At 36.2% G+C, this 72,089-nt stretch overlaps 1 long non-coding RNA gene across 1 annotated transcript; it reads left to right on the forward strand.

Moving 5' to 3' along the window:
• The first annotated feature begins 3,099 nt into the window (after nucleotides 1–3,099).
• On the forward strand, nucleotides 3,100–32,389 carry LOC145688862 (uncharacterized). Its single transcript, XR_014132005.1, has 2 exons — nucleotides 3,100–3,329; nucleotides 32,337–32,389. It is a non-coding gene; the product is annotated as an uncharacterized LOC145688862 (long non-coding RNA).
• Nucleotides 32,390–72,089: the final 39,700 nt, after the last annotated feature.

The raw sequence follows: 72,089 nt of genomic DNA on the forward strand, positions 1-72,089 counted from the left end.
ATAGTACTTGACCAACTTCTTCTTAAGTCCAATATTGAGCCTGCTAGTTAAGAGTGATCTTTTCTTGTTGAATGCTTCTTTCACTATGGCAATTTCTTGACCTGATCTCTTTGGTGCACTAAGCGCCTCTCGTCAAAATACTTCTCAGATACTTGAAATTATCGACCTCTTCAAGTTCTTTTTGTTCTACACGTACTCTGATCCGTAAGGGCGTATTCCCACGGGATATTCTCACGACTTTCGACTTTTCGATGTTAATTTCCATTCTATACAGTTTCCTAGTGTCAACTATTTTGTCAATCATCTCCTGTAGTCTTCCTTCGGTTTTAGCTATTATAACCGAATCATCTGCATACCTGATCTTGTTAAAGATCTGCCTTCCAATCTTGAAATCTCCAAATCCCATTAATGCTTCCTTCATTAAACATTCACTGTAAATGTTGAATAATTGGGGCGACAAACTACATCCTTGTGTGACTCCTCTTCCAATCTCCATCCACACTATTGGTTTCTCCTTCATTCGAGCGTGGGAGTTCAAAGAGGACGCTGAAAATCGAAAAACGTAGAAGAAACATTTCCAGGTAGATGAAAAGTACAGCTCACAGATGACGAGAAAAACCCTAGTAGAAGTAGTGTGACGTAGGTATGGGCTCGTCAACTTTTCGCACGGGGGTTTCAAATGACACCACGGAATAACACACATATAGCTTCACCCGGAGTAGCAGACGACATCTAAGTATAGACCATACCTCAAAAACCGAAAATGGACTTGACCGTGTCGTTGACCTTTCCCCGCTACCCCTATTTTAGGGTTCTTCTCGTCATCTGTGAGCTGTACCTTTCTAAATTTGAGACTAGACTAGAAATTTCACGAGAGTCTCGTGAGGAACACTAGTTCACCCACGCCTTAGATCTCAAAACACTGTTTTGAACCTCCTCGTGGCTACATGGGTAGTGTAACGTGGGTTCGATTTTCTGTGGTAACTCATGAGGTTCGGATTACCCATATTATCTGTAAGTCCACGTTTCATATAGCCTCAGTCAAGGGCGCCCATTTCTCTGTAAATTTGGGGGTGCCCATTCCGATGCAGAAAGCATATATATGAAGATTTTAAGACAAATTGCACTCAAATTATGCCAAATATTGCATATTCATAAATACAATAGGGGGGCCCACATGAGATTTGCGGGGGGAGGGGGCGCCCAGGATCGGCGCTCTTGGCCTCAGTGCTGAACGGGACCTTAAAACTATAAATCAATTATATATCAATCAAACAAACAAACACGGTTTCGGTGTTACATGATTCATAGTAGAGAAACTATAGACTACATTCTTGAAAATGGTTGTTCGAACACAATGGATAGCATAGCAACACATGCACGTCGTTGCACAATATATTCCAATAGACTAACAAATACAGGGGGCCCAGTGCTTCCGTGGTAGAGCGCTTAGCTATGGTGTATGGGGTCCGTGGTTCGATCGCCATTCACGTAAATTTGCAGTGGATAACATCGTGTCAGTTTTTACGAGGTTCTCCCCTTTTCATCCACATTCTCATTCCACCCAATATATTCCATCATTTCTTCCATCATCATTCACTTGCCATAATCATCCATCTCCTTAGCCTAACAGGCATAATCGTAGGACGTTAAGCTAATTTTTTTTCAATAATAAAAAACGGTTTAAATGTTTTTATGTCACACCCTTCGTGAATCTCTCGTGAGAGATTCTAATAACTTCAATGTGAAATCAAAGCCCCCCAAAAATATATATAAAATTTGTATAGGCCTATAGAGTATACAAAAAAAAAGGCGAAGAAATAATTGAGACAAGACGAGACATAATTCTTCGTGAATCAAGACGAAATTACGAAGTCTACGACCAGGGATGCACGCAGGGGGTGGGTCCTGGGGGTCCGGACCCCGCCCCCGAAATTTCGACTTTTGTGTACATTTAGCCTAATTTTAGGGGCAATTTTAGGAATTTTAATATAAAATACCCTCATATTTAGTTTGAACCCCCCCATAATAAATTCCTGCGTACGCTATTGTCTACGACCTTATTTTTCGTTTCATCGCGATATATAACAGCAACAAACTCTAATAGATACACCAGAAACAATTCTTCTGTCTAAACTTTTATCATTTTAATGTTAACTATTGGTAATTTACGGATTCCTTTTTACTGCTGCAGCAATATTAAAAATTCCTCGAGTAAGGAATGAGAAAATGGATAAACAGTAGTAGGTTAGTTATTTTAAAAAGTATTACAATGATTTAAATCTCGCTGCAATACTGCATGTACTATTACGAGTTAACGCTGGTAATATTATATGTGTATTGCCCTGTTAACAGGGAGAAACTTGAAACCATGTGTGTGTGTATGTGTGTGTATAAAAGCATTTCTAAAAGAAGAAGTCAATTGATGTGCTAATACCATCGCAATTACTACTACAAAATACTGCTAAAGACTCCGTATATGTTAGAACATTTTCAAACACACTTTTTCTCTTTTTCTCTTCTTCGATTATTATGTTCGGCAAATTCCGTCTTTATTCGTTTCTTACCGTGCCGTCCCGGTGCTTCCTCAATTCCTCCCGTTCGGCGAACAATCGATGGGCGCTGGGCGTGGAGTAGAAACCTGCCAATCACGTTAAAGGCGGAACTCTCTTCTCCTTATGGCCGAGTGGTGGCTCCACCTCTCAATCGCTACGATACTAGCGCCTTCTGGCCGGTCGACTGTGAATTAACGCTCTTGCTGAATCTCGAAACCAAAAGACTACGGTAGCGAATTCTCGACGGCAGGCTAATTTTAGAGGTTTCCTTCCTCTGGTGTGAACGTGAAGGCAAGGCGAAATAAAATCAAGCCTCTGTTTTTACTAAAACAAAAAGAAAAATTTACGTTTATTTCTCTTAACTATAAATGTCTGTACAAAATGTACTTGTTGTAATTATATGTAATATTTATATGTGGTATTCTTTTTATATATCTAAGGAAAAAAGTAGCTCTTTTTAACGTGGAAAATCCAGTTTTCAAGCCTCGGGATATGATTCACCGTTTTTTCGTTTTATTTTCCCCCCTTACTGATTCCTGTTTTACCGAGATCAGAGTTAGGCTTACGCAAAGCGATCGGGCAGTAAAGCGAGTATCGAAGGCCAGTTAGTGTAAAGCCCGCTAACCGTTTGGCAAGAGTTCCCGCAATCGTTGTGAGTTATCTAAAGCAAATTCTGGCTTATTTTTAGTTAGTTACTTTAGTTCTCTTTGTTGAGAAAGCTTTATAAAACAAAGAAAAAAAAAAGCTCACCATTTGTTCGCCATTAAACATCAGGTTAGTAACTCCATAGTATATTTCTTCTTTTACCTTTCGAAATTTTGTGACAATCTTCAATATTTAGCAAGACAAGTATGTTTTACTGTTAATGTTGATACGTTCAAACATAGGCATACAGAATCTATTTTATTTTGTTTATGGTATTGTTAGTTTTTTAAGTCCAATTCTAGCGCTGAAGTTACAGCACAGGTAATATAACTTCTGGAACCCGAGCCATGTATAAATCAGTAGCATCGAACCCGAAACGATGTAAACTGAACTTGGACCAAATTCTTTTGTTGTAAGCCGTAGCGGCTGATGAGGGAAGTCGTAGCCGCTACGAGCTAATAAGGAAGCTTACTTACCGTGCTAATTCTTATACAGCATTCTGAAGCCGTATAAAGCATTATTCGTCTATCTTGTAGCAATAGAATTTTTTTTTTTACTGTCTGTGACCTCCCTGAAGAGCCGCCATTATTTGTAAGTAGTAATAATCAGGGTCGTCATTTTGGGATCAGGGAACAATCACTCCACTGACTTTGAGAGAGGTTCTTATATATAAGATTCTTATATAAGAGAGACGTTCTTAAGATTTTTGGATTGGATTTTGAGTTTAGCGTCCCTTGCAGCAGCGTGGCTATTATGAGACGTGGACCTACAGCCTAAAGTGAAGTAGGAACCACATAAGCTGACGCCGGAAATCGAACCTGGGCCTCCCACGCCAAAAGCGTATGCGCTAATCGCTTAGCCACGAAGACTTTTTTTTTTAATTCAACAGTATAGCAATATAAGCTTACTAATGAAGAAAGTGAAATTACATCTGCTCATATTGGTGGGTGGTGGAGTATCTTGCCTACCTCCCCCCTTCAAGCAAAACCTGGAATGCTTCTCTTGGCTATTATTTTTAAGGAGTTGTCTTCAATCTCCAATAGGAATGTGTTGGGATTCGGATTAATGTTGGATAATGTCAAGCTAAAGTTAAATTGTTAATATATACATACCACATAATAAACTACATATAGGCCTAAGTACTTTTCCTTTAGATTTTTATAGAATACGCCGTCCATTCGGCGATGAAATACAAGTAATATGGATTTTATCATATCTTAGCAAGTCTAAGGGATATTTTGTGGAACAATACTGTAAAAAATATGACATTATTCCAATTTCTTACTTATATTTTTAGAAGTATTAGATCCAATCATAGATTTAGATTATTCAAAACTAATTATACTATATCATAGATTTAGATTATTCAAAACTAATTATACTATATACAGCGAAAATTTGTTCTTTTATTAAGATAAGTGTACAATTATGTAAAGAATAAGATACATTCGTATATGGTTCATTTCGCAAATTAAACAATAATTTATGATAATTAAATAGCAAAAGAAATTAACATGTACTTGGATCTACTTCTGCAGAAAGGCATGTAACAAATCTGTGTGTCGTCTTTTAAGTAAATTTTCAATTAAAGCTTTGTTGGGAATTTTATGAAATTAATCTACAACTACATCCATAAAAATATTGATATTATCCATAGCTATTAATTAATTTCCAATGATTTTTAAATAATAGTTATATATATATATATATATATATATATATATATATATATATATATATATATATATATATATATATAATAAACGCTTAAGTTATTCATAGCCTACTTTATAATGTATATAGACTATTTCAAGAATTCATCATTGTTTCTTGGTAAACGGTTTTTACTATTGTATATTGACTTTATTTTTAGTTTAAAGTTTTCATCAATAATAATAATAATAATAATAATAGTAATTACTTATGGTTGTATCTAATTGCTTTCAAATCTCGATTATTGGATTAACTTATTTACATGAATGTAAACAGATGTTTTTAATAATTAAAAATAATAATAATAATAATAATAATAATAATAATAATAATAATAATAATAATAATAATAATAATAATAATAATGTTTTAATACTGCTGTTATTAATATTGTAGCATTCCAATTTATTATGATGGAATTTTGCTTTTCCTATATCATTGTGAAATAGTAATAATAATGCTCTCCAATAGGCTAGAAGTGTGTACATTTTAAAAGGAATAAAATAGCAAAATATAAACTATTAATTTAACTTAAAAATTAAACACAGGGATTTTGACCAAAAAAGAAGAAGAAGAAGAAGAAGAAGAAGAGAGAGAGTTTATTTCACTTTTTAATATTTAGAAAAAAGTTGTTTAGCAATAGCTTAGTTATTATGTTCTATATTCTGTTGATCACTATGCAATAATAATAATAATAATAATAATGTAACTGATAGTAGTAAATAAAATCTACAGTTTTACGTCCCAATGCATATGGCGTGTAGGCTACAGAAGACGAATGATTAGTGAGAGTAACTATGAGAGTTGGTGAGATGAAAATGTGGGAGAAAACGGACAGAACCCCGAGAATACCAACGTAAACCTACACGATGTTGTCCACATCAAAACGTACTAGGCCTGTGATCGATCCAAAGATCCCTCGCTCCAGTAATGAACTCTGTACCATTGACCCACCTTGAACATTATTATTATTATTATTATTATTATTATTATTATTATTATTATTATTTTCATACAAATCTGTTGTTAAAATTGTACTTTTTCATTTCTCTTTTTATTTCGCCTACATTTTAGATATTAAGATTAGAGATTTTAGATATTAAGAAAATTAGACGAGAAGTACCTTTTAAATTTACATGACAAAATTTCTCGTCTTCTTTTTCGAGTCGAGACAAAAAAAAATTTCGCTCGCCTTGTGGCCAACATTAGTTCACCCAAGTCCGTATCTTACACACTGTTTTAATGTTACATTATTTTATAGTACAAAATTGATAAAGTGATTGTGCGAACACAATGAAGAGCAATTATCAACGTTTTAAAAGGTATACAAGTCGTTACACAATACTGTACAGTGTGTTTGATAAAGAACTCCCTAGTTTTAATGTGTCCTAGAATCTGTACAAAGTGACATACTTAGCCTACATTATTCTAGTTTGTGGTGTTTGATTCATCAACTCTCCAAGTTTGACTCCTCTGCAGTTGGCAGGTCTGCTTGACCTTGAGACGGCACCAATGCTGTTTTTTTCCTCTGTTTCCTCAGTTCAGTCCAGGCAGGCGCGCAGTGCAGAGCAGAGATGGCCGCCCTCACTCATTTTTCTCCTCAAGAGGGACGCCCTCAACTTCACTCACCCTCATTTTGGTAGATGAGGGTGGCTGAGAACGAGTGTTAGGGAGTCGATTGCTGGTGAGGGTGGCTGAGGGTGAGTATAAGGGAGTCATCTGAGGGGGAGTGTAAGGGAGTCAACTGAGTGAGAGTGTCTGAGGATGAGTGTGAAGGAGGGAACTGAGGGTGGATTAGGGGAGTGTGAGGGAGTTGATTGAGAGTGGCTTAAGGTGAGTGTAAGGGAGTCGATTGAGGGTAAGGATGGCTGAGGGTGACTGTGAGGAAATTGATTCAGGGTGAGGGGAGTGAGGGTTAGTAAAAATGCCCATCTCTGGTGCAGAGCAATTCAGCAACAATGTGTACTCCGCAACAGAAAGCGCAGTGTGTTATTTGGCTTGTGAAAACTGAGTTAGTTATAACAGTGCAACATAATTTTAGACGTCAGTATGATGGTGAACTACCTACAGCAAAAACTATCCGTCATTGGCTAAAGTCTTTCAAGGAAATCGGTAGTGTACAAATGGATCCCACGTTAAAGTCTACCAACATTAAACAAAACTTGAAGGAAATCTCTTTCATGATATGTACTCATCGATGTAAGTTTTCATTCATTTCCCAATTAAATTTATACTTAAAACTAGGGAGTTCTTTTTCAAACACCCTGTATAATCCATTAATAAATATGGTTTAATAAATATGTTGTTATATCACACTCTTCGTATATGTCTACCTCTCTTGATGGGGGAGAATTTTTGTAACTTTTAGATGAAATTAAAAAAAAAAGCATAAATTTACGAAATGCGGTGAGGAGAGTCGAGAGGAAAAAAAAATTATGAATCGAGAAGAGACGATTATTATTATTATTATTGTTATTATTATTATTATTATTATTATTATTTAGAAAATCCAGTAGGAGCAACCGCGTTAACAGGACCAAAATTGATTTTGCAAATATCGTCCTATGAAGCGAAATATATGTAATTGTATTGGGCTGGCGAGGTATACATCATTTCTGTACTACTGTAAAAACATCATTTCTTGAAAATTTTCTTCGTCGTATGTCAATGGGGGGGGGGGGAATGATGTCTTTCTTTCTCTTCTGTTCTACTACTATCTGTAGCGTAGTTAATCCTGGTTCCCACTCCCTATGAACATAATTATACCAAAGTTTAAGAAAAAAATAATACTTAACAAATGAACTTTATAAGCCAACTTGAAAAAAATGTAATTCAGAATTTGTTGGTTTATAAACAGGTATGAGCTATATATATATTTTGGATAATAAACGTTAATATAAGAGTCATGGATAAAACAAAATTGTAAATGTATTTCAATAACACAGTGTAAGGATATGCCTACAAATGGGTTGATTTATTAGTTGATTTGAAAGTTAACGTCGCAATTCAAAAGCTTGTAGCCTACACATTAATACAATACCGTACATGGATTTTATGAGGAGACTAAATGTTATTAGATATGAAATACATTTATCAAATACCTCTCTTAATGAGCTCCATACAAACAAAAGTATTTGAAATGCATTAAACAATTAGTTCAGTTTAGTGTGATTTTTAACAGTTCGTGAAATTGAAAGTCGATTACAAAATGAATACGTAATTCTATATTCAGATGCATATAAAGTATGCCCGGCCTACAGAAAAAAGAAAACAACTGGAACTTTCATGAAAAAGGTAAAAAAAAAAAAAAAAAAAAAAAGGAAATTACGGGGTAGCCAGACTACCACAATAAAAATAAAATGCTACTTCAGGCAAAATATTTGAAACTGAAAATCAAGAAATGGCTAAATCCATTCTTCAGTGATGCAAGGAATTATTCGTTCGTTGTTAAGTTTGGGCAGATATCTTGATAATAAAAGAACGGTCAAGTTAAAAAAAAATGTATGTTGTCTGGGGGAAACAATGACCCGGAAATAAAATACTAAAATTTTAAATTGAGGTCTCTGTTCCGCCGTACAACCAAATCGGATTTTTTTTTTTTTTTTTTGCAACGAAATAATCTGTAATAATTTATTTATTTACGTTTTGAACATTTCTAGGTATATACAGATGGAGAACTGAAGCATCTATAGCTACAGGCTTGCCCGTTCAACACCGACGTTGTGATATAAAAGCACCTGAACCTACAGCTTAAAATAGAAATCTGAACCAGAGGAAATTAGAATCTTGATCTTTCGCCCCGTGAAGTCCTTAACTCTATGAGTACCATTTTTTTAAAATGTGAATATTCTTTTATATGTACACTCATGTCCAAAATTATTGTCGCATGTCTATAAATATGTTGTTGTAGGAATATAATTTGATAACAAATTCGCCCAGTATTTCGTACAATGTTAGTATGTATACAATCGGCAAAGATGTGTATGTGGCAAATTTCATGTCAAAAGAGCAGTAAATACGAACAATAAAACGAAAATAAAACTTTCTTGTCCACTTAGCAACATTTTGTTTTACCCATTCTAATTTTCGTATTTACAATTCATTTCCTATGAAATTTACCACAAGTATACATTTCCCGATTATACACAAAGTATCAGTATTAATAGTACTCTGCAAAATCATTATCAAATTATATTCTTACAAGAAGACAGTTATAGATATGCGACATTTATTTTGGAGATGAGTGTACATGTACGACTCCTTTAATGTTAGATATTCCTGACATCTATACACAACTTTGGAAACTAAACACAATCTCCTGGTCACATCTGAACCGATGGGGGGACAACATGTATTTTTTTTTTAGAATTTTCTAAAAAAAAAATCCCAACGATGTTTGAAATATTCGCATGGGACACATGTATCCCGTTGGAAGTCAAAGGGTTAAAACAGCTATATAGTCACAAAAGGGGGCTTCTGCAAGGACGGTCAGGGAAGGGTTGAACTTTCAGTACGGTGAAATAATTATCTGGAAAAGAATTAATATATAAAAAAATGTATAAGTTTGACAAATAATCACTATAATCAATACCATACACAGACCGGGGTGGTGGGGGTGAAGGGGGAGATAATTGAAAGTCAGAATCATTGACGCGCAAATCAGTAGGAAAATTCAAGATGATGTTTCATGGACTTTGGACAGGCTTGTGAACAGTGTATGCAATGAAATATTTCTTTTACTGCAGACTATGACAGTAACATTTTAAGAGAGCATACCCACCAAAAAATAAATAAATAAATAAATAAAAAATTAGGGGCTCTCAGTACACCCTTTTTCCTTTTTTTCACGTTGATGAATGACTTTAAACAATGAGGAGTTTCAACATTTTATAAAACGAACAACCTAGTATCTGCAAAATATTATTAGATGAATTTCTAATCAATTTCAGACTTATGTTTATAGGCGAGAAATCTTATTCACCATTTAATGGCGTCGTAATTGCCGGACACTCAGAATTTCTGTACTATACAAAAGATATGGAACAGCAACTATCTTTTTGTTTAATAGCATAATGTATTGTATTGCTTACTGTATTGTTATATACAGAGTGGACCAATTACCTTGAAACGCCTTTTGTAACTTATAAGCTAATTAGTAACAATTGTTGAAATTTTGTTTTTAACATGCAAATATCGGCAGGGGATACATTGTTTTTGACTTACTCCGCAATACCGCCTGCTTAACAGTGTTGCCAACCCAATATAAAATTTTATTTGTAAAAAAAAAAAAAAAACATTACCACTACGTGAGATTATAACTTATTTCAAATTTACATGTTAAACGAAAACTTGTTTGCTATCACATTTACGCTTGTGTGTTTACTATCACATTTAATATTCTCAGTGTTACAAACTGAGAATGTACAGTATCACAAACATCCGTAAACATCTCAATTTCGGAGGAGGAAATGCGGTCGAGCACTTACCTCTGGTACGTGGGGTCCCTGGTTCGAGTCCTGGCCAAGTAAGTTTGTGGTGGACAACATCGTGTCCGTGGGTTTTCTCGTGGTAGTTCCGTTTCCTTTCACATTCTCATTCCACCAATTCTTCAATTATTATTCACTTACCTTAATTATCGTCTTCCTTAGTCTCAAGCGCATAATCATGGGATGTTAAACTGAAAGAATTCATTTCAATTTTGGAGGAGACTGCAACAGCAATAGCGCAATTAACACGAACATGTCAACACACATTGAAAGCACTTTACTGTCGAATACCATCATCATGATGTGACATATTTCTAACAAGTAGGAACCAAGGACGCCCATGTTGTGGTTTCCAAGGGGGGACAAGTATAAGCAACGTTTCAAATATACTTTCAAATTTTGCTGTAACTAATGTAAAACTTCTATTGGGATTTCAATATTCCCAAGTACAATTTCCTCTTAGGGGGGGGGGCAATCACCCCACCTTGTCCCCTTGATGGGGCGCCCTTAGTAGGAACACAGTTACAAGTGAAGTCTAGAAAATAGATTCACAGAAAGTATTAGAAGGGTATATACGAACCCCTTCCCGCTTCTTAGGGTGCGTATTTCAATCCAAGCGAAAACCCAGATCAACCCAAGTACTCAAAAACTCATTTCAAAGGAGTACTCTTTCTATAAATTTAAATCCCCTTCTCACCTTGTACGGTACGCATTTGAATCAAGCTGTTACCTAACTCTGTAACGGCATTAGTTCTCTGTCATTGCGTCGAGCTGCTTCAGTCTGTTTCTCTTTGCATGTTCAATTTTGAAGTATGCTACTCTGAAGTTTCTTCTCCCCAGATTGCTGTCACTGTTTCTCTCGATATCTAATTCCATCCGCCTGATTTCCTCTTCATGTGCTGTCCTAAGTCTGTTGTTGTAGCATACCTGGTTCACTTCCTCGCTGGCACTGAAGTTTATAACAAAATCCTATAACAATAATAGCAAATATTTTATGATCAGTTATAGCGAGAACTGGATAATATTTAGATGTAATAATTATTGAATTCATTATTATGTGAAATATGTTTTGGCATAAATTTTAAGCCCCTGCTGCCTTCTTACTATACGCATTTTAATCAAAATGGCATGTTAAAATCCCAGTTCTACAAGGGCATATCGGAAAGTAAGTTTCGCCCGATGGCAGTGGAGAGATGTTCCTGCAAGACAAACAATATATTGCGAAAATAATTTTTAAAAGGCTTATCAAATTTTTCTATGCAAGAACCAAGGACATTAATGCATATGTCATGCTACTTTGAAACCCTCTTGGAAAAAGTGCTTGTCTGCAAACGAAAAAAATTCCTTCACGACAATCTTCACTTTGTCATTGGTTCCAAAGTGCCTTCCGCGAGAGACTTCTTCAATGCTGTAAAAAGATGGAAGATCCTGGGTGCAAGGTCGGAACTGGACGGTGGATGGGCAAGGCGATACCCGTAATTTTGGAGTGTAGAGGATGTCCCATATAAGTAACATTGGGAAGATTTTTCAATTGCCCATAAAGCCACGCTAAAGTTGGAAATTTTTAATATTGGTGATTTACTTAGGTAATGATAACGAAAACATACAAGCATACATAATTTCAAGTTGTTCTAATTCCAAGTACCTATAATACGAGGACGCCCATTTAAATAATATGGGGAATTTCTTCATTCCCCCTTTATACTCTCTAAAAATTAAAAATATTCACTTTTGATAATTTTTCTGTTGGGTAGTCCCAATCGTGCCAAAATTTCAACTTTCCACGTCAACCAGAAGTACCCCTTTATTTTAGGTCAATCAGTTCATGTAGTTTTATATATAGTTAGAATTAGGAGAGGATTAGACACGGAAAAAACAAGGGTTGAGCGTGCTTCCAGCAGTCTGATCCAATCCCAGTTTCCACCAAGTGAGGTTTGACATGAACAATATGGGCATGAATTTTCTCGCTGTTCTGTTGTTTCCTCCCACTTTCATTATTCCATCATTATCCATTTCATTATCACTGATTCCATTAGCCTTGGTGGATGAATGTGGGATTTCACGCTTAAGAAAACTATTTACCTGTTCTTTTTTCTTTCATAAGCTTTCCATAGTCTACACTTCCCTTAGTTCCAATAACCATTCCGTCTTTCCTTTTAACTACATCTCATCCGCGGTGGCTCAGTGGCAGAGCGTTCACCTCTGGTGCATGGGGTCTTGGTTCGATCCCAGCTCGTGCCAAGTGAAATTTGTGGTGGACAAACACCGTGTGCATGGGTTTCCACAGGGTTCTCCCGTTTCCTCCCACTCTCATCTTTCCATCATTTCATTCGTTTCTCATCATCACCGTCTCCTTTAGCCTAAGAGGCATAATTGTGGGACGTAAAACTTAAAGGTTTCATTTCATTTCTCATCTTAAGTTATTCCCAGCTTCACCTCAAAATTTCAAACATACCTGATTTTTTTTTCTTTTTCGTCAGATTCAACAAGAGGAACGACTTCCCGTCAGAGAAATTTAATAGTTAGGTCAATCGAGAAGTAAGTTGAGACCTGACAGTTACTGAATCTGAAGAGTGACAAGAGGAAGTCGAAGTTTTGGCTTCATAGTAAACAAAATAGCCACTTCGATGTCATACTAAAAATAAGATTCATCAAACTTTTGTGTTCTCTCTTTACAAAATTTAATAATAATAAAAATTAAATCGTTCATTCAAGTCTTAAGAGGCCCTATCGCAGCGAAATTAAAATAGGGGCTACCGCTAATTTTACGGTGATTATGTGATATCTTCAAATAGATAAAAGATAATTGAAAAGTGGAACAAGAGCTCTCTATACAATATTATTGCACATGAGGTACCGTGATCACGACTCACTTATCTGCTTTCGATTTCCAGTCATTCAGAAAATCGGCATTTATTTTCGCGTTTCTACGTAAAGGGCTGCAAACGGAAAGCTACTAGGTGACTCGTGATAACGGTACCTCATGCCAAATAATATTGTCTAGGGCGATCTTGTTTCACATTTCGATTATCTTTTATCTATTTGAAGATATCACATAATTACTGTAAAATTAGCGGTATTTTAATTTCGCAGTAATAAGGCCTCTTGACGCAGTGCGACGCTTGTGGTTTAGCTTATACCTATACCATAGGAAAGAACAACGAGTTGTTAATATCTGAAAATGTGTGTATTTCTAATTGTTTGGTAAACGAAAGTAGGCGGTAAGAAATACATTACTTATGCACTGTTTCTTATAATTTTTAAGGCTGACGATTATACAATCTTTGATTTTTTGCCTAAAGTATAACAGAGTTTCATTTAAGAGAAGAAAAATACGATTTTTAAAACTGAAAAGGGAAAACAAAAAAAAAAAGAAAAAAAAGGAAACAAACAAACAAAAGAGGGGGAAACCCTGTATTGTGCAAATGAGATGCATGGAGTAAGTCGTGAGTGGGAACCCTTCACCCCTGGTGGGGGAATATTCATGAAGCTATCAGCTTATATCTAATTTAATAGGAATATATTAAATATAATCCATGTCTTACTTTTGAGCATACAAGGTTCAATCACAATGAGAAAACTTTTATATCGGACTTCCGAAGAAAAATAAAATAAAATAAAATAAATACATGACCATGTTTATTATATATAGAATTCCCAGTCACGACCCCCTTTTCAGTTTTAGTAAAATTAGAAGAAGTAAAGAAGAGAAGAGAAAGATGGGATAGGAAGAAGAAAAGAAAGAAAAAAAGAAAGTAAGGAGATGAGGAAATAGGGAAACTGTTACTGGATATTTTTGAGAAATGTGGTAATGGAAAGTGAATAATTATCGAATTGGGATTATTTCCAATAGCTATTGGGTGACTATTTGGTATTAAGGTGATCAAAGGTAGACACATGTTAACCCATACCCCCCAGACCTAGATCCATGTAACCCCAACTACCGAATTATCCCAAACTAGCTCTGAGATAGATGAGAAAGTTTAATTTAACAGTTTATTCAATATTTCCGAAAGTTCTTGACTAGTATCCAGTACTTGAAGCATAAACGATGAAGTTGATGGCATGTTATAATTGACCACAGAGAAGAACAAAAAAAAAAAAAATCAAAGCAACACACATATTTGTCGATGATTTTGACTGTCAAAGCTCTCCCATGATGATCATTTGTTCGGTCTATTTCCGTCCTTTTTGCTTCCTTTATAGAACCAACTTAAGTTGAGTTAGTATTAACTTTTCAACGACTTTAATTATCAACTACCATTAATTACAGTAAGTCACACATATATGTCAAAAGAATTGGTGCACTTAATACTAAACCTACATTTCACTCACACTCACATTCGTACAGGACAATGTATACTTCAGGTTGCATTTAGTTGATTTAAACTAACCTAACTACATTTCTATAGACATTTATTACATTCCAAGAAAACTTAGTTTGACAGAACAGGGAAAAATTTCCATTCTACTATACGATATCTCAATGGAGCTAGTCTCTGGACCTATTCTAGGTCCTGTATTCACATTAATAAATTATTAACCACATTTCAGTTCAAATTAAGATCACTGAATTTTATTTCTGGTTTATATCGTGAAGTCAAGAGATTCGAGTTACTGAACTAACGAATGACAAATAGTTATGTTTCCCGTCGTAGGGGAAGAATTTGGGGCACACTGTTTCATAATTCACTGATTTCGTTATGGTTTCACAAAAATAACTTTGGATACGGATTAGGGTTATTTTTAGACCTGTTACTTGTTCTATTTACATGCAACATTTAGCATAGTATTAAAAAATTTAATAGTTACGAACATTAATAACAAATCCGTAAGATGTTATTTATTACAAGTTGTCATTGGTTAGTAAGATGTTATTGGTCAGTATCGGGTGTCAAAAATCTATGGCAACGTAAAAAACCAGGGTAAATACCGAGCCCTATACATACATATGTGTTCATATATATATATCCATATTACTCAATATAATAAATTTTATTCTAATATCAATCTTAGTATTTCGTCGACACTTAATTTTCTACATAACCTTTTCATATTTAATAAGTATTCACATTTTCTTGGCTCAGAACAAAACAAAAACCCTGACTAACAAAATTCTTTTCTTTTAATAAGGTTGCAACATTGAAATGTATATATAAACCCGATAATCAATAATAATTCCATTTACTAAGATCCGCGTATAGAGAAATGGTTGATATTATTTAATAAGTCGACACAAGAAGTGGAAATAGAATACAGTAAGTAGAACAGGCACGTAATTTTTCAAACTATGTAAGCATACATATATAAATGTATATACAGAGAAAGAAAATAAATCAAGATTATTTGAAATTAGTGGGCCCAAACTACTAATAAATACATACCATATAACCAATCAATAGAAAGAAAACCAGAAGTCAGTATACCTCCACGAACTGTATCCCTCGATGTCTCAGTTAGTACATACGATCGAAATAAGTGATATGAACATTGTATACTTTCATGAGTTTCAGAACCGGAGGGGGAAGGTTAAAAAAATCTTGAAGTAAGAAGGAAGAAAGAGACAAGATAGAGACATCTTTTCTTGTCAACGATGATTTTATTTCTAATTTGCTGATAGAACTAAAGCAACAATGGAATATCTGTACAGCAACGGGAAAAGAGAATTTAATATTGCATTTTGAAACAAACAGTAACATCATGTAGGCTTACTTCTATTAAGAAAATAGGCATTCTTGATTTCAGTGGATATTTCGGTTTCTAATTGACATAGCAAGGTGCCAACGAAAGAAGGAAGATTGAGGTACTACTCACTACACAGACGAGTGATCGAATTTAAATATATAACAACTCAGCCAAAAATATTCACATTTGCCGAAAGAGGACGGTTTACTTAAATACGTAAACTCGGGGGCGTCCTGCTGCCAAGGATGCAAGTCTGTGTCCATCGGATCCGAATCCCACAAGAGTTTGATTGTAAGATTGAAATCTGAGCCCCGTATCCGGCCCAGACCAGCAGGATAAAAGGAGAGGGGAAAGGGACCAGGTAACTGCGTTCCCAATTTTGAAATCTCTAAGTAAAAAAATATTCGACCCCTCAGAAGAACTGAGGTTCAAGGACAGTAAAGAAACTAGAGTAAAAGTAATAGCTAAGACATCCCTAACTAGTAATTTGCCAAAATAAAAAAAAAAATAAATAAACTGAATTTTGGATCGGTGATTTCAGTGACCAAACATCACCGATGGCTACCCTGCGCAGACATGCCAAAGTCTGGGACGTCGTTAATTTCCATCATCTAATTAAACTAAGAAAAGAAACGAAAATACTTAAGAGGATTAGGGGTCGACGTCCGGGTACGCAAAGGACACTAGATATTAATTTAGTTGCGGTTGATTTAATTGGATAGCCCTATCCGATCCATCAGCCATATGAACACTGCACAGTAAATAAGGTAAGCAACGAAGAAAAAAATCTCGGAGAGTCAATGAATGTTACAGGTACAACTGACCAAACCTGTACTTTCCGATGATCACAGGATATAACAGTTATTTATATTAATTTTCATTTCCGTAAACCTTCAAAGGTAATTCCTACATGATGCTACCCTATCTGATGAAATTCTTAAGAACCGGAGCTGTTAATATGAGGTATTTAAATGTGAAGTAACATATAATTCCCAACTACACATTAGTATCCAATAGCAAACTCGGTTGGATGAATATATCGGTGTAGAAGTCCAAACGCGAGAGATTTTCAATAAACATATTCAGATTCTCAATATAAAATATACACTGGGCCTATTCACTTAAGTACAGGTGTCCTATCATCTCATTCATATTTTATATCATAATCGTATTATTACTATATCATTACATTTATTCATTATTTACTCATTTCCACGCTAAGTAATATTTTACAGACACCCTATTACATACATTTACACGCAGGCCATACACATATTACATTATGCACTAATAAATCTATAATTATCACAATTATCACAACATTCATCGAACCACGGACTCTTTGTTCCGAAGCACCAGAATTATATTTACTTCGCAGTTTTGAAAAAAAAATCATACGTGCATTCACTGAAAGTTAAATTGTCAACGATGATTTTATTTCTAATTTGCTGATAGAACTAAAGCAACAATGGAATATCTGTACAGCAACGGGTAAAGAGAATTTAATATTGCATTTTGAAACAAACAGTAACATCATGTAGGCTTACTTCTACTAAGAAAATAGGCATTCTTGATTTCAATGGATATTTCGGTTTCTAATTGTGTAATGGAAATGGAAAAGGCTGAAAGTGCCACAAAGTAAAATTTCCAGTATTCAATAAAAACTTCCTAAAACTGTACTTTATCCTTTAAGGTGCTGCTCCTTGCGAGTGCTCTAGAAACTAGTAGGAATTTTTCTGGCACTTTGGACCTTCTCTAGGTTATTGGCGATGTCGTTTACAACACATTCCATGCAAAAAATCGATTTTTTTATTTTTTGGCACTTTCAGCCTTTTCCATTTCCACTACACAATTGACATAGCAAGCTGTAATTTTCAGAACAGTAAGATTTCATGCTATTTCATATGAATGTATGCTCATATGAACCGAAAACCATTTCTACTGGATGTAATTTAGAAATAAGGGGCCGAAATCAAACAACCTAAATCGCTAACTCATGCAATTACGTGATGTCAACAAATAATTGATTACCGAAAACGAACACGATGGCGCTGTAGTAACGAATAATTTACTGTGTAATAAAATATACCCTTACACTTATTAATCAGAACTATAATATTTACTCTTGTTTAGTTTACTTCGAGTTAGACAAATGGTACTAAATTAACGCATGTTTAATACACTGTCCTTGCAGTAAAAATCACGCATTCACACAGAACTACTAACTACATACACCACTATAAATACTACACATAAATACTAACTAACTAAACAAGCACCATTTATTATAGGCATGTTAAAGACAAGTACCTTCAAACACATTACTCCTTGTCGGTATATAAAGTTGGCTCTATTGAACTTTAGGGGGACAAAATGAGAAGAGTAAACCCTAGGTCCAATTGACCTGGCCAATTATTTAAAACATGTTTACTAGAGTTTAAAGCCCTGGGGGCACCTTAACAAAGTTTATTGAGGGACCTTTCCCCTGAGAGATGAAAAGGCCCTAAAACAAGCAATAACTAACCCATTCCCCCGCTAGAAATGTTTCAATTTGGAGAGAGAATAGGGGCCCTTTTAGTTAACTTAAGCTGTCATTTTGATGGTTTGATCACACTACAAAACCTATTATGTACAGGCACTTACTAAATAATAAAACAAATCACATTTACTATATACACAAATAGAATGTACGAAACCAGGTCGTATTTCACCTAATCCCTAACTGATTTTATTGTTTGAAAGAAGAGGAGGGTAAAATCAAACTTCCATTATGTTTGTTCTAAAATGACAGCATCATGACGTCCTGTAAACAGAAATCCGGAATTTGATATTTCTCCTTGGTTTTACAGTTCTTTCAACAAAAGTATAGGTTTGCTGGCTCCTAAATAATCACACGGCGTTTACGATGACATTTAATCTAATTTTTACCTGATTTTCACTCGAAAATTTAAGTCCTTACCAGCAAATATGGAGCAGTTGATGTCCCCGGCTGTGCTTGTAGAATCGTCTGTGATGAGAATGATAACATTGCGCCGAAAACGACAGGGATAGGAGGATTCCTCCAATCAGGGAGAAATCTTTCAGCCGCGGAAATTACAAAGCAAATAGAAATTGATGAAATACAGATATAACCGGATCTGAAAGTGACTATGGACTAGTGAGAGGGTGTGAGGGAAAGTTTAGTTACCTGGCCAAATTCTACATTGGTCTGAAATCAAGAAAATTTATATCCAATGGCGGAACTATATTTCGGTATGACGTCAGAATGGTAAACCTTGTAACTATTCAATTTGTATATGCGAAAATGGAATTTACAATTAATCAAAATATAAATAAATATTTTATTCCGTGAAAATATGATTGCTAATGATACCTTTCGATTCATTACATTAATTTGAAGTAAAGAGGATACATATATCGTATAATCAAACTGAAATAGAATTTTTAAAAAAAATTCACTAGGTACAGGGTGAGAAAAAAATTGTCATTGCTCTCAACTGTAATGGTACATTACATTTTAAAATACTGTATCACAAGATGATTGTTTCCAACAGGCAATTTTCTTTAAATCAATGAAAGATATAATTGGAGTTCGTTCAATATGGCATGTGAGGGGACGACTCTAATAAAACGAGATCGATATTTGGGCCCAAACCCAAATCTTTGATTCCAAAGCTGTTGAAATTTCCCATAATTTTAATTTGTTGGTTGGACTGCCAAAATAATGACGCCTCCATTGGGTTTAAATCTCTACTATTCCAAATGATAAACTTTGTCAAGGTAGTGGGTATGGCAGTATCACGAAGAGCAGACAAGAAGTTTTCATTAACAGGTATGTCAAAAATAACTTCTTCTAATAAAGATGCACTTTCAAGAAATAATTGAGCTACTTTTGTAGTAATCTCACATAAGAATACAGCCTTTCGTAAGTTCGGATGTGGCACCAATTCATTCATGTTACTCCAAATTAATGTATCTGATGCATCGCCGCCCCAAATCCTTCCAATTATTATTACCAATTCTTCCAAAGTAGGAAAATGTTTTAAGTAAAACCATAAATCATACCACAATAATCCGCTACCAACGACCAATTTTCTTAAATTAATACCAACATTAGTTATATACTGCTCATTCCAATTTATGCCATTACTTAGCTTAAAAAACCTCTTGATTCTCATTTCTTGAACATTGGGACAAATAGATTTCAACGGTGTTAGATATTCTGGTGCTAAATCGCTCATTTCAAGACACTTCAGACTAAAGTTTGGAAATTTAAAATTTTCGCCACTTTCGTTGAAACATTTGTACATATAGTTCACTACACTGTCAATGGGAAATGCCAGCTTTTCCAAATTCCTCAGAGCAACCAGCATCATAAATAAACATTTTGGCGATACATCAGTGTGACGCAAATTGAGAGATTTTAACGTTAAACAAAGACCTGATTGACGGTTTGGAATTTTAAACGTCAAATCATCATGCGCATATTCCTTCCGTCCATATTCTGATACATTTATAACATGTGATATGTAATCTTTCATCGTAAATTCATCTTCTGTGTCTTCAATTTCTTTAAAAGTATACTTATTGTAGTCCCATACCCGAGTTAGGTAACAAATGCCAATATCGTTTATAAAGGATTTTGAGACATTTAAATATCGAAGGCAGGGGCATGCTCTTCCAATTGTCCACAAAATATCATTTGTAGCAATCTTTCTTAGGTTGAGGTGTGTTAGAGAGTTGTTTCTCTGAATTAACTCCTGTAACAATAGAATATTTTCCTCCAGTTTTCTCTCCCCTACTTTTGCAAAGTACACGCAATCAGAATCTTCTGATACCTTTTCGATCATATTCCTTTCAGGAAGAACCAACATGTGCATATTATTTAATTGTAAGTCGAGCAATAACTGTAGAAGTTCTAAGAAGTGTTCTCGTGGAACGTAATCACTGCAAAATTTGTAGGCAGCTAATTGTATTTCTTCCATGTTTGATGACAATAGCAAAAATGCAACATAAAATAAGCCATGGTTTGAAGGCCATATTTTCGCAAGATTACCTGGTCGTACAATATGAGAAAGATCATGAATCAACACATTGGCGTTTTGTAGAAGGTCTTGACGAATACATATTGGTAACTGCTGAAGGTAGTTTTTTAGCTGCAGCACTTCAGGTTTAACTTTCCCAGTTTTCACCTCATCTTCAAAATGTTCAACTATATTTGTCAACTTTTCAGCGAGTTGGTTAACTAAAGATTTTTGTAAAGCCAGGGGCTTTCTGTATCTAATGTTACCCAAATGCATAACTACAAATGTTGTCTTCTGTGATCACATATCTAAAAATTTTGTTTTAGTTGTGCAGGAAATGTTAATGTTGCTAATGATATAATACAATTTACAAAGAATGAATTATTTGTAAGGTAAATCTTAATTGTTGTCCAATTCTCTGTGTTGAATTCAAATGCCTGAATGCTCCATACACACAGAACCACAGACGCGTTAGTTGACACAAAAAAATGCATAACTTTTGTGACTCCAGCAAAACGTTTAGATGCATAATTTTTAAGGATGCAACTAAATGCATAATGAAAATTGTGTTAATTGATGCACTTGTGTGCATAAAATTCATTACGCAGATAAACGTTTTGCTGAAATCACAAAATGTTATGCATTTTTTGTCTCCTACTGAAGCATTTACATGCATTAATGGAAACAGTGGTTTGTATCGCTGGTTGCATATTCCCTAAATATACAGGATTTCCAAGGGTGTGGAAACGATTAAATAAATTTAGAACACTACTAAAAATATGTAATCGAGGCTTTTTGGGTGATGCAGGACAGAGTGCAAATATTCCATATTACATGAGAGCCTCTACGGCCAATTTGGAAGTAGTCATACTGGATTTGAGTTAATTAAGTGAAATATAGACTTTACGATACACTACCTAATACAATAATATCGTATTTTAATATACACTTACCTCCGTTTTTCGTAGCAGTTCTCTCCAGCACTAGACAAACGAACACACACAATAACAAGTCAGAATTCGCTCCATAACAACACGAAAACCAGTCGAGCATGCGCAGTAAGTGCTGGAGACTAGCTTCAAACAAAACACGACAGGTGACGCTCACATTAAGAAATGCATCAGTACCGATGCAAATATCTGCATCAATCGAGTAATCTTAAACTACAATGCATTTATATGTCTCAAATGACCCACTTTTTATTTTCGATCGTTCTCTCAGGTTGAAAATGCTGCGCATCAGTGACAAAAACGAAATTTATACATATTAACGCGCCATTTGATGCACGTAAATGTTTCAAATTTCCTATGATGCACTTGTAGTTCTGTGTGTACATATGATCTCTTAGTGTTACGTACATAATTTGACTAGCCTTCGGCTAGCTGGGGACTCCGCCCCTAGACCCTCGCATTTGCTCGGCCTAGGCCCCGTACCTCTTAAACCCACAATTCTACGGAATTTCAAGTTACTTTTTTCTATTTCAGCTATCTAAACGATAAGATTTTATATTCCAAGAAGACGCCCATTTAAATAACATGGTAATTTCTTCATCCCCCTTTAGACCCCTTACAAAACTAAAAATATTCAGTTTTGGCAACTTTCCTGTGGGTTAGTACTCAAAAGCTACAATCATGCCAAATTTCATTGTTCTGATCCTGTCGGAAGTATCTAAACATTTTGGGATGTAGAACATGTCCCATATACCTATAAATAACATTGGAAAGATTTTTCAGTTTCCTATAAAACCACTCTAAATTTTGGTAATTATTTTTGGTGATTTACTTGGGTAATGCTAACGAAAACGTACAAGCATACTGAATTTCAAGATTTTATTCCAAGTACCTAAAATATGAGATTATAGGTAGATATAAATACAGTGTGTTTGAAAAAAAGAACTCCCTAGTTTTAATGTGTCCTAGAGTCTGTACAAAGTGACATACACTATTCTAGTCTGTGGTGTTTGATTCATCAACTCCCCAAGTTTGGCTTCCCTGCAGTTGGCAGGTCTACTTGATCAGTGCTGTTTTTTTCTTCTGTTTTCTCAGTTCAGTCCAGGCAGGCGTGCAGTGCAGAGCAACTCAACAACAATGTGTACTCCGCAACAGAAAGCGCAGTGTGTTATTTGGCTTGTGAAAACTGAGTCAGTTATAACAGTGCAACGTAATTTTAGACGTCAGTATGGTGGTGAACCACCTACAGCAAAAACAATCCGTCATTGGCTAAAGTCTTTAAAGGAAACCGGTAGTGTTTTAAAAGCAAAATCACCATGTAGACCGAGAACTTCTGAAGATGCTGTTGAATAGATCCGTGTTTCTTGTGTTCGGAGCCCGAAGAAGTCATTGGCCAGACGTAGTCTACTAGGAGTGCTTAAAAGTACTGTGTATGATGTTGTGCGTAAAAGACTTTAGTTGCGCGCCTACAAATTGCAACTGTTAAATGAAATTAAACCTACTGATAAAATCGAAAGGTATGAGTTTGCTTCTGACTTTCTACATAGAATTGAGATGTCATTTATTATTTTAAAAAAATCTGTTTTCTGATTAGGTTACATTTCATGTCAGTAGAACAGTTAATCGTCGTAACTGCAGAATTTGGGGATCAGAGCATCCACATGAAGTTATTCAGCATCAACGTGACTCTCCCAAACTTAATGTCTGGTGCGGTTTGATGGAAGATCGTGTGATTGGTCCTTTCATTTTTGTAGGAAAAAAAAGGGGACGTTTACTATGACATGCTGACAAAGTACGTCTTTCCCCAAATGGACGATATTGAGGCGGAAAAGGGGCTTGTATTTTTCCAACAAGATGGCGCCCCACCTCATTACAGTAACCATGTGTGTGCGGCTCTTGACACTCCCTTTCCAGGAAGGTGGATAAGCAGGGCTCGCCCAATACCTTGGTCACCACGAAGCCCAGACTTAACTCCACTGGACTTTTACTTTTGGGGCCACATAAAAAACGTTGTGTACAGTGAAAAGATCAGAGACATCAATCATTTACGGGAAAGAATCGTCGTGGCGGTTGGGACAGTTACACCTGAAATGTTGGTGAATACGTGGCGAGAAGTGGAATATATCCACAGACTTTATCCCATTTCGAGTGGTTGTCAAAGATTCCCATAATATGGGATTTTCCCCACGGGTTGGCACCACTGCCTAATACACTGGTAGGAACAGGTCAAATGCACAGCTTCCTCTGATTCGCCACTGTGTTCGTCTCTGCTCGGCTTTATTCGGAAGCAAACATTCCTTTCACCACCGACACCAACAGAGTAACGATATATCACAAAACAATCTTACCACCTTCAAAGTAGATTCTCCATTACACTTAAGAGGCCCCATCGCTCCGAACCTAAAATACCGCCAATTTTACAGTAATTATGTGATATCTTCAAATTGATAAAAGATAACCGAAAAATGGAACAAGAGCTCCCTAGGCAATATTATTTTACATGAGATACCGTTATCGTGACTCACTTATCTGCTTTTAATTTCCAGCCATTGGGAAAATCGGCATTTATTTTCGCGTTTCTAAATGGCTACAAACAGAAAGCTACTAGGAGACTCATGATAACGGTTCCTCATGCAAAATAATATTGTCTAGGGTACTTTTGTTCCACATTTTGATTATCTTTTATCCATCTGAAGATATTATATAATTACTGTAAAATTAGCGGTATTTTAATTTTCAGTGATTAAGCCTCTTAATACTTTTTTTCCAATCTGTAATTCCATTCTTGGAAATATTTTTCAAATTCATCTATTTTAATGGCTGACATCTCCTTCCTCGTTTTTTAAATTCACTTCTTCTACGTCATCAAATTGCTGTCCTTTCATGTCGCTCTCCACTGGCGGATACAGAAAGATATCTCGTCAGAAGTAATGACTGAAAAAAAAAAAAAAGGGTAAGCCGTTTCAGAGCTGTTCTGTCAAAGTACGGCATGTTTCCATTCGACGCACTTTTTACTGGTCAGGCAGAACATGGGGTACAAATTCGGCAGCGGCTCTTCTCATTCTCAAAAATCTATTATAATTCACTGAACGAATTCCAAGATATAGTCTAGATAACTTTTCCATCTCTTCAAAGGTTTATCCCCGTCGGTCTTTGAGCACAAGTTTACGAATTTTGTCGACATTTTCGTTCGTTCGTGAAGTTGACAGACGTCCAGTACAAGGTTTGTCATCAATCGATTTTTTTTTTTTTTTTTTTTTTTTTAACGAGAAAACCACTCGTACACTTAAATTTTACTCGTAGTGCTGTCCTTGTAAGCTGTGTTCAACATCAGAACAGGTTCTGTTGCATTTTTCTCGAGCTAGAAATGAAATTTCACAGCTCCACACTATTCTCTCAATTCGGCCAGCACAAGAAACGAGGTGCGAGCGAAACTGCTTACAGGTTGACTGCCACGGGGGTAAAGTGGTTTCCTTAGCTTGGGGCCACGCCGCGAAATTTTAAAATTACCATTATTTCTGTGATTTTTGTTTACTTCCATATTGTAAACACATACTATAAAAAAATCCACAGGTTACGATCGCTTTGCAACTTTCTGAGGCCAAACGAATATTTCAATCCATATTATCAAGTACGAGGTGAGGTATTGATAAAGACCTCAAGGAATGAAGTAGTTGTTGTAGTGAAACCTGAGGACAGGTCTCGTGGCGTACACAAGATATGTATGTGAGACCAGATTTCGTGTCTCATGGCAGTCAACCTGTTAAAAAAAAAAGGAAAAAAAATCACTGTGAGAAACTTTCCAGGAGATGCCAATGGATGTTTGACGCTCACCTAGCGGAGAAATTGCGTACTACGGAAACTCCGCCCAGCACAGCTATTCCAGTTTTATATGGGTATTTCCTCGTATATTCAAGTGGTCTTCAGACAAGCTTGGGTATTCATCCTTTGAATTTAGTTAAATAATGTTGAATATTGTCGCTCCTTGCTAAATACATTGGAAAGGTAAGGAATATGTGCTGTCATCTATATTGGCGATAGTTGAGCGTTTATATTTATCTTAAATGAATCTGAGAAAAAAAAATGAAAGGAAAGCAAGTTTTACGTCCCAGCTAGGCTAATGGCAGCTAGGCTGAAGGAGTCGGTGATGATGAGAAATGAATGAAATGGTGGAATGGAGAAAGTGAGAGAAAATGGGAGAACCCCGAGAAAACCCACGAACACGGTGTTCGTCCACCACAAAATTCAGTTGGTGCGAGCTGAGATCGAATCAAGGACCCTATGCACCCCAGAGGTGAACGCACTACCACTGAGCCATAAATTTGACAAGCTGAACAAAAGGAACTCATTTGCTGCACAAAAAAAATGCCGTTTTTCCTTTCATTTTAGTTCTACTTTGTTTTAGCTGTAATTCAACGTAAAAAAAAAAAAAAAGTGTCTCAAAAACGGGTGGTATCCGATAAAACAATAATCTGGTAACCAATCTAAGGAAAAATGATGGGGGAAATGACTCTTAACGTCAGAAAAGAGTTTGTGTACATTTTTTTTTCAAAGCTCATAATTCAATACTTAAACACCTAACTAACGGTGTCTAATTTCTCGTTAAAAAAAAAAAGCCACATCTATACGGTACCAAATAACTTAACAAAAATAATGCTTTGCTGTTATGAAATATAGCTCTAAACTACCATATTATGTGTGTATGTACGGATATATCGTTTTAGAACGCAGGCAAAGGAAAAAAAAAAAAAACAGATGAAAACTCAACAATAGTAGTTGTAACAATTGAAAAACAGTACAATGCGGTACGCCTTTTGCAGCTGTTCGGAAGGGTTTACAACATTGAAGACAACTCTTCATTAAACCCATTGGAAATGCTTTTGGTTGACATATGTGGGCCATAAATGCGAATATATTGCACATCGGGTGGCGTTTATTAACACTAAGGACACATATATACACTAGAATCAAACACATTCCATTTTCAAATGTGTTGTACTGTAGTAGCTCTATACAGAGTGAGTGAACGCGCGGAGTGAAAAGGAGATCATTGCTGACGTCATCGAAATGTCTCCCCACCCCTCCATACTCTCGAGTCTCTAATTCGGAACATAACATACCCACCCTCCGCCCCCATCGGGCTTTTATGCATAATATTCATTCATTTTCTCTCTCTCTCTATCCCCACCACTACATCCTTCTTTGATTTCCTATATTCATTCTCTGCATGACCCCTTATATTGGTGTGGATTAAAAAAAAAAAAAAAGAAAAGAAAAAAGAAAAACTTCCCAACAAACTTTGGGATCATTTGCAAGTAAAATATAGTTGTAATATATCTACATATATTTCATATTGATTCATTAGCGAAGTTTTGACACATTTCATAATTAAACACCCCATCTTTTTTTTTTTTTTTTTTTTTTTTTTTTTTTACTTCTACTATCAAATAGCACTAAAAGTGCCATATCTCGCTTTTAACACTTTCACCCTTCTCTTGAAACTCGTATCAATGATCCAGGGTGGAGTAATTATTAGCTGCCAAGACTTTGAGACGGACGTCTCTGCTTATATGCCAATCTGTCCAGATGGTGTCAAAATCCTGTCCAGAGACATTGAGAAGGGATACGAGTAGAGCGAAAAAAAGGGGGTAATAATAATGAAAGAGTTTTGACAGGCCCTTTTCTTTTTACAGGGGAAAGGGGTGATCGGGAAGAGAATGGATAAAGTTGTCCAGATGTGATGTTGTTATATGCATACAGTACGTAAAGTATACAGAAGTGAATATTAATGTATACTCTATTCTACAATATGTTACAGTGATGTGCATATACATTTTTGTTTTCATATTAATAACGAATACTTTTCCCCCCATGTATTCCATGCATGACAAGGGCGCCTGAAGAGGGGGCAAGGGGCCTGACTCACGAAAATATATACGTAATATAGCAAACCATAGAGATGGGCGCCCCTAGGAAATTTTCTTCAGACGCCCCTAATAAGAGAACTTGTTTTAAGCTTTTAAAAAAATAATTGTCTCTTACTTCAATAAGAGAGAGACGGGAAAGGAACCAAATATTTCTTGAACACTAGCGTCAACCGTCCGCTTCGGAAGGTTAAAATAAGAAAAAAATAGTAATATGTTTCGTTAGTCAGTCAATTTTTACTACATATATTACTGACGCTCTCTCCGATATCGGTCATTTTAGATAATTATATATATATATATATCTATATCTATATCTATATCTATATCTATCTATCTATCTATCTATAAATATATATATATATATATATATATATATATATATATATATATATATACCCATTCCCCAAGTTGTGGGGCTCAATTTGGATTTAAATGGCAATCTGAAGTGTCACTGTTCATCTCAGCGGCCACCAAAACTAGTGATGAGCGCAAGAGTCGTGGTCTTGCAGTTTTTGCAAGAGTCTTGCATGCAAGACCAAGACCAAGACCAAGACCGAGACCAGGAATCCCGATGCAAGACCAAGACCAAGAGTCTTGCACAAGTACCGGCACTACTTGATTTTTTTAAATATAATGTAAAAAAGAAGGCTTCAGTAAAAATGCTGCTGGAGTGAATGTGTTCCCAGTAGTTTATGCAATCCGTGTGAGTCGATCTGCCCCTGTAGCTTATAGCAACAGTATGTCGTTTTCTGAATTGGCTGTTCGCGTTTCCTGTAGATATTACTCGTTTTCAAGTCACACAGGTGTCATCTCGCATCATGTGAGCTTTTTTGGTGGACAAACACCATGTGCGTGGGTTTTCTCGGTATTTTTTCGTTTCCTCCTACTTTCTTCATTCTACCATTTCAGTCATTTCCCATCATCACTGTCTCCCTTAGCCTTGGTGCACAATCGTGGGACGTTAAACTAGATATTTCATTTCATTTCAAAGCATATTAGCGGGTTCTTCTTCCAAAACTAAAGAGAAATGTAGTATTGAACATCGGTAATACCGTACACCATAGGTGTCGACTACATGGGTATGGCCTTGGCTCCGTGACTCAAGCATCCGTTGGAAATTTTCAATGTGTACTCTTAAAACTAATATTGAAATAACATTTTCATGACATTAACAAAAACTTAGTGCATGTGACCGAAAGTTTGATTTCATGAGCGGATGCTTATACATTGAATAATTGTTTATTAATATAACTTTTAGCCTCCTTAGATATACGGCACATCAAGGATTGAACGATATAACTTACAATAATAAATTTATATTACAAAATTGAAAGTGACTATTTTTGTGACTCCTAATCTCTTGAACCAGCCGACCGATCTCGATCAAATTTTCAACATAGATGAGGTTTGGGCCAGGGAGTGTCTACATCATTTCACTTTGACAGTAAAACTTAGGGGAGGGGAAAGGGGGAGTTATGAAATAATAAATAAAACTTAACTGTTGAACCAAACGACCAATCTCGATTAAATTTTTAATATAGATGAGGTTCAAGCCTGGAATGTTATCTGTCAGTTCACTTTGACGGAGCAATGTAGGGGAGGAGGAGGAGGGAGAGATGTACAAAAATCAATATAAATAAAAATAAAAATGACTAAGTTTGTGACTTAATAACTCTTGAACCGATATCAATCAAATTTTTAACATGTATGAGGTTCGGTCCTGGAAAGTTTTTTAGAGTTTGTTTCACTTTGATGGTAGAACCTAGGAAAGGAGGAAGGGAGGGATATATATATATATATATATATATATATATATATATATATATATATATATATATATATATATATATATATATATATATATAAGTTAATAACTTTCGAAACATCCGACCGATCTTGATCAAATTTTCAACATACATGAAGTTCAGGCCTGGAGCGATTTTTATCATTTTACTTTGACAGTGCAACGTAGGGGAGGGGGATGAGGGATATATATATATATATGTAAAAAATTAAAAATATAAGTTCTGTCTTCGTTACTCCATCACTCTTGAACTAGCTAATCGATCTCAATCAAATTTTCAACATAGATGAGGTTCTGACTTGGGGTGTTTTTTATCAAATCACTTTGACGGTAGAGCTTAGGGTAGGAGGTGGGGATGGAAATAAATAAAATTTATAAAAATAAATAAAATTTAATAACTCTTGAACCACCCGACGGAACTCGATCTCATTTTCAACATAGATGAGGATCGGACCTGAGGTGGTTTCTGTCATATCAGTTTGACGGTGCAGTTTAGGGGAGGGGGAATGAAAGAAATGTAAACATGATCGAAAATTACCGATATTAAAATGGAGTCTATAGTTTTAGGGGTCGTTGTGATAAACAGTGACACTTCCGATGCTATTTAAATCCAAGTTCAGTCCCGTAGCTTGGCGAAGGAAAGAGAAGATAGAAAGTAAAAACGATAGAAAATAACAAATATTATTCTCGAATCCATAGTTTTCCAGTTCGCTGAATTGAATACTGACACTTCCGAGTTATTAGTGCCGAATCCTTATTATTATTATTATTATTATTATTATTATTATTATTATTATTATTATTATTATTATTATTAAGTTTAAACCAACGAAGTAATTGATGCTAGTAATCCATATTCACAAGTGAGACTTCAAATAACTTGGAGTTTGATGCCGTTATTTTGTATTTCCAATACAGGTCAAAAGTATTTATACAAATTGAATTTACACAAAAAAACATGGACAGTTGAATCGTTTTCAGTTTTCACTCAAATTATTCTAAACTATTAAGAGGTTTGATAATAATAATAATCATTTTAATTTTCTCCCTCTTTTTTAGTCAATATTGCTAAACATATCATGATCTTCATAATAGCTATTCTGTCATTATTGGCAGGTTACTTGCTGCAACTGAGAAGCTTCGACGTTCGGTGGTCCTCAGCCAGTCTCTTCGTCTTGACGTAGCAATTTTCTGTTTTAATACCTTCCTTCAACTAGTCTCCTTCGCTTCCTCCCTCTCTTTCCTTCCACAATACCCTTAGGCACGTCTCTAATAATAGAGTTCCTCCTCAGCCAATATCCTAACCAGTTCCTCTTCCTCCTCTTAACAATATCTAAAATTCTTTTTTTTTCCTATTGCTAATTTTTTAACACCTTCTCATTCGTTGTCCGTTTATCAGAGCTAATTCTCCCCTTTTTCTCCATGCCCAAGTATCGAAAACCTGCATTTTTTTTTCATCACTTTTGCGTAATGTCAATATTTCTGCCCCATAGAGTATATATTGGAATCAGTAAAACAAAATCTCAATATTTAATTGGAAGTTTGATTAATACAAGGATTTGGTAATCGTGGTTGAAAAGAAAAATCTGACGCCTTTAGAGTATAAAAATAATTTTGTAATTCATGGTATTTCAATAATCTGTGCCGTCTTGATTTTCTTTCATGCGTCTCAGGGGTGGCCTCCCCAGTTTGGGAACCAGTGGAGTGTTGGATCTCTTAAAAAATATAAACAAATTACAAAACGTTGTGATTTAGGCATATCTTACAAGTAGTGAAGCGTGGGCACCCATTAAAAAAAGGAAAGGTCATCACCTAGGTTGTTCACTATCATGATACTTACACAAAGTTAAACTACATTACATTTAGAAACATGCATTATATTTCCGTTACTATTGGCGCATTGTAGAGTATATTATCCCTTATATCCACAGTAAAATTTACCTATGAAAAACTTGAGATTTCTTAAAATGCAAGACTTGCAAGACTCGTGCATGCAAGACCAAGTCCAAGACCAAGACTGCGTGTCCAAGACCAAGACCAAGGGTTCCAGTGCAAGACCAAGACCAAGACTGGATGTGCAAGACCAAGACCAAGACCAAGACCACCCCGGTCTTGGTCTTGGTCTTGCATTTGCTCATCACTACCCAAAACTATGGATTCGACACTGAAATAGACCTCTATCGGTTATTTTCGGCCATTTTTATATATCTCCCCCCGTCTCTCTCTCCCCTAAGTTGCACCGTCAAAATGAAATGATAAGGACCATCTTAGGCTCGAACCTCATCTATTTGAAAATTTGTTTACGTTATTTCTAAATGTTTTACAAATTTTTCTTTAAACAAAATCTATCTGAGTATATAAATAAGTCATACAAGTTGGCATAAATTACAATACTATCTGTCGCGACTTCGAATCTTGTTCAGGGCATTGGACTTATGTATTGCTCTTTCACTTTCTCATTGAAGTTTAGTTTTTATTTTCTTTATTAGCCTAAAAATCATAACTAAAAATTAATACAATGTATTTCTTCTTCTTCTTCTTTTTTAGGTTTTGCAGCTGTCTTGATGGTTTCCAGCGGATAGAAGAGTAATAATAATAAATTATGTAATTAATATCATTGCGTATCTATTAATATCCCAGCCTTTCTGTAAATTTAGTCTAACTTTAGGGTGATTTTTTACAAAATTTAATCTATTTGATCCTCATATTAAATGTGGACCCCGCCGCAAAACTTTAAACTCACCCAGAACTCACTAAATTCCTACATAACGTCACTGCACCCAAAGATCAGGGGAAACTTCATAACGAGCGACTGCATAATTTGTACCGTTTACCTAACATTGTTAAGATAATTAAATCTAGGAGGCTCCGGGAAGTTGGTCATGTAGCCGAACGGAAGAAAGTAGGAACGCTTGTAAACAAAATTGAAAGGAAATCTATTCGGAAAGAGTCCATTAGGAAGACCTAGGCCCAGATGGAGGGACAATTATATAAAGATGGATCTCACAAAAATAGAAATGCGAAGTAGAAACTGAACTCAGATGGCTACGAACAGATGCAAATAGAAAGATTTCATGAATGCAGCATTGAACTTCAGGATTTCATAGACCATAGTATGTGTGTGCGTGTGTGTGTGATCAGTGGCGTAGCGTCCATGAAAGCTATAGAAGCCTCACTTCCCTCTGACTGTGAGTAAACAACATATACACGCATTAATATAAATAACACAATAGTGTTTCAAGAATAACACAGAATGCTTATGAATAAAGTACTGAGAAAGGTGGTTTAGCAGTAAGGTGCTTACCTTGTTCGATTCCAAGCCACTTGAATTTGTGGTGGACAACATCGTGGGTTTTCTCGGGCTCCTATTTCCTCCCACATTCTGATTTCACCAAATTATTTCCATAATTGCTCCACTTCCATCCACACTCATTCGCCTTCTTTAGTTCAAAGGGCAAAACTATGGGACGCTGAATTAAAACGTTCCATTTAATTTTCATAATCATATCACTTAATAATAATATTAGTCAACCTTATTAAGATAAAAGTGAATTTTAACTATATAGCAGGCCTAGGCTATCATTTTCTTATGAAAGTGTGCACTTGACATTTTTATGGACTTTCAAAGTAGAGTTATTATAAGCTCAAAGTGGATAATACATAATCTTGAAGTGGAGCAATGTATACAAGTAGATTTTGCTCCCTTCCCCTCTCTCACGCTCACAACACACATGCAAAAAGGCATAGCTTTACCCCCCCATATATATATATATATATATATATATATATATATATATATATATATATATATATATATATATATAACCATAAAACGCCCATTTTCTGATAAGTTGTAACAAACAGCGTATGATGGTAGATGAGCTTTGTGAATGATTGTATGTGTGTGTGTGTGTGTGTCGGAAATGATCAAAGGGACTGCATCTCTCAAAGTCACTGGCCGACAGTTATATGTTGATCCAGCTTTCCACAAATTCAAACACAGCTTTTACGCCGTGCCGTTTGCTTTAAAACCAACACACACACACAGAAAGACAGAGAGAGAGAGAGAGAGAGAGAGAGAGAAACACACAAACTCACAAATAAGGAGACAAGGGATGAGACAGCAGAGAGAGGGGGAGAAAATGTATGTTTATATGTATAAAGTAATGTAGTGATGATAAAACGTCTTCTTAACTCTTAAAAGTTCAGGTGTTTAAAGGAGAAAAGGGTGGTGGCTGGGAGAGACGTACTTAAAACAACGGTGTTCCTTGTATTACAAATGATTTCAGATGAGAAGCGGCATGGCCTTGAGTTGGCTTTACGCGGCGTCCAATTGGCTTTGAGCGGTGTTGACAATTCGCGACAAGCAGTTCTGCACGCTGACTTCTCGCGCTACTGCGAATCTTGACAATAGCAGAGGCGCTTATTAGAAATATTGTATTAGCACATTAACTGCTCACTTTACGAAGTAGAGAAAAGAATTACGAACACATACGTGAAAACTACATCTTTTTATGACAACTGGTTGTCATGATACACGCTTTGAAAGGTTTCCATATAAAACAATTAGTAAAACGAGCGTTGAGTCCCGTCTAATTTCCAGTGGATTTTTCTTCGATTTGGAAATGGAACTCAACTTTTATTAAAGGATAATCAGGGGTGTAACCAACAGGTTGTTCTAGGGGAACATTACTTTCAGGGGGAGGAAAGCTTTTCACACATTAAAAACAGAACAAATGACCTCTTTCAGAATATGAAAGCATTTTAACTCACCATGTATACTATACACATATTATGTTTTCTCGATGCTACCTTAACAAAAGACGGATCTTGACAGTACTGAAGTTGAAAAGCAGATTGTAAGAGATAAATCAATAAGCTATTCATAAGAAAACAAATGCTGTTTCTAGCAGTCTGTTTATCCGACTTTGTGTTTATGTAGGTTAAAATACTAAAAGGAAAAAACTCGAAAAAATATCAACTCAGATATTATTAAGCAATAATATAGTAGTGAGAGATCCTGGGGGGACTTAGGGAGCCAGGGCCCCTCATTTTATTTGTAAATGTGCAATATTAGGCATAATTTGAACGCAGTTTGTCTTAAAATAATCATATATGCTTTCTGCATCTGAATGCACCCCCCCCCCAATTTACAGAGAAATCAGCGTCCTTGTAATTAGGTACAGAAACTGTATTGATGATGTTTTCTTTTTTCTTTTTTTAAAAATCTTATTTTATTATAAACGTTCCTAATTTGCATTAACTATTAAATAAGTTTACTAAACATATACTAGATGAACCTCATTTCAGGGCTGGAAATAGTTTGGAAAGTCAAGGCCCTCTTTTCCCCCGTTTCTACACCCTTGAGAATAGTAGGCGATCGAATTAAATAACACGCCTCTGCAATTTGATTCATATATATATTCGATTCCCGGCGGGAGCTCATGTGGAAGAACAGAAGGTATGGGACATTCGTAATATTGTTTTGAAATTGTCTTCATGCAAGATTCTTCCTTATTCGACAGAAGAAACGCAGTATGATTTTTTTTCTTCGTTTCAATACCTTACGTATGTGTGGCCAATTACGTATTCCTTCTTTACTCCTCTAGCAGGGATGCAAAAGCACCAGGCGTCTGAGTGGTGTCATAAATTATTGTAACCCAAAACAAACTCGACCATATCGTGTTGCTTACGAATCAGATGGATTGTTGTTGTGAGACCTACATCAAGTATAAGAGTATGTTATTATAGGAACAGACATGGAAGCAAAGGAGCTGATTGTGTGTGTAGGAACGCAACTTCCCTTCTTCTAGCATAAACAGAATTCATCAGTGTCTAGGTTGCTTTCTTTCGTGGTAGTTCATTTGTTCTCCAAAATTATAGTTGACAATGTCTTTAAGGAAACCGAGTACAAGTGCGGAATTTTCTTAAAAAAAAAAAAAAAAAAAAAAAAGTGCTACGATGTGAAGCTCGAAGAATTATTTTTTGTGTTTACAATTTTTGGAACTCATAATAAAAAAATTACAAGAGTCAGATTCAGACAATGGCGAAATATTAATTGACATAGACGATAGTGAAAGTAGTGTTGAAGACGAATGTTTAGCAGTTCCACTGGAATAAGTTAATAGGTAGGTTATTCAGTTGCTATATATACTTGTAGGATACACAGCCAAAATCTTTGAGTTTGCTGGAATAGTATATTTACATTGTGAATAATGTTGCCAATGTATGTGTAATAATCTCAACTAGAGGAAGAGCGAGAAGGGAAAGGGGAGTCCGAAATCCGGCAACACCGCGCGGAATATCGCACAGCATTGGCTACTGCCCGTGATGCTTTACATCTGAAAAACACAATAGGTGACAATTATTTTGCCATTGTAGACATTTCTTTTTTACTATTTTATATACAATTAGCTGAACCTGCGCTCTCTACACAGCGCATCATTCATATATGAGCATGAATCTCCTTGTCATTCTTCACAACATCTATACATGTCAATTTACACATACACGTGAAGAACATCTTGATAAAACTCAGCAAGGGATACCATAAAGGGGAGATTTTTTCGATTGTTTTTTTTTTTTCAATATCTTGCACTGTTTGCAAGATTGAGTCTACTTCCGGTTGGAGTTTCTAATTCATGTATGATCACTGTTTTCTTTCTTCTTGCATGCAGTATGTAATAAGCAAATACATTACATACACAAGTAATTATAATGTCAGTGATATATAGTGTTCATTGGGCAAAACACTCCAAACAATTAAGATTCATCTTAACCTGGAGAAATGGTTATCCTTCGTTTTTCATTATCATTTGGTCATGAAACAAACGCGCATTATATATATATATATACCCCTGTGTACAACTATGTTGTGTTGAAATGTATATGTAATAGGATATGATGCTTTACTTTCTAAAAATTTCAACACTTTCAGTGTACCCCTAAAATAATAATAATAAATAAATAATGGTCATGTATTTTAAATATTCAATTAGAACTGAACAATCTTCACAAAATGTGGAATCGACGAGCGAAAACGACACGTTTCTTGCACTTGTGGTTTTCGAGACCTCATTGTCGAAAAGATTGGAGAGAAACATATAAATCTAGCATTTTAATATATAGACTAGCTGAACCTGCGCTGTGTATTAAACGCATCATTCTGTTATGACCATGAATCTCCTTCCCACTGTGCATGTCTCCTTACTCACACAAGTAAAGGATAGGAGACTCACAAAGGAAGTAAATTGCTATGTATAGATGTTGGAGTGATTTTGTAGCAAATTTGTAGAAGTAACACGATATCAAGTGGAAATATCTTTCCTAATAAATCCATATACGTCCGAGTACACTTCATTGCTTCTCTTGAGGCACTTGAAGTTGTCAACATACAATAGGTTTTGCCATTCGGATTTAAGCAAAGCGCCTGCAATGTCCGCTAACCCGCCATACATAACTTTTCTACTGGTTGCCTAACACCGTAGTTTCGGCCTGAAGCAATGTTAATCTTATGGGCTCAAAACAGCCCCTAAAATGTTGAATAGAACAATAAGACACAATTTTTGAACATTTGAATGAGAACTGGACAATCTACACAAAATTTGAAATCGATCAATGAAAACGGCACGTTTGTAGCGCTTGTGGCTTTCGAGATCTCATTATCGAAAGGATTGCGAACAAACATATAAATCTACCATTTTAATATATAGACTAGCTGAACCTGCTCTCTCTACACAGCGCATCATTCACATATGAGCATAAATCTCCTACTCATTCCTTACAACGTCTGTACATGTTCCTTTACAGACACAAGTGAAAGACGTCTTGATAAAAAAAAAAAAAAAAACGACAAGGGGTATAATAAAGGGGAGATTTTTTCGATTGTTTTTTGTCAATATCTCGCACCGTTTGCAAGATTTGAACCTACTTCCGGTTGGAGTTTCTAATTCATGTATGTCTAGTGTTTTCTTTCTTCTTGCATGCAGTATGTAATAAGCAAATACAGTACATACACAATTAATTATAATGTCAGTTATATATGGTGTTCATAGGGCAAAATATTCCAAAAATAAAGATTCATCTTGGACTGGAGAAATAGTTATCCTTTCTTTTTCATTGTTATTTGGCCATGAAACAAACGCCTGAGATATATACAGCAATCTGGTGTTGGAATGTATAATGAGTAAGATGTGATGCTTTAGTTTTTTTTTTTAATTTCAACACTTCCAGTGTACCCATAAAAATGTAATAAAGAAATAATGGCCATGTCTTTTAAATATTTAATTAGAACTGGACAATCTACACAAAATTTGTAATCGATCAGTGGAATCGTCACCTTTCTAGATCCTGTAGTTTCCGAGATCTTATTGTCGAAAGGATTGGCCACAAACATATAAACGCTCACAAACTTATAGTTTAAAAGAACTCCAAAGATGGCAGCACAATTCATGTGCATTGATTTTGGAGAAGGCTTATTAAAATACAAAGGTTTTGAAGAATAAAAATTTTTAAGAAATAAACCTTGTGAAAAAGATCTTTTTAAATAATTTATTAAAAGTACATATAGTTTAAAATATTTGTCTTTTTTAAACTTGAAATTACAAATAACCGTAAATCAAACCATGAAGCTCCGTCTGGTCCACGCCTATATGGCGGTACAGTTCAGTTCTCGGCATTACAACTCGTCTACCATACCGCACTGTACCATGCCTCACGATTTCAATCTGCCTGAATACAATATAGCAACTCTCTACTTTAGCGGTCGCACAATCACATTTGCTACAATCTATGTTCGCCCAGGAAAGCTTATCAATTACGATTTCTTTCGTTTCATTGATACACAATCTAGACATTATATTATCATGGCAGACTTAAATTTCCATAGTCGAACACAACGCGACAAGTAGCTCTTCCTTGATTTTACACAAACTTCCATTACTGGGGAATTTCACAACTTGCACAGCCTACGAGACCAGACGACTCCTGACGTAGTAATAACCTCGTCATTTTTATCTCCTCTTATCAACATTACTGTACTGGACTCAATCGGCAGTGATCATGTTCCTATTAAGCTGGAACTACAGTATACAGTAAAGTCAACAAATCCCTTACCACCTAGGATAATTTATCTCTATCATAAGGTATATAGCCTACAAGAAAAAACATCGGATTCAAACGTGTAACACTCTTACCACGGAAACTCATCCCAGCAAATATTGGCGTAAATTCCATCAACTCACTGGCAAAACGTCTCGCACGCACTACTCTCTTATTCACAACAATCAAGCTCTTAATATTGACATCGACAAGGCGAATCTTTTTGCTGCATTTTTCCAAGATATCTTCACTCCGCTTCCTGGATGCCACCCACCGCAACGCCTTCAATCTTCGATCAACCATCACGTTGATCCGACATCTGTTCATTTACAACCATCTGACCAGCATGTCCTGGAACCTAACAATCCACTAAATCAGGCTATAGACCCAGATGACATCAGAGCTACTTTAGCAACTAAACGCAATACGGCACCTGGATTCGACTCCATTACATATGCTCTCATCAAACATGCACCTCCTTCTTTCAATCTGATACTCAGTCATATTTATACGTTCATCCTTCGAACTGGCTTCTTTCCGCTCGATTGGAAATACTCCAAAGTTCTTTTATTTTCTAAGCCAAAGAAACCACCATCTGACGTCCAGTCGTATCGTCCCATCCATTTAACAAGTTCTCTTTGCAAAATATTCGAACGTATACTCGTTCGACGGCTTCATGAAAACCTCCTTACATACAATCTTCTGCCAATCCATCAAGCTGGTTTCCTACCGCATTTCAGCACACAAGATCAACTATTACGACTTACCACTGCAATTTATAACCAATACAATAAGGGCTTTCCTTCTTGTTTAGTTACATTTGATTTGGAAAAGGCATTTGATAAAGTTTGGCATCCTGGCTTGATGTACAAATTAAATAATTATCTGATACCCATTTCTTATATACGCTTAGTCAATACCTTCTTAAAGGAGCAGTTCGAGTTAAAAACAAGTTTGGTGCAATAGAAAGAGAAACAAAAAATAAGAGACCCGTATTTTTTATATCTTGATAGGCCGTCTCGTTCAGCTTCTACAGGCATTTGTTTTTGATGAACCGTAAATTGTGACGTCATGGGTGGGATACGCGAGAAACTCAATGTGAGTCAGCAACCACTTCCTCGTACGCAGCTGATAAACCTTTAATAGTGCATTGGATTTAATAGATTTTGTTTTGGATTTGTTAGCAGTTTTGCTCTGTGTTGAATTCTTGAGGGAAGTGTTTGTTAGTTGTTTATCCTATAGCATTAGTATAAAAAAGAGTAGAGAGAGAGCAGTAATTACGTATGTTCTGCGAAATAGTGTTTCTTCCAGACATGTTTTTAGGGTGGCACTGTCTCCCGGAGCTCTGAGAGATTCCCCCGAAGGAGACCAAAATAATACGTCTATAATGTAATAAATATAATAGTACTGTGTAAAAATAATGTGCCTCTCCGAATACTAAGTGTCCCCCCCGGATTTTTTTTTCTGAAAGAAACACTAGTGTGAAGTAGAAAACACGTGTTAGTACAGCGAGTGCTGTGTCTGTGCAGTGAAGTAGAAATGCCTAACACCTGCTGTGTTTTCGGTTGTAATTCTTGTGCAATTGAAGCTGAGGACGTAAAGTATCTTTTCTTACGTTTCTAAGTCGTGAGAAATCACCACATCGATATAAATTATGGCCCAAGAAAATCAATGGAAAAAAAATGTACCAAATAAAATCACTCGTGTTCCAAACCTCTTGAAGAGCCTACCTTCGAGAAGCCAAGTTTACTGAAAGAAAAGTTAATGCCAGTGGCGGATCTAGGCTGAGGCAGGGGGCCTAGGCCCCCCAGTTTTTGAGTGACAAAATTGATTTAAGCTATTATTTAGATATTTTTGAAAAATTTTAGTAAACATGATATACATATCATAGTCTGGGTTTTGATTTCCCCCCCCTTCGAGTTTTTACCGTCTAGATCCACTTCCCGCTAATGCCAGGAGATGTATTTACACGCAAACTGAGAAAGAATCCTGTTCCAAGTATATTATTGAAAGGTTTAAAATCCGAGCCATTGAACAAGCACCGATCTATGTCCAGATACCATTGTACAAATATCGTACAAGACGCAATTGACGGTTGTAGTCAAGACGAGGCATTAGAGGGTAATAGAGACGATTTCACTCATGATTTTGAAGATACTGCTTTAGAAATAAGCTATACAATGTGAATTAGGGAGTGAAATATACCGGCCTGTAGAAGGAATCAGTGACGATGACTGTTCCTCAAGACATTGATCCATCGTTTAATTTCTCTGTATCATGTGACAATGATGATGAAACTGGTGATGAGAGTTGTTCCGCAGACAGAAATGAGAATAAAAGAAATTTAACCGGTGAAGTGTGTTTCGTGTTCTGGCAAACTTTACAGATGTTATTTCATTTTTGCCTCATATGTTGCGCTCCTGTACATACCTTGAAGCACAAAATTATAGGGTAGCGTTAAAAATTGCAACAAACCGTGAAAAGGAACATACTTATGTTTGGGAATCAGAAGAATGATTAAAGAAAAAGTACTTAGGTGTTGCAGCAATCTCGTCCACCATCTATTTACATATTGGTTTCGATTTTTTTTTTTTTTTGAAACGCTGAACTCATGCTTTATAGCATACGTTTTATAATATTATAAAAACGTTTGTACAGCCCACCATCAGATATCATTTTCTACATGCAGATGATATTTGTAAGTCTTTGCAATCAGTTCTGGAAAAGGAAACCGCACTTAGAACGTGCCACCGCACCTCTCACAAACGAAATTCTTGGCACTGTGTATATGTAAGCCTGCTCTCGCTCTTTGCCCACCTATGACGTCATCACAAAATCTTTCTTCCTCTGTTACTCGCTAACGACTGAACGTATCGCGATCAAACAAACACCACCCCTTTTAGAATTTTCAACTCTACAAATGGAAATAAATTGTAAAAAATGCATTTCTAAGTTGAACTGCTCCTTTAACCAGACGTATTGCATATATTTCTATTAACAACGCTCTATCACACCCAATTTTCTCATACTGGCGTACCTCAAGGATTTTCTTTGTTTCTATTGCTGTACTTACTTTACGTTGCTGATCTCAGACTCACTTTTCACGTCCAAGTCTATCAATTCGCTGACGACGCAGCATTTCTAACAACGGCTCGTACTATCCAGCGTATCAACAGACTAATGCAGCCAGCTATTGACACATTTGTCCACTGGCGTGACCTATGGTGGCTCAGTATTAACTCTGCGAAAACACAATCTATTGTTTTTCTACCACCTCGTAGACGATCCAGTGTTTCGTAATCCGAATCTATTAAACATTCATGTGGACAACACGCCAGTTCCTCTTTCATCGTCTCTTACCTTCCTTGGGGTGATATTTGACACAAAGCTCACTTGGACACCGCATCTTAAGAAAATTATTACTCAAGCCAGGAACAGACTAAATCTCCTTAAACGCTTAGTTGGAACCAGCTCAGGTTTACGACCACCTACTGTCCTCCATACTTACAAAGCTTTTATGAGGACTACTTTAACTTACGGCCATACAGCTTAGGCCACTGCCCCCGACAAATTTTATAAACAATTATCTATAATGGAGCGACAAACTTTCAGATTGGCCTACCGCATTAAATTACCAAGTCCAACCAGGCTCATCTATGACCTCATAGATTTTTCACTATTGCTCACCCATTTAGAACAGCTTCGCATCCGTCATATTACGAAACGTTTTGGCTTACAACACCCCATGCTTCAGGACGTAATACGCTATGATCGAGACAATGATGCACCGCCATGATACGCCGACACTCCGCTTCAACACTACCTTACACTGTACCACTTGCAAATGAATCCTGCTGACCGAGACCCATAAGTATTTGCTATATATCATTCACGCCATCTGTCATCTTCCATATATCCATCATATGCAGAGTAATCACATACTAACATGGGCCTTTCCTGTCTACATCAGTTCCTGAATAGCCCCAGGAACAGAAGATAATCGCATCTGTTCACTAACAGAATCTCGTGTTGTGGCGTCCAGAACAATTCATCCTCATTTCATCATCATTTCAAAATAATTATTCCTATGAGATCTATTATTCCTGTTATTACGTTTTTGCTATGAATTGTTATTCCATTTTAATGTTTTTTTCATATTTATTGTTATATTCATGCACTGAGCCTTTATGCACTGCACTATTTTTTGTTGCTATTTTCTTGTTTCATATTACTATTAGCCTCCACGCACATCTTTCTGTTATTATTATTTTATTTATGTATGTCACCAGTTCAAGTTTATTTCTAATGTATATATGTTAATGTCTTTAAAAATGAATAAAGAAAAAATCCTTAGACTAACCAAAATTGTTATAGCCTCCACAATACAAATGTAACACTTCCCCGAAGAAAGGGCGCAACCCTTTAGACGGGTAGATCGGATCGTAAAAAAAGCGTTTTAATTCATATTTACTAAACCAAGAAACCTAGCCTGTCTTGTGTTTGTTAGTGTGTCAGTGAGGACCAGATATTGTAATACGTACCTGAGAACAGGACACACATACTATACTTACAGGATTGAGGAAAGTTATCGCTTTCGAAGGGTTCCTTGTCTTTTGAACTTCATCACACTCATTCTATTTTTTCATTTCACATCTCATTGTTGGTCATCTTTCATATCGACAAATGGGCCTGGACCCCATCGCTGGTTGACCTAATATGGTGACTGAGGGACAACATGTCGGACTTCCTACGGTCATAACCGGTCCTACCATATCCTCTGTAGATTCAGACAGAGCCGTGCAGTGGAAAATCAGCGCCCGGGGCGAGAGTATACGACGGCGCCCCCATACATATATTCCAAACAATTTTTCGTAGCTTTTTTCCTTTTTTTCTCCCGAATTTTTCGCCCCTCTTCCTTCGGCGCCCTGGGCCGTCGCCCCCCACGGCACGGCCCTGAATTCAGATACAAGACGTAGGCACCGCGACTCGTATCGTACCGACAATAGTCCCGAACGATCACGATCTCCAGTCATAGGCAAATGCCATACACTACCCACAAACTTCGACACCAAATATCAGAATGAAAAGCATATCTATCTTCAGCTCACCAAGAACTATCGGCGAGCTCAGATCACCCAAATTGTCGCAACAAGAAATCGGATGATCATCCTATGATGATCGGATGATCATCGGATGATGATCCCCTGATCCACAATTGGCTACGACAATTCGTAACAAGTTCAGATTTGAGATTTTTAGCAAAAATTTCCAGCTGACCAAACTGCCTCACCGGAGACTCAAACAGCAGCCTCCGCCACCTCGCACACCTATTTTTTCTGTTGTAATACGAAAAAGGGCGCCCATGTGGTTTCCAAGGGGGAGGGCAAATATAAGCGACGTTTCAAAAATAGTTTCAAATTTTGGTGTAACTAATGTAAACATTTTATTGGATTTTCGATATTCTGAAGCACAATTTCCTCTATAGGGGGCGAGCGCCTCACCTTGTCCCCCCTGATGGACGCACTTGAATACGAGGTGTACATCCAGATCTAACGGACGATGAGATTTTTCAAGAGCTTACGGAGGAAGGGCATAAAGTCTCCAAATGCATCCGCATTCGCAACGACCGCGGTCCCACTTATACGGTCCGAGTGTTATCTTCATCACAAGACACCATTAATCAGCTACTTGACAACGGAGCCTATATATATCGTAAACGATATCGTGTCGAGCCCTCCCGCACTGTACAACCAGTATCAATCCGTTGTGAACGCTGTCAAGAATATAACACGCACACCAGCGCCAACTGCAGGAATAACCTGAAATGTGGCTACTATGCTGGATTTCATTCCACCCGCACATGTCCAAATTTAACTCGTCCACCGCAGTGCTCCACTTGCCCCGAACAACATCCGACTTACAGTTTTAAATGCCAAGCTCGACCGGCACCTTCACCAGATAAACCCCACTTAGTGGCTCCGCTTCGTGCTCAGAGTGAACCGACTCTACTCCGTCCTCCGATATATCACCTGATAACCAGTCTGTTACAGTATTTCAGTTCCTACAGTTCATCACCTTAACGCTGCAAAACGTGCATCCTTTCCTACGGCCGCATGTACTGCAACAAGTACAGTATGCTGCCCGCTATATCTTCCATGTTACATTCAATGTCACCTACACAGGCCAACGAGTTCTCTTTCATACCACCCGTCTGGAAACATTCATTTAAGGTTCTCAGTTTCATTATCGATATCGTTATCATCTTTCTTAATATCAGTTCTCTTACTCAACACAAACCCCTCTTCGAACAACTTCTTCTGAAGGAACACGCATCAGCTTTCATACTCAACGAAACGCACCTCATCCCACGTCTGCCTTGTAGGTTCCCAGGATATCAGATCCTTCGAGCTGACAATCAAACACCAGCCCTACGTGCCAATGACGGCGCACTAATTGGTTTTGCCTCTGTTACCTTATCGTACTTTCCACGCCCCTATTCACAAAATACCGGAATATATTATCACAACCGTCTATTTCAAGGCTTTATACATCACCTTAGCGACTATCTACGTTCGCCCTGGTCAAACAATTCCTTAATCCTTTCTTCAATATATCGCTACCAACTTTCGCCATTTCATCATCAGTAATGGCTGATATCAATAATCATAATCAGTTCGTCATCAGTAATGGCTGCTATCAATATTCATAGCAGACCCGCTTGCCAGGAGGCTCAATTCCACGACTTCATCATGACACGCGTGTTTTGCGTCCTGCACAAACTTCCAAATTCAACTCGCCCCCTTTCAGATACCACCCCCGATGTTGTTATCACCTCCACCACCCTGTCTGGCAAATGTCTTAGATTCTCTTGGCAGTGACCACCTTCCAGTCAAGTTAACTATCAAACGTTCTTTTCACCACCACTGGCTGCACCGTGGAGAACAAAATATTGAAGTTGAAATTGCCATATTTTGGTCATGTAATGAGAAAACATTATTCACTAGAAAAGTCATTGATAACGGGAAATGTTGAAGGAAAACAAGGATGATAACTGAAAACAAAATGGAGGAAGCAATGAACCTAAACATAGGAAAACTTTTAGAAGGGACACAAGACAGGAGCAAATGGCGTGTTATGATCCATGGGGTTACAGAGAGTCGAAAACGACTAAACGAATGAAGATGACGACAAAGAAGAAAAAATGAAATGAAATCTTTAGTTTTACGTCCCACGGTTATGCCGGTTAGGCTAAAGGAGACGGTGATTATGAGAAATGAATTAAATGGTGGAATGAAGAAAGTGGGAGGAAACGGGAGAACCCCGAGAAAACCCACGCACACGGTGTTTGTCCACCACAAAGTTCACATGGCGGGAGCAGGGTTTGAACCCGGGACCCCAAGCACCAGAGGTGAACGCTCTACCACTGAGCCACCGCGGCCCCCACACAAAGAAAAAGAAAATCGGGGTTATATTATTTATATTGTTTCCATTTTTCTTCTTTAAGCCAATGGAAACATCAAAATGCTTTCGTTACTTTCCATTGCCACTGAAAAATTGTTTAAGTTTCAACTTTGGGAAGCGAAAAACCTACGAATTTAGAAAAAACCTTCGTGTGTACATGGTAGTGTCGATGAAAGCTCAACATTTATAATATCTTGAAGTAACTGTAAGTGAAAGGAATCGCAACTTTGATCGTTACCGCCATGTTGTTGATAATGCCAACTGTGTGTCCTCAAAGAACTCAGTAAAGAAAAAAAAAGTAGTTTGCAGAATGCTCTGTTTGTACAAGAGATTTTCCCTAAAAGATGGTACCACCATGTTTTTAGTAACCAATAGGCTATATCCGCCCTGGGTCAAACAAACTAGAAAGAAAATCGGTTCTTATAGACAAAAGCTTGTATCGCAGAACAGTTGTCCTGTTATGGTGGTCGTTGTATACAACAGACCATCAGCCACAAAAGTGGACAACTGGAAGATGCCGAAGGTGTTCCCTTACATAGAGGAAACCACGCAGTAAATGAAGTGTTAGCTTTGTATTGTACAACGTGAACTACAAACAGGAAGAAAAAGAAGGAAAAAACGAAATGTAGAAGCAAAGAAAGGAAGATAAGAAGAAGAAGATGACGAAGTAATATACAAGAAAACGTTTGCACAGACACGGCTGGGCAGCGACTAAAGAACACACCGCCGTCAAAATTTTGATGGATCTTCGATGAAGAAGTTTGTTTTGCATTTACGAGGGTGGTAGCAACGCTGCCCCTTCCTCACTTTCTTTGCACTAAGTCAACACGGGAGGGCAATATACACACATGCGAAATACACACACACACACCAGCAAGCCGCTTTGTAACGGAATAGCATATTGTAGAAATGGTAATGTACACATTTATGTACCGTGCAGATAATGTATGAATTGGAAGAAGTGTATTTGAAGAGAGAAGTTTTTTCTTCTGTCCTGCCTCGATGTCTTTTAAGGTGGCTAGTACCGACTGTTACATTTTTGTAAAAACGTTTTTTTTTTTTTTTTTTTCAGGGGAAAGAATTCTGTTCAAATACTTTAAACCATATATTTCTGTCTATGCATTTTACATTCGATTACTTTGACTCGTATACATTCAAAAAGTAAACACACAGTTGCATTCAAACATAAAATACACTTCAACCCAGCTGAATTTTCTTTTTAAATCTTAAAATAAATATAGGAATTTCTAAAATAAAAATCTGCTTCCCTCAACTTTCCAGAAATGCAAAGGGTTTGTTAAGCGAGTGTGGGGGACAAAGGTTTAGAAGAAAGTGCAGAGAAACCTTAATATTTTGAAATTTTCCGTCACCATCACACTGCAAATGATGGATACGTTAAAATACGTATTAAGTAATATTTTTGAATCAGTGACGCACCCACGAGGGGGTCCACCGGGTCCAGACCCCCCTGACCAAACTTCGCATCTCAATATAGATTTGTACAATTTCTCAATAAAACTATACTTTTTTTTTTTTTTTTTTTAACAGGGAGATGATTGATGTAGCATGAATATTTCATGTTACACTTCATCCGTACTCTTTTCTTATAAAAACAAACTAATTCTATCGTGTTTTTCTGAAAATAGGCCTATAGTTGGAAGTCGTTTTACAACTGCTTGTCGTCTTTTCGGGTGCATAATAATACCCATTTAATACTACGTAGACTTAAGAGTCTCTATCACTGCGAAATTAAAATACCGCTAATTTTACAGTAACTATGTGATATCTTCAAATAGATAAAAGATAATCGAAAAGTGGATTAAGACCTTCCTAGACGATGTTATTTTGCATGAGGTACCGTTATCACGAGTCACCTAGTAGCTTTTCGTTTGCTGTTATTTAGAAACGCGAAAATAAATGCCGATTTTCTAAATGGCTGGAAATCGAAAGCAGATAAATCAGTCTTGATAACGGTGTCTCACGCAAAATAATACTGTCTAGGGAGGTCTTGTTCCTCTTTTCGAATATCTTTTATCTATTTGAAGATATCACATAATTACTGTAAAATTAGCGGTATTTTAATTTTGCAGTGATGCGGCCTCTTATTGATTTGTAGTATTGGACTACCTCAAAGCTTGGATTCTTCCCAACAATTGCTGTCGAGCCAGTGGACACTTTCAAATAATCTGGAATCAACATTAACAGATCAAAAGTATCCCCGCGTACTTTAGTCGCTAATGCTCTCGCTTTTGGAGCGAGCAGTATCGGGTTTTATTCGTGGTGGAGGCACTCGATCGAAAAGGTATAACAGCTTTTTGATAAAAAAAAAAAAAAATGAAATGAAATATTTGAGTTTTACGTCCCACGGTTATGCCGGCTAGGCTAAAGGAGATGAGAAATGAATGAAATAGTGGAATGAAGAAAGTAGGAGGAAACGGGAGAACCCCGAAAAAAAACCACGCACACTGTGTTAGTCCACCACAAAGTTCACTTGGCAGGAGCTGGGATCGAGCCAGGGACCCCAAGCACCAGAGGAGCCACCGTGGCCCCAACAGCTTATTGGGGTCAGGGCTGTCATTCTGAGTGAGATATTCCCCTGGTTTTCTTCATTCACACTAGCAAATGCCGGGATGGTACATAACATACAGACCTCAGGTTGCTTTCTTCTCCATTCCTTCCCCGGATGGTGTGCTCGACGAAAGACGTCATCTCTCATGTTTCAGAGACTTGGATATTACGGTAGTTAGATAAAAAAAAAATATTTAGAGACCTTCGAAATGTTATGTTGGAGGAAGATGGAGAAGATAAAATGTACAGAGAGAGTAACAAACGAAGATATTTTAAAACGGATAGGAGAGAAGCGGACGGTTTTAGTCAGCATTTTCGTAGGAAGGCCAATTCGACTGGACACATCTTGCGAAGAAACTGTCTTCTTCATACTGACATAGAAGGAAAGATGGTATGAAAGCAAGGAATAGGAAGAAGAATAACACAAGTGACCTATGATTTGAAAAATAGAAGGAAATATTGGCAGTTAAAAGAGGAAGCTGAAGATTGAGAAACGCGGAAGAAACATTTCCAGACCTAAAACTAAAATTTGAAAAAATGAAAAAAAAAAAAAACTAGTCTCAAAACCATCCAAAAGGAAGAATACTTTAATAATAATAATAATAATAATAATAATAATAATAATAATAATAATAATAATAATAATAATAATAATAATAATAATAATAATAATAATAATAATAATAATAATATCAACTGCTTGATCTAGAATTATTCACGTGTTCAATGTGACATTTTTCTCAATCACGATTTAATTTTATTTGTTTGGTGATTGTCACCGTGCTAATCCGATTTCATTAAGATGCGGAATTACAACTTAACGTGGTTTTGGCACCACATGCACTCCTCTCACGAGCTGAAATCGAATAAACAGTAAAATTCTAAAATTATGTACATCCTACACTAGTAAAAATGCGTGTATTTAGGTACACTCATGTCCAAAATGATTGCCGCATATCCATAACTGTCTTTTTGTAAGAATATAATTTGATGATTATTTTACAGGGTACTTTTTAATACTGATTCTACGCGTGTAATCGGGAAATGTATAATTGTGGTAAATTTTATAGGAAAAGAATTATAAATACGAAAATTAGAATGAGTAAAACAAAATGTTGCTAAATAGACAAGAGAGTTTTATTTTCGTTTTATTGTTCTTATTTACTGCTCTTTTGACATGAAATTTGCAACATACATGTCTTTGCCGACTATACACATACTAACTATGTAAGATTATAAGAAATACCGGGCGAATTCGTTATCAAATTATGTTCCTACAACAACATATTTATAGACATGCGACAATAATTTTGGACAAGAATGTACATGAACAGTTGAAATTAAGGGGAAATTGGGTTAAGAACGTTTGACAATTATAATTATTAATTGATAAGTTATTGCTTGCCCATGTTTTATACATATATGAACTTGTATATAAACCAACAAGTAAGTGTTAGAATAGGAAAGGAAATGACAGGGGAAAGTGCAATTGGAAAGGAAATTCGACAGGGATGGTTTCTCTCGCTAGCATTATTTAATATCTATCTAGAATGGGTAATATTATTAGTGATGATATGAAGTGTAAACATGAAATACAAGCGAGGATAGAAACGGAATAGAGGAAGAAAACACTATTTTGTAGGACCTTAAGGTTAGTGTAAAGGAACAAGTTTTGCCGATAGATGTCGCTACAGTCTTCGTATCTCTCCCATGTATTTTTTTACCTTCCACGAAAATTTACAATTTCTCTTATAAATTTCAACTTAGAGACTTCAAATTTTTAGAGAAGGAACTTTATAACCTATTAAAGGGAACAATCCGTGCCGATTTTTTATTTAGAATTTTCTTTACTGTTGAAACAGTTCCATTGTTAAAGGTTTGGGTATCCATTTCAACAATCAAGCCATTTCAACAATGAAGAAAATTCTAAATAAAAATCGGCACGAATTGTTCTCTTTAATAGGTTATGAAGTTCCTTTTCTAAAAATTTGAAGTCTCTAGGTTGAAGTTTGTAAGAGAAATTGTAAATTTTCGTGAAATGTAAAAAATACGTGTTAGAGATACGAAGCCTGTAGTGCCATCTATCGGCAAAACTTGTCTCTTTAAACCAACCTTAAATAAAGAGTTCAGCAAAAAGACTCATAAAATGCTTAGTATGGAGTATTGTACTGTATGGATTAGAAACATGGACATTACGCAAAAGTGATGAAAAACGGCTGGTAGCTTTTGAAATGTGGATGTGGAGAAGAATGCAGAGAATTAGCCGGTTCGAGCAGAAAACGAATGAAAGGGTGGGAAAAAAAGAACAAGTTTAGACATTATTAAGAAGAGAAACTGGCTGAGACATTGACTACGAAAGAACTGTACCATGAGGGAGGTGCTAGAGGGTATGGTGGCAGGAAAGAGAGGGAAATGGCGAAGGAGACTATAATTAATGGACAATATCAAAACAGAGATATCGTACGTGAAGACGAAGAGATTAACGGAAGACATGGAGCATGGAAGCTTCTCAATTGCGGTAAGTGACCTGCCAAAAATGGTAGAATACCTATGATGATGATGATGATGATTGCATGTCCAAGAACTGAATATGGCTTCATTACACAAATCAGTGGCGGCTCTGGAGGGAATTCGTATGAGTAAAAATTTAAATTTTTATCATTACAAGCTAAGGGAAAAAAAGCTTACCTAATGTATACTGATTCTCATATACATCTTTCTAGAGCTGTATGAAACTTTTTTCTTAGCTTGTACCGAAGATAGATTATTATTATTATTATTATTATTATTATTATTATTATTATTATTATTATTAGTAGTAGTAGTAGTAGTAGTAGTAGTAGTAGTAGTAGTAGTAGTAGTAGTAGTAGTAGTAGTAGTAGTAGTAGTATTAGTATTGTTATTATTATTATTATTTTACAGATACAGTGAGGAAAAAATTGAAGGTGGCGTACTTAAAAAGATAGGTTAGATGAGTAATTCCTGTAGTTTTTGGAAAAAGGTACAGCAGACGTATAACTGAAAACGCAAGTTTTATAATACTTTCTGTATAAGTGTTCCATCTATACGTACTTTCTGTATGAAACAATGTATAGGCGGTCAGGATCTCACATACAAATGGACGTATATAACATATAGCTGACAAAGGTAACATAAGTATATGCATATGATACACGGAAAACTGTTAGATGTCAGACATCCTGCAACGGCATGTTGTAACATCTAAGGGCAGTGCCTATGTAGCATACGGATAACGTATGCTCCGTACTGATTTCTATAGTAAGCAAGAGGATACCGTATATTTGTACAATATACCGCTGTCCGGAGAACGGATTTTTCTCTGTGTATTGAATTTCTTCCTCAAGAACCGCCTCAGGCACATTCTTGCTTAAAGCAATGTATATTTCTCTGATACAACGACACTCTGACTAGTCTTTATAGATCAGAGAGCTGGTTATAGTGAATTGACAGTAGTTAATATAGTTTTAAGTTTGGCGTACCTTTGAGCACCCATACTATCGGTGAGGTGCGGACTCTTAGCTTAACGTGTAATCCGAACTATATGCAGTCCCACTGGAAATCGAGTCTTGGTTTTTCTTGCGCTAATCATTGGAAATTGAACTCACGTCCATGAAAAAATTATGCGGATATTGGTATCCAAAATTAACAAATGCATTCCTAGCTAGCCATAACATCCTACTTCTACTTTCGTGTAAGAAAATATTACGAAAGAAAATGCGTGTACTTTGTTGAATAAATTCCTAATTACCTTTAGTAAGATTTTTTTCTGAAGCGAGAAAGGATTTTAAAAATTAAAAATAAAGGACCGTAAACCCACCAGCATCTTGCTTCTTATTTTCCAACATCATCATCACCATCATAGGTATTCTGCCTTTATCTATTGGCAGGTCACTTGCCGCAGCTGAGAAGCTTCCACGCTCCACGGTCCTCCGCTAACCTTTTCGTCTTCGCATATGATCTTTCTGTTTTAATATAATCCATTAATTGTAGTCTCCTTCGCCCCCTCCCTCTCTTTCCCGCCACCATACCCTCTAGGACGTCCCTCATGATACAATCTCTTCTTAGGCAATGTCCCAACCAGTTTCTTTTCCTCTTCCTAATAATATCTAAAAGTGTTATTTTCTCACCCACCATTCCTAACACTCTCTTTCGTTTTCCGCTCTACCCAACTAATTCTTTCCATTCTTCTCCACACCCACATTTCGAAAGCCTCCAGTCGATTTTCGTCCCCTTTACGTAATGTCCACGTTTCCGCCCCATACAGTACAACACTCCACCCACACGAAGCATTTTATGAGTCTTTCTCTCAACTCTTTATTCAAGGTCCCACAAAACAGACCTTTCTTCCTCCTAAAGGCTTCTTTCGCCATTCCTATCCTTGCTTTTATTTCACGTTCGCACTTCATGTCATTACACCATTTTCCAACATATTATCTCGTTAATGAATTGTAATTATAACAAAATTTGTGCAATGCAAAAAAGGATAATTCTAAACTAGAATGACTATAAAATTGATACTGTGCCATCTATATTTGTGATGTTGCATTGAAATAAGTTTAAGTGCGTATAAGAAAATCATCTGAAGGAATATTTACAAAATAACGAATTTACTATTTTTTCGCATTACGTGTATACTGATAATGCTGTACTTATTATCAACTAAAATTTTTCAGTTGCCCATAAAACCACTCTACAGTTGGAAATTTTTATTTTTAGCAATTTACTTAGTTAACGCTAACGAAAACGTATAAGCATACAGAATTTCAAGATTTTATTCCAATTCCAAGTACCTAAAATATGAGATTATAAGTCCAAAAAAAGGCCCATTTAAATAACATGGGAAATTTCTTCATCTCCCCTTTAGACCCCCTAAAAATTAAAAATATTCACTTTTGGCAATTTTTCTGTCGGTTAGTCCCAAAAAGCTACAATCATGTTAAATTTAGTCATTGTAACCCTACAGGAAGTGCCCAATAACTTGGAGGTGTAAAAGGAGTCCCATATAAATAACATGGGAAAGATTTTTCACTTCTCCATAAAACCACTCTACAGTTTGATTTTTTTTTACTTTTACTTATATACTTAGTTAATGCTAAGGAAAACGTACAAGCATACCAAATTTCAGATTTTTATCCCAATTCTAAGTACCTAAAATATGAGATTATAAGTCCAAAAAACACCCATTTAAATAACATGGGGAAATTCTTCATCCCTCCTTTAGACTCCCTAAAAATTAAAAATATTCACTTTTGGCAATTTCCCTGCCGATTAGTCTCGAAAAGCTACAATGATGCCAAATTTGAACTTTCCACGTCAACCGGAAGTACCCCTTTATGTCAGTTCATATAGTTTTATGTATAGTTAAGATTATATATATGGATTATATCGAAAAGGGTAAATTCACTCTTACATTCTTCGCAAATGTTTAAACCCAAGTTGTGGGAATCATCATAATCCCCTAAAAACAACTACATATTATTGAAATTTTTTTGTCTCTCCATTAACTGTTGTTCTCGTACATTGGAAATAAAAGAGTTAACCTTTGAAAACGTTAATGAGACAAAATGTTTCGTACATAAGAAACAATTCGTTATTCGTTCGCGTTATTTATAGACTTCAGTGTGGTATAAATGTCATAGATTTAGCATATTGACACAGTTATAAATTAAACCATGTACTAAAAGTTAGCTGAGTTGATTTGATGAACATAATACATTTAATTGTTACTACATTTAATTAAATACATTGTAAATACATTTAATTAAAATGTACCTACAGTACAGCGTGTCCACATGAAACCTCCCTGATTGCAAATATTAATTGCGTGGAAACTACACTGTAAAAAATCATTGTGTTATTTCAACGGCATGCCTATGTGTTGACGCGATTGTGTTAAAATATAACACAAACAGGTGGTTAGAACAACCACTCTCCATTTGAAATTCTGTGTCAAATGCTGGTAGTGAAATGACACAGACTGTGTGTTGAATTAACACACGTGTAGAATCTTCGGTGTTGTTTTCTGCGTGATTGCCAAATATGTTGCGCATCTAATTATAAAGGCTTATGTACTGAAGCTACAGACAAACACAGTGTAAAGAAATACTTAAACAAATCCAGGTATTCACAAAATTTGAACATGCAATTGTTTTACATATGTCTTCAGAGATATGTCAACAGCGAGAAACAAACACCGTATTACTGTGTCACTTCTACACTGCATTAGAGCTCACCAGTCAACACCAGGGGCTGACTGTGTTCTAAATATGGCGAAAACGAGTAGAAACACGATTAAGAAGCAATCATATTATAAGAATATAGGTAAGAGTTTCGTATCATTGTTAAACAAGATGTTGGTGAAGGTTATTTTTCGCACTATTCAAGAAGGGGCGTATTCGGAAACACTTGACGAGATTGACAATGTTCAGGAATTAATCTGTTGCAGTTCTTTTCATTAAGTTCATTCGTTTCGTTATTTCCGAACGCGATGAATTGGTTCTCGCCAGTATTCAAAGATGGCGAACCACCGTAAGCGTAAGCATGCACACCACAAGCTTTTCCAACACAGAAAAAGGGTTACATCAACACCGCACACGGAGTTACTTGAACACCGAAATAGGTATCGTAGGAACACAGAAATGGAGTCGAACTAACACCAAAAGCGGTGTTAATCTGGTGTTCTGACCTTGAATTTTAACACAGGGTGTGTTGAATCAACACCAAAACGGTGTTACTTATATGCCTTTGACCTTAGATTATGACACAGATGGTGTGTTGAAATAATAAGAAAATTATGTTGAAATAACACAGGGACAGTGTTATATTGATACCTGACATGGTATAATATTAACACAAAATAATTAACACACTATACAATGTGTTACTTTCTTCGTGTAGGTGCAACACCGCCACAAAGTAACACTCAACACTTTTTCCACACTATCCACCCTGACATGGTGTCGAATGAACACCGACAATACTAACACAGATCCGAATTTAACACCACTCAACACCGGTTGTGTGTTAAAAGCGTAACACACACTCTGTGTTAATCGCCAACACCGCAGGGTCTGTGCTGAATTAACACCGTATAGTGGTAGTCACGCTGAAACCATTGCCCTGTGTTAAAATTGAGTTGAATTAACACAAGCATCTTTTATTGTATATTAGTGCCATAGAATAGCGGTTTGCGGTATCTTGAAGAGCAACTCAGATAATTTTTGAGTTGTTCATTGTTTATTGTTGTTATTTGTTGCAGGAGTTCAGTAACAGTTTATATGAATTTTTATTATTTGTTTCAGGTGTTAATAAACAAAGATTACAAGAGTACAAGAGAGCGCAGTTTGTGGTGTGTTTAGCTGAAACTAAATCACTAATTATCGTGCAAATGAACTTCGGACGAAAGTTCCAACGGGACCCACCAGACGTCAAGACCATGGCCACGGGGAGTGTCAACCAACAGCCTGGCTCGGGCAAAGCACGAACGTCTGAAGAAGCTGTGGATGAGGTCAGGAAGACCTTCATTAGAAGATCAACAAAGTCAGTTCGCAGAGCGTCAAGCGACCTGAACATCTCACGTTCAACAGTCCATAAGATGCTCCATAAAAGACTGCGTTTGTATGCACATAAGGTGCAAATTGTTCAGACGCTACAGCCTGATGTCCTACCAAAACGAACCAGGTTTGCAATGGAGATTCTGAAACGGCTTGAGGATGATCCGGATTAGTTGAGGAGGGTGATTTTTAGTGATGAGGCAACCTTCCATACATCAGGCAAGGTAAATCGTCACAATTTTGCGCATTTGGGATACCGAACACCCGTACATTGTTCATGAATATGTCAGAAATAGCATGCGATATACGGAAAACTGTTAGATGTCAGACATCCTGCAACGGCATGATGTAACATCTAAGGGCAGTGCCTATGTAGCATACGGATAACGTATGCTCCGTACTGATTTCTATAGTAAGTAAGAGGATATCGTATATTTGCGCAATATACCGCTGTCCGGAGAACGGATTTTTCTCTGTGTACGAAAACTGGATTAGACACTAGTATCGATCATTTTTACATATCTCTTCCTCCCCTCCCTAAGTTGTACCGTCATAGTGAAATGATTAAAAAAAAAAAACACCCCAGGCCCGAACCTAATAAATGTTGAACATTTCATCGAGATCGGTCAGGTGGTTCAAGAATTATTGTGTCACAAACATAGTCACTTTCATGTTTATTTATATAGATAGATAATTGATTTACACTTCAAAGGTTGGTTAGCTTGGATAGAAGGTTAGCATTCCTTTTAACACCGACACTATATGATATGTGGACCTACAGTTTGAGTCGGAATCCGAATCACCATAATGCATTCTTACTGCAAGGCTCCTTCACTGGGAATCGAAATCGAACCTGGGACAAGAGGCGCGCGTGGAGAAGGCTAACGTAACTCTAAAGTACCAATTAGAATATTGTGTAAACCTTTTATCTAAGAAAGAAGAAATGTGTAAAAATGCTTTCAGCTTAAAACATTGTAGCATCGTCCATGAACGGTGATTGCTTGCTATGAGAATAAAGCCTGTTGCGCCATCTCTTGAGGATTATAACTATCATAACAACGTCTAAGACACTAATGTTGCCTTAAGTTGGCAGCTCTAATTAAGTTGCTCTTTAAGTTTCACTGATGAGTGCTGAAACTTTTATTCCAGCGAAGCTATTAACTACAAGTGCATTTTCAAGAGATAGTCTTTTTTTCTTTTCTTTCTTTCTTTTTGTAAAAAACCATCAGAAGGAGAATACAAAGGGATCCCGTACAAAGGAACGACAAAGAGACTCATGTCATATTTATTTGAAGAATACCTCTTAAAAGAGTTTGATGTTGGCCTGAAGCAGTTGGCGGAGTCTTTGACGATGTAACTTTACACCGCCTCTTTCGAGGTGACCAAACATATATCCAACGCACTTAAACAAGCTTGTGGTCTTCCTAGAAGGGCCCTTGTGAGCAACGTTATGTACCCAAATTCAGCAAACATCTGTCAAGATAAGAACCCTTCTTTTCCCCCTTCTTCTTATGGAGGAAATCTTGGAGAAGAAGAAGAAGAAGTGTGTGGTTACAGGTAATGTTCTTAAAATAGAAGAAACAAACGGAGAATATTAATATTTTTACGGTACGGAAGAAGGAAGAACTTCTCCTAAGATCTTACAGCACCGTACCTCGAATTTAAATACGCGTCCACACAATTCTGCTTCTTTAATGCATATACAAGAAGACAACATGGGTAGGAACTAACTAAATGGTATATTGTAGCACTTGCACAACAGGTATTGGGACACTGATGTGCAATCTTGAAGTACTTTACTGACTTCGCACGTAGTTGGCGTCATAAGCGTCGATAAGAAGAAAACATGATATTCTATTTTTCGTAGCGTGACGGCTCAGTGGTAGAGCGTTCACCCCCGGTGCTTGGGGTCTCTGGTTCGATCCCAGCTCGCGCCGTGTGGATTTTGTGGTGGACAAACACCGTGCTCGTGGGTTTTCTCGGGGTTCTTCCGTTTCCTCCCACTTTCTTCATTCCACCATTTCACTCATCATCACCGTCTCCTTTAGCCTAACCGGCATAACCGTGGGACGTAAAACTTAAATATTTTATTTCATTTTTTCTATTTGTCGTAATTCGAATCAGGCAGCGTTCGTAGTTTGAGGGAAATTTAGCATAAAGGAAAGAAAAGAGTTTTTTTTTTTTTTTCGATATAAAAATCCACATAAAAGTTCTCGCGTTGATTGATGACCAACACAAATGCTTAACTTTTTCTTTGTTCTTCAGAAATAAACCAACATAATAGCAATGTTTGTTCTTGTGTGTGTCTGTTCAAAGTAGCATTATTTGAACCTAGTCCATGAGGGGGGAGTGGGGAAGAAACAAGGAACTCGTACTCATAAAGAACTTAAATTCACTGACCTCATTGGAAGTCTTTCATATGTGATCTCAAACCCACTTATCTCAGTGAACCGAGAACTCATTAGATCAGGCAATTCCATCTGGCTAATGTTTTTTGCAAATCGGAGAAATGACAGAGAGAAACACGCACGAGTAAAAGAGGGGAGAGTTATGACTTAGGAGAATGGAATAAAAGCAAGTGTTGGCAGTAGTAGTATACTTGTATATCCATGGATCGAGGAATGTTCTTCTTTGCCTGTCATAATTATTTTTTGCTAAATGCTCGGTTTCCTGCCTCCTCCTTCTCCTCTCAGTGTCATTTACACAGAAGAGGAGGAGCAAAATTGTGTGGCCATAGAGTATTCAATGGGAAATGACTGCATTAGATTTTAATTTTTAAACGCCCAGTGACCCAACTGCTGTGTCGGGGCTTTAAACGTCAAAAGCTCAGCCCCTAATTAAGGTAGAAAGATGATTTTGGTATCAATGTAATCTTGAAGAATGCAGCTTTCCGCCGGTGTACATTTTATGTATGTGGGGGATAGCACGGCGGGGAGAGGAGGCTAAAGATCGAGTTTTTAATTTTTTTTCAACAGATTGTTTTTGGGGAGGGCCATTTCTTCTTTTAGGAGTACACTCATAAAAATTGGTATGTGAAGCAATTAGGCCACTACATGGTAATATCCTGTATTTGTACTTCTTGCTTATATGGGAGAAGTACGGAGGGGGAACAGTTGGCTAAATTTTTGGAGTTTCATTTCTTTTACATAAATTACATTTATTTTTACGACATGCATCAATAGTTCTGCCCCTAATTATACCTTCTACGGATATGGCGGGAATTGCACGAGTGTCACCTCGTTGGAATCTATGGTCTATATAGGCCTATAAGCTTTAAAATCAGGGCCGTTAACGCGAAGGTCTGCGACAGTTCTTCGAAAGTGATACACAGTGCGTTTTTATAGGAATTTCAATATGAATTTTTATTTCGCCTTGTTTTACAGCAATAACTACTATTTTTTAATATTATTGTCACAGCTGTCTGGACTACACCTTAGCATCATTTTGTCAGGGTAGAGTGATTGCAAGTGTTTCCAGGGCCCTGCAAAGTCAATTTTTCATATTTTTTAAAACGATTTTTGTGTTTCTTCTCCTTCTTGTAGGAATATGACGGGAATTGCACGAATGTTACCTCGTTGAAATATGTAGTCCATAAGCTTTCCAACGGTGTATGAATCATGTCTCTGTGATAATCAGGGGGTTCTCCAGAGCCTCCAATGTGAGAGTCTACGATTTTGTTAAAATCCCTAGCTGGTGTCTAAAGGTTAAACTTTGTGACTTGAATGAATCTCGTGTAACTCGATTTCAAATTGATTGGTCTATCTCAAACTTAGCGAACTACGATACAAGAAACTGAACTGGAAGCAATCTAGTTTGACCTCGATCGTCTCTGCTTTAAATATTGACACTGTATGTAAAATAATCGACATACACTTTCTATAATCTATTTTATTTTTCATCATAGCCATATAATATATGAAAAGAATGCTCTAAAGTGATCACCTTTTTTTTTTTTTTTTTTTTGTTCGCAGTAAGAAAAAGGAATAAGAGAGAGTTAAAATACGTAGATTAAGAAATATATTCCTCACCCTTTCGATTTTATAGGTTTTTCTCCACTATTTTCCCCCCTTTCGAATTCTAACTTGACCATCGCTTTTGGTCGATTTTACGACTTTGAACGGTCGAAAACAACGCTTTCAAAAAAAAAAAAAAGTAACGAAAAGATAAGAAATGCACATGAAAAGAAAAGAAAAGAAAAAACAAATATGAAGAAACCTTTCTTTTAAAAAAAAACATGAAAACATATGAAAAAGAAAAAAAAAGTTTGGTGAAAACAGGAGAGAAAGATGAAACATTCAACTTTCATTGGCCATTTTCCGAACTATTACTACTACTACTATTACTTTTTTTCTTTTTTTTTCCATCAGCTGTTTGTGTATGTTCGTCTTGTTTCTGTAAGCGGCATTACAGTTGCTAAACACATCGTCTTGTGCTGTTTACATCACTTTTGCTAAGATGTTCTTTTATTCGTTACAATGGTTGCTTCGAAAAATCCCCAAATGTGTCGTATCTACAACGTTAAGACGAGGAAAAAACCTATCGATATCCCAGACGAGATGTTACAGAGATGTCTTAGGGATGTTACCTATACCTACTACTTATTCCAAAAGATATATAAAAGTCCTTCCTTTGTCCTGGTTTTATGTCTTTCGATTTCATCTCTCCTTTTTTTTCCATTCTTTATTCGTCTTTTCCAGTATTACATTCTTCTATCGTCTCTTGGGTATTGGAAAAATATGAAAAATAGACGAAGTCAAAGCCCGAATATATGTGTATTAAGATAGTAAACTGGAAGAAAAGCCACTGTGACATAAAACTTTGAGCTAAATTCTTCTCCATACCTGTAGTACGTATACAATGTCCCTTATTCCCACATCTTTTTGTGAATTTCTGCCTCCTCTCCCATCGTCAATATACTGCGAAGCCATTTTGTTCGTCTTGGAATACACGTGTACAGGGGTTTATGTCCAAAGACGATGGTGGTGTAGTATATACTGGTATATATATATTCTTTGAAACATTTTATCTGAATTTTTTTTTTCTTTTCCCTTCTCGGTCTTCTTTTTCCTTCTTCTTCTTATTTATATGTACGTACAAACATGAGAATATTCGATAGGACTTTTCCTTCTTTTCTTTTTTCTTTCTTCTACTGTCTAATTCTAAAACAAGGTTAGCATTTAACAGAAAAAAAATGTCCAAAGATGACTTATGTAGCAGCAATTGAAACATGCAGATCTCATTGAGCTAAAGCAAATTATATTGATGAATATAAATCTTCAAGATAGTAAGAAGATTTTTTTGTTTTGTTTTTTGTATGTATCATTTTCAGCGTCCGAAAATGAGATTCTATCTCTGCCCTTATTCCTTTATTGAAACTGGAATTACTATCAATGTACCACTTCCGGTTTTTAAATTGATCATCATACAGTAAAAACAGAGAAAGTTATAAATTATCTTCTTATATGAATCCAGCTCTTCGAGAATAGAATCCAACTCTGACCATGTCCCTCTATTGCAACCGAAAGTTACAAATCCACCACTTTTCTGGTTTCAGTATTGAAATTGAATTGTTTGGAAGTCTCCAACACTTTCACAATGTGAAACAAAAACTCAACTTTTATTTATACAGTTAGTTAAAACTTTTCTCATAATTCGTTTAACTCAGAGTAAAAAAAAAAAAAAAGAGTTGAAACTTTCATAATATTTTATTTAACTCAGTATAAAGATAGTCGAGACTTTTCGAATATTTTGTTTAACTCAATGTATAAAAAGAGTTGAATTTTTTCTGCTATTTTATTTAACTCGGCGTAAAGAGAGAGTTAAAATCTTTTCTAATGCTTTATTTAGCTCAGTGTAAAGATATCTGAAATTTTCTAATACGGTATATTTTTATTTAACTCAGTGTATAAAGAGAGTTGAAACTTTTTAAAATATTTTTATTTAAGTCGATGTATAAAAAGAGTTGAAACTTACTAACATTTTTTATTTAACTCAGCGAACGTATAAAGAGAGTTGAAATTTACTAATATTTTAACTCAACATAAAGATAGTTGGAACTTTTTCTATTATTTATTTAACTCAGTGTAAAGAGAGAGTCAAAATCTTTCCTAATATTTTATTTAATTCATTGTATAAAGAGAGTTGAAACTTTCTTGACATTTTTATTTAACTCAGTGTACGTATAAAGAGAGTTCAAACTTACTAACATTTTTATTTAACTCAGTGTATAAAGAGAGTTGAAACTTTTTTTAAAAAATATTTTATTTAACGCAATATATATAGAAAAGCCAGAAACGCATTTGTGTACCAACGTTCACGCATTTATGTTAGAAGTGTACCAATAACTAAATTAAACATATTCGCCTATTTATATGTATTGCTCATTTTGGTCCTTAAATGAAATTTTTATTATCTTTGTTTTACTATAGTAGAACCATCTAAATATGATGTTTTTCTTTCTCATATGATACCCTGATATATATTGTTCCCTTCTGTCTTGAAAAGCGCTATACAAAAGCTCCTTGACAACTTAATTAAACCAAGCAATTGAGAGGTTTTGTTTATCCTGAGTTTTCATTGGTTACGCGTCATTTTATTGCATCCCGCTTACGAAGCTACCTACTAAGCTTATGTTATGCGGGAGCCGTGTTTTTGTTCTTATTAAAAATATATATCCGTATACAGTATATTCAACCATCAAAGGCATGGTTACCAACTGGCTGGTATTTCACCGACCTGGCTTCAGAAATATTGCTGTTATTTTTATTAAGTCCGGCGACTGGTATAAACTTCTCACCAGCCTCTTTATAAGCGGTATTTTGAAATCTGTAATCCAGAATACAACATCGAAGGTCGATATTCTTCAACAGTGCCTTTATAAATACAAATTTCCGTTTTTTAAAACCCACGGCAGCTTTTTTATTTATTTATTTATTTAACATAAGAAATTTGACAACAATTAAATGTTATTGTGAAACATTGTTTTCAATAATAGAGACACATGTATATATCTAATTTATCATAATTGTGCGGCATAAATATAGCGATAAAGTTAAATTGTTCATCAATAGTTGGCAAATAACTCTTAGGCTTTCGTGAGTACAATGCTTGTTGCATTGTTTAGTTTCAGGTTCCTAGCTACTGCATATGACAACTTTATTCCTGAAAGGAGTTTCAACAATTGTTTTGTCTTTTAATGTCGACTGAGCGCCGGCAATTCCTCTTTCCAACATATACGTAACTACAAGTACAATAATTGTTGTTTGTTTCTATTAAGCTATTAATGTATCTATTAAGAGGCCTCATCATTGGGAAATTAAAAAATACCGCTAATTTTACAGTAATTATGCAATATCTTCAAATAGATAAAAGATAATCGAAAAGTGGAACAAGACCTCCCTAGACAGTATTATTTTGCGTGAGATACCGTTATCACGACTCATTTATCTGTTTTCGATTTCCAGCCATTTAGAAAATCGGCATTTATTTTCGCGTTTCTAAATAACAACAAATGAAAAGCTACTAGGTGACTCGTGATAATGGTACCTCATGCAAAATAACATCATCTAGGGTGGTCTTGATCCACTTTTTGATTATCTTTTATCTATTTGAAGATATCACATAATTACTGTAAAATTAGCGGTATTTTAATTTCGCAGTGATACAGACTCTTAAGCTTATTAGTGAATGTACTAAGGATATGCAGAATATTTTCTACAGGTGGTAATGCACTTTTGTCCGCGATAGTACATTTCCTTCCCATGGATGGGTCCGAAGAGAGATACTTCGCACTTACCACTATATTAGAGGGAATTTCGAAGGGGTGACGGTTATTTTATTTTCCAGAGTTGGCAACCCTAATCAAAGGTAGCGGTGACTTGCTTGCTATATACGTAGATCTCGTCTTACATATTCATCTACAAAGGGGGAGGACAAGAAGAAGAAGAAGAAGGAAAAGGGGTCAATGAGTGGTGATCCATTGAATGTCTTTTTTAAAAAATCTTGTACTCAACGCTAACAAACATGGCCGTAAAAAGTACACGCACGGAAAACAAGAGACCCCAATACTGTAAACACAGATATGCATTCGTACGTACTACCTGTCGGATTTGTGTTTCACGTTAAAGGGTTTTAAAGTCTTGTTTAATAGACATGTTTCTCGTGTAATATATATATAAGTCTAAGAGGTTTCCAATGTGTGATGTATGTATGTGTGTGCATATACATACAGAACATTAACTTGTATCTGGTCCTGTATCTTGACACCTTTTCCGACAAACTTTGCATTTTGATTGCATGAATACGAAAGGCATTATATGGAGATATAGGTCTAATAGCTACCTTGCTGTGTATTTTTTTTTTTACTTGTATTAAAATTACAATCAGAATAGCTATGTTGAATTTCTTTATATAGCTCGTCAATATATATATATCCTTACTTTAACGAAGGGAAACTCTATACTGTGTCTTCATGGTAAACTTAATTATGTATACATTATAAATGTAATACATATTATATATACACAATAAAGCACAATACAAGTTTCATACACCTGTAGGTACAATGTAAATAGTTTGAGACCGTGTTGCTTCATACTGGAATAAAATCAGCGGCTGCGGTGGCTCAGTTCTAGAGCGTTTACCTCTGGTGCATGGGGTCGCGGGTTCAAACCCTATTCCTGTCTAGTGAAGTTTGTGGTGGACAAACACCGTATGCGTGGGTTTTCAGGGGTTCTCCCGTTTCCTTCCACTTTTTTCATTTCACCATTTCATTCGTTGCTCATCATCAACGTTTCCTTTAGCTTAGCCGGCATAAACGTGGGACGTAAAACTCAAAAATTTCATTTAATTTTTCTCCAATATAATCAGACAAACTAATGCACATTTCTACATATAATTAAGAGTTAATAGCTAGTTATCTTCCTCATGCTCTTATATATTTCTTTCATTTTTTTTCTAAATAAAAAGTTCTGCAAAAATGAAATCTTTCAGTTTAACGTCCCACGATTATGACCTTAGGCTAAGGGAGACGGATGATTAAGGTAAAATGAATGATAATGGAAGAATTGGTGGAATGAAATGTGGGAGGAAACGGCAGTACCACGAGAAAACCCACGGAGACGATGAAAAAGTTCTTGAGTGCTATGTGGCGGAAGCAGAGTTTATGTCTATGAATCATGTATGAATCCTGCTATGAACAAGTGCACTCTCTTAAAATTATCGAATTTTCTTATGCCGCTAGCTTCTCATCAAGTAACGATTTTGAATAGTTTTTCGCATTATTATTATTATTATTATTATTATTATTATTATTATTATTATTATTATTATTATTATTATTATTATTATTATTATTATTATTATTATTATTATTTTAAATGAAATGAAGTCTTTCAGTTTAACGTCCCACGCCTATGCCCTTTAGGCTAAGTGAGACTTTGGTTTATACAAATGAATGATAATGGAAGAATTCGTGGAGTGAGATGTGGGAGGAAACGGAAGTACCCCGATAAAACCCACGGTCACGATGTTGCTCACCACAAACTTACTTGGCCGGAGATCGAACCCCGGACCCCACACACCAAAGGTAAGCGCTCTACCACTGAGCCACCTTGACATGGCACTATTATTTTAGTATTTGCCATTCTTTATTTATAACTTCACCATATTGTGTTCCAATTAGGAAAATTCTGTTGGGTGGATGAATGTATTTGTAATGGTTGCTTTAGTTGGAATTTACTGTTCCTTTCAGCAGCGAGGCTATATATGAGACGTGAAACTACAGCTTAACGCGGGATCCGATCCATATGAGCTTATGCCGGGAATCGATCTTGGGTCTTCCACGGCGAAGATGCGTAAGCTACCAATATAGCCATGAAGGAAGTTGAAAATTGTATCTGAAATTATTGTTAATAAGGCATATAGCATGTAATTTTTGTCAGTGAATAGGGTCTACACATGTTGGATGAGTACAAAGAGGAGAAAAAAAATCGTATGTGGCATACACAAAAATGTAGTTTTATGCGTAATTTCTGTAGTTTTTGGACAACGTACGACTATAGGTACCATTTTAAGCAAACATATAACTGAAAATGTATTTTTAATAATATTTTCCGTATAATTGTTTCGCCTATACGTACTTTACGTATAGCTGTTTCGCCTATACGTATTTTCCGTATAATTGTCTCGTCTATACGTACTTTCCGTATAATTGTCTCGCCTATACGTACTTTCCGTATGACTGTCTCTTCTATACGTACTTTCCGTATAACTGTCTCGCCTATACGTACTTTCCGTATAACTGTCTCGCCTACACGTACTTTCCGTATAACTGTCTCGCCTACACGTACTTTCCGTATGACTATCTTGCCTATACGTATTTTCCGTATGACTGTCTCGCCTATACGTACTTTCCGTATAACTGTCTCGCCTATACGTACTTTTCGTATGACTGTCTCGCCTATACGTACTTTCCGTATGACTGTATATAGGCGATAAGGATCTCGTATACAGATGGACGTCCACGAGCGGCATGATGTAACACCTATTTGGGAAAAGGGTAGTAGGTATATAGCATATGGATAACATATGCGCCGTACAGATTTCCGTAGTAAACATATGGATTCCATGTAGATATTTGTACTCTATATCGCTGTCCGGATAACAGATTTTTCTCCGTCTATACCTAAGGGAAAGGGAAATTTGACAATAAGAGATGGGTTCAGTTTTAACATGAATTTTTCTCGTGTTTGTTTTCTCGGAATTCTTCCATTTCCTTTTCTTCATTTCACCATTATTATCTATCTTGTAAACTAAAAAAAAAAAAAAAAGAGAGAGAGAGAGAGAGAGAAAAGGGAAGTGAGACATCACTACTTTCATTTGAAATTAAACTTTTTGTTAATTATACATAACCACAACTAGTTTTTCTCTTAATATACATCTGCTGCTTGTAAACTTAGCTTATAACCTGTCCATTCTGACAGTATTGTGTGAGAAAATTAGCAGCTCTTTCCCCATTCTTAACTTTGTAATTATATATTTTTTTTTCCTTATGAACTACCTACCTGTGTGTAATTTATCCACGAACCAATTCGAATTTAGTAGAATTTTATTTTCATTTAAATTTTGTTTTCTTCTTTGATTAGATATGCGTGCAAGATTTCACGTTGAGACAAGTGTACAACGGCATTACACATTTTTTTTTTTTTTTTTTTTTTTAACCATGATACCTCTGTTTTCGCGAGACAGGTGTAATTTTCCTCACGCAAAATCATGTGATGGAAGACTGACATCTTGTTTTTCAACTCCTACAAGTATCCCTCTTTCCTTACCAACTTTCTAGATACAACAGTATTTTTCCTACTTTGTAAGACAACGAATCTATCCAAGGTATTCTCAATCTATAGTCAAACACACACATTAACTAAGACAACATCATGTTGCATGCTGCGTTAATATTATTATGTGCTTATGTCATTACTCATACTTCAATTCGATCAGCCACATGAACTTTATTTGGAAACCCTTGTTACATTGTCAGACAAGATAATTATTGCTTGTTTAACGAAAAACCACAAAATAATCACTCTTCATATATAACATACAGCTTTATTGCTTGTTCTAATTTTCCTAATTCGTATATGTTATTTTGTTTTGTTTTGCCCTACTCTTCTCTAATCTGTTTTTTTTTTTTTAACTCTAACTTTATCTTTCACCAATAAGCAGGATACATGTTAATTAAGTAGGCTCGTGGCTAAGTTTACATAACCAGAAGCTACATATTAGCTTGTCTAATTTTCTTGCGATCTATTTGTAAACAATCACTTTCATTAACCAATACTAAAATATCAGAATATTTATTTTCCCTTTTGTCTGATAAGTTCATGACTTGGCTTGTTCTTCTACCTTAAAACAAATCTATCATCATAAAGAAATGTTCCGCCATTTTGTTTCGTTTTGTTTCGAAAATGAAATCTTTCAGTTTAACGTCCTACGATTATGTCTGTTAGGCTAAGGGAGACGGATGATTAAAGCAAGTGAATCATGATGAAAAAATTTGGTGGAATGAGAACGTGGAAGGAAATAGGATAAACCCGAGAAAACCACGATGGCTCAGTGGTAAAGCGTTCACCTCTAGTGCGTAGGATCCCTGGTTCTATTCCAGGTCTCGCTAAGTAGACTTTGGGGGGGGTGAACAAATACCGTGTTCATGTGTTTTCTCAGGGTCTCTCCTTTCCTCCCACTTCATTCATTTCTCATCATCACCGACTCCTTTAGCCTAGCTGGCATAACCGTGGGACGTAAAACTGAAAGATTTCATTTCATTTTCATTTTAACCCTAGAAAGCCCAAGGACACGATCTTGTGGACCAGAAATTTACTTGGCTGGGGTTCGAACTAAGGGCACCAAGTAATAGAAGTATCGGTTCGTTACGACATAAGAAATTCTAATATCGCGCTCTCATTTATCTTTAAATGCTGTTAGCAAATGACAAGGCTGCGATGTTGCCATATCTTTTACATCAATTTATACACGAAAGAGGAAATTCACTAGTCACTCGCGTCCGCTGAGCCACACCTTTTTACAACACGGCAACGGTGCGTCGTAGCTCTTGTTTCATTAGGTTAGCCCACACGCCAATAATTTTGTCCCATGCTTTAGTTGACAGTGAACTCGAGGCGAACTCAAACAGGCCGAGTCCTCGCGAGTTCGCACTCCAATACTATTAGTAAGCGCAACCACGAGTGAGTGCATTGAGGATAGCAAACCTGAGACCTTAGTCAGTGCGATTCCAGTGAGGTTAATGAGTGCCAGCCTTACATTAGGATAGTGAGCCTGACGGTAAAATCCAGGCCCATAACCAGGACACTAAGAGAGGACTTGAGAAACAGGGTGAAGCTAGTGAGGAACCATTCTTCATCATGTGAAAACTGCTGCCAAAACGTTCCAAATGACGTCATTATGATGTATTAAAATACGCTTTCCTTTACTGAACTCAAAACTGGATGAACAACATTAAGACTGAAACGAGTGATATTATATCTATTCTGAGGATAATGTTTACTAATCTGCTTCCCCTGTGAAGAATGATCTCTCACTAGTTTCACCCTGTTTCTGCAGTTCCCTTGCAATAAATTGCATGTCATATACAAGTCCTTGAAAGGTTCTATATTAGACATTTTTTTTTGTCTACCTTTGTTTTCTTTTGAGATATCTAATTTTGAACAAGTCTTCGACTCGTCACCTATATCGACATCTCAGTTTAGCGCTATTCTCTATGGATTTTTCTCACATATGCTAAATGCGGTTGCATACTGATCTTATTCTATATTGCTTTCAGTCCTACAACCTAACCTTTCAGTTTCTCTAAATCACCAAGGACCCCCTTTACCTTTTCTGTCCTTTTTGACCAACCTCCTGAATCTTTAGGGACCCAAAATAACAGTACCTCTAGATAGGGCTTGGCGAATACTTCCTATTATATTTATTGGTCAACGCCTACGTTCTGGGGCAATGAAACTGTGAATAAATTTCGCAGATAACTGAAGATCGAGGGAGAGCTAAAGTTGAACGTAGGGGACCTGAGTCCACTTGGTCATCCCTAGCTACGAATCTGAACACTCTGACTGAGTCCCAATAGTAAAATGCTATCTCTGGACAAGAGATGATAGAATAGAGAATAGAGCTTCTAATGAGAACATTAAACACGATTTGAGGAATGAAAAAAAAAAACAAGAAAAACAAACACCTCCATTGTCATTTTCTCTTCATCTCTATAGCGTTCCTCCTTTGAACCACTCAACACATATATACGTGTGTGGGGGGGTGGGGTGGGGTGGGGGGGTGCAGCGTCATAATAGGTTAATATGAACGATGGTCCGAACCGAAGCCAACAACGGAGAGCGACGCCTCAGTAATTTCAAAAGAGCTATATCAATCTCTATTTCGAAGCGACTTTTAAGAGGCGGGAAAAAAGCACATATATGAGCTGTTATGATTAAAAGTAGTGGTCGCTTGGTTTCATCCATCCTTTCTTGGTGCAGGCAGCGGTCTGAAAAAAAAAAGTACGAGATTTAGCGGGCAGAACAAGGTATACTACAAAGAATAAAGTTTCTTTTTTCCATTTTTCTTGTTTTATTCTTTTTTTTAAAAAAAACAGCAAGTGCGGTAAAGAAAGGAATTAGCAAAGAACAATTCGTAGTTAGTGGCTCCTGGGAAGTGCCTTCTCTTTTGTAAATTATCCAAGCCTTCTGAAATAACGACCGAGAAATAGTTATGATAGGAGAAAAAGATGTCCTTTTTCTTTTTTAAAAAAAAAAAAAAGAGAAAAGAAAAGAACTGGAAAAAGGAACTGAAAAAAATTATTAAGTCTTGCACGGTTGGTGTTCATATGGGTCATAAAGAGAAATTGGTGGGATGGAGAAATGAAGTGAAAAAGCTACTACCACGTCTAACCACTGGCTGGCTATTTGGCTTCGTACAACTCTTTTAAGAAGGAGGTGCTTAACTGTGTGGGAAGGAATTAAAAATGGTATCCACATTGGGCTTATGCAGAATATTTCTAGCTGAAAAAAAGAAACATAAAAACTGAAGGACTATAACGTAATCAGTGGCGTACACAGAAATTAGTTAAGTGGAGGTTCAGTCACTCAATTTCGTTCCCTTTTAGGACATGCATGTTTATTTTTCCACAATATCTTGCTCAAAGGGTGGTTTAACTTCGTGACTCCTCTTGCTTACGCCACTGCATATAATGTTTCTCTCAGTTCTTTCAACATGTGAAATTGTTTAAAAGGAAATGTTTGTTTCAGCACTACTCATATCAGCAACACGATTCATACATTTTCTTCAGAATGGTACAAACTTTCAAATACTATCATGTGCATTGGTGCATCGACGCAGTCCCTATCACTGCGAAATTAAAATACCGCTAATTCTACAGTAATTATGTGATATCTTCAAATAGATAAAAGATAATCGAAAAATGGATCAAGACCTCCCTAGACGATGTTATTTTGCATGAGGTACCGTTATCACGAGTCACCTAGTAGCTTTCCGTTTGCAGTTATTTAGAAACGCGAAAATAAATGCCGATTTTCTAAATATCTGGAAATCGAAAGCAGATAAATGAGTCATGATAACGGGATCTCAAGCAGAATAATATTGTCTAGGGAGGTCTTGTTCCACTTTTCGATTATCTTTTATCTATTTGAAGATATCACATAATTACTTTAAAATTAGCGGTATTTTAAATTCGCAGTGATGAGGCCTCTTAAGGAAAAATTTGTGACAATTACGAAAAAAAATTCCCACACAAAAAGATCTCTTTTAAGAAATTTTGCACACTCTGAAGCGATTCCAGCTAAGATTACATGAACATAAAGTATCTTGAAAAATATTATGAAAATAGGTAATGTGTGTGCTAAATTGCATTGTGATATCTTCAGTGGACATGAGGGAGGGGGGAAATCCCTCACTTTAATTGCTTTCGAAGAGATATTATCGGAAAATCGAACCCAAGAACAGTTCTCTTATTCTTCTGGTGTATTACCACGCCAAAAAAAAAAAAAAAAAAACACACACACACACACACACAATT

This window comes from Thermobia domestica, chromosome 7, assembly GCF_964235325.1.
Source record: "Thermobia domestica chromosome 7, izTheDome1.hap1.1, whole genome shotgun sequence".
Taxonomy (NCBI): Eukaryota; Metazoa; Arthropoda; class Insecta; order Zygentoma; family Lepismatidae; genus Thermobia; species Thermobia domestica.